The sequence below is a fragment of the Trichomycterus rosablanca genome, chromosome 5 (assembly GCF_030014385.1).
Source record: "Trichomycterus rosablanca isolate fTriRos1 chromosome 5, fTriRos1.hap1, whole genome shotgun sequence".
In the NCBI taxonomy this organism is placed as follows: Eukaryota; Metazoa; Chordata; class Actinopteri; order Siluriformes; family Trichomycteridae; genus Trichomycterus; species Trichomycterus rosablanca.
In genome coordinates this window covers 46,352,163-46,424,251 of record NC_085992.1, presented here as the reverse complement: position 1 = coordinate 46,424,251, position 72,089 = coordinate 46,352,163, and the positions used below count along the sequence as shown (strand labels likewise).

At 40.4% G+C, this 72,089-nt stretch overlaps 2 protein-coding genes across 2 annotated transcripts in view; one reads left to right on the top strand and one right to left on the bottom strand.

Moving 5' to 3' along the window:
• Window positions 1-30,995: 30,995 nt before the first annotated feature.
• On the bottom strand, window positions 30,996-57,051 carry smarca5 (SWI/SNF related, matrix associated, actin dependent regulator of chromatin, subfamily a, member 5). Its single transcript, XM_062995290.1, has 24 exons — window positions 56,837-57,051; window positions 48,984-49,106; window positions 48,705-48,871; window positions 47,642-47,742; window positions 45,999-46,099; window positions 45,710-45,889; window positions 45,459-45,614; window positions 45,209-45,340; window positions 44,143-44,211; window positions 43,928-44,037; window positions 43,013-43,239; window positions 42,248-42,369; window positions 41,870-42,022; window positions 39,679-39,811; window positions 39,413-39,561; window positions 39,182-39,301; window positions 38,977-39,084; window positions 38,736-38,849; window positions 37,525-37,647; window positions 35,789-35,921; window positions 35,308-35,426; window positions 34,189-34,401; window positions 33,937-34,047; window positions 30,996-31,428 (listed from the first exon to the last, which is right to left on the bottom strand). Exons 1-24 carry the CDS (start codon window positions 56,906-56,908, stop codon window positions 31,363-31,365), a joined length of 3,102 nt encoding a protein of 1,033 aa, XP_062851360.1. The 5' UTR covers window positions 56,909-57,051; the 3' UTR covers window positions 30,996-31,362.
• Window positions 57,052-64,792: 7,741 nt separating this feature from the next.
• usp38 (ubiquitin specific peptidase 38) overlaps window positions 64,793-72,089 on the top strand; it is an 18,479-nt gene continuing 11,182 nt past the window's right edge. Inside the window, exons 1-4 of the mRNA XM_062995289.1 lie at window positions 64,793-64,844; window positions 67,119-67,847; window positions 71,069-71,204; window positions 71,398-71,527. Of these exons, the coding sequence (XP_062851359.1) occupies window positions 67,166-67,847; window positions 71,069-71,204; window positions 71,398-71,527 (948 nt within the window). The 5' untranslated portion in view covers window positions 64,793-64,844; window positions 67,119-67,165. The remainder of the gene's footprint in view (window positions 64,845-67,118; window positions 67,848-71,068; window positions 71,205-71,397; window positions 71,528-72,089) is intronic.

Genomic DNA, 72,089 nt, shown 5'->3' with positions numbered 1-72,089 from the left:
CCTCAGCGTGCCATCCAGTAAGCGTTCTACTCAGCTGCTTAACAAAATGCTACACCACTAATTGGGCACTTTGCCTCGAGTAAGTTAAGCAAGAACACAATTGTACTGCCTCTTGTCAGAGCGTTGGCTATTTATATCCACTGAAGCTTGTTAAGGAGCTTGCTCATTATTCAGTGTATTACTAGCATGACGACCATCTCACTCTCTGTCTGGAGCATTGCTATGCAGGGCAGTTAATTACGGACCGCTGTCAGTCAGCTGTAAATGATCCATTAGCGAGCATGAGGTCCAGTGAGTGAAAGTAATTTATGTGCTTCTTTAAGTGACTCAGGTAGGGCAGGTAACCAGAAGACAGAGAAAACGTTTAAGGAATATTGATTGTCATATTTGCATAGTATTCTAAGACAGAGGCAGAGAAAAACAAAATATCCACAGGTCAGTGTGTTTGTTTTGTAATGGCTAGTCAGTAAATTGCTAAGTAGCAACAGTGAAACCACACCAGTCAATCATGGGGAGATAGATGGATGAATGGATGGATGGATGGATGGATGGATGGATGGATGGATGGATGGATGGATAATTGGATGGATGGATGAACAGATGGATAGATAAATGAATGGATGAATAGATGAATGGATGGATGAATGGCTGGATAGATAGATGGATGGATGTGTGGATGAATAAATGGATGGTAAATTGGATGGATGTTCGTCCTCCGAAGTCCATATGAATCTAGTTATTACATGACTTCATGGACAGCACTCCCGAGAAGGCTGTTCGAATTCTTTGATGTCTTAAAATGCTCCTACTGAAGTTCCTTGATTTGAAGCAATAATCTGATTGAATAACGAGGGAGCATCCGATGCTTCCTTAGTGGTGAAGCCAATCCCAGAATTCAGTGCAGCACAAATTTTCTCACAAAAAATTACAAATATGGGGAATGAATCAGGAGCAACGAATTTTTCTACGAGTTCTTTTCAAATGTAAATACATTCTTAGTGATTTTTAATTTGTATAAAGGTGCACAAGTGTCATTTATTTGCAAATTCAGGCTCGTCAGGGACAATTTAACCGTTTTTTGGTAAACTGAGGGAGACGTTAGCTGGCATACTGGCAGATTGTGCTGCCTAAGGTCTTTGGTTTGAATGGCCTGAGGCTATCTGTGTTAGCTTATGCCAAGTTCACACTACACGACTTTCCAAGTCGTCAGGTCACTGTACAGTTCACACTACACAACTGGATCTCTTGTAATCGGGAGTCTTTCAAGTCAGTGTATATTTTACATTACACGACTGATCGGTGATAGGGGGTTTCACACTACACCATCTATCACCAACTGGAATCGTAGGCGAGCTTCTCTGGTCTCCCAAACTACGTTATGTCACGAAAACAATCACGAGAAGTGACGAGAGGTTTAATGATGCCACGTCCAAAAATGCGAGCGATCAAAGTTTGTGCGCTGATGTGCGGTGTAAGAGCAAAGAGAAAAAATAAATGAATCTGAGTGGATTTGGTTACGCGACCAGCATGGATTGTTCTATAGTGAGTTGGAGGTTAATAAATATTTTTGCAATGCAGCGTTGGTGTTTTGTAGAGAATGATAAGGTCAGAAATACTGTAAAATGTGTGTGTATGCTGATGTATTCTGATATAAACTATATTATGCCCCTGTCCCACCTTTTTACAACTTCTCCCCTGCGTTTCCCTCACATTCTCATTGGCTGTTCGACATAGCACTCATTGCCAGTTGTGCGATTTAGATCCAGATATTTGACAAGCTAGATATCTCACTTCAGTTGCCGAGCACTCGGCGAGCCGCTCGGATCGAGTTATTGAACAGTTCACACAAAGCAATTGAGAGCCGAGTTTCGATCGCCGAGCGAATGCCGAGTGGCTCCCGAGCCAGGAAATCTAGCGCCGACCAGTCAGCGAGCGAAAATCAGGGCAAAAATCGTGTAGTGTGAACTACGCATGAGTAAGCGAAAACTGTGGTGACGTAATCTCCTCAACTGCTGTCTAAGTAGTGCGTCTAAATAAGTTTGATGTCTTGTTAGGATCCTTTCTACTGAGACAGCTGCCAGGTAAGTAGTAGGCAGCAAGGCAGCTCACTAGATTGTCGAAGAGAGCCAGTGTATCTGTAGTTACTACAGGTGTCAGCGTAATACATTTCAGAGCAACCCAATACAAGTTGGTTAGATGGTACTTTATAGAAAAATGCATTTTAACTGACATTTAGCAACCAGCACAAAATGCAGAAACTTTTCCATTTCAACTGAAGTGCAGGTCATTAGTAAATACTGATCAATGTCAAGGTTTGTCAAAACAAGCAACAAAGTGACAGCAAGACAAACCTTGTAAAAATATATTATTCCACTAACTACATCAACAAGATATAAAATAACTAATGAAAGTCTGTTGTAAACAGCCCCATCATGCACAGTCACGATGATCAGACTAAAAATAGGACAAGTCCGTACTTCTATTTAAACACAGCCACTTCTTTTTTATCTTTCTGCGAAAGCTCATAAACCAACAGACTCACGTGCATCTTCATCTAAGCCAGCCAGCAGTAAGTAATTTAAATATTCTTACCAGTTTTTGATGTTTTCTTCAAGTGCTTTTCTCTCTTCTTGCTCTCATCAGCATCCTGCCTTCAGTCTGCAAGCATGAGAAAGAGCAAGCGAGTAAACAAGAGAGAGAGAAGGAACATGGTTGAGTAGGCTCTCACAAATAGGTACACACTGATTAGGCATAACATTATGACCACCTCCTTGTTACTACACTCACTGTTCATTTCTATCAGCTCCACTTACCATATAGAAGCACTTTGTAGTTCTACAATTACTGACTGTAGTCCATCTATTTCTCTACATGCTTTGTTAGCCCCCTTTCATGCTGTTCTTCAATGGTCAGGACCCCCCACAGGACCACCACAGAGCAGGTATTATTTGTATGGTGGATCATTCTCAGCACTGCACTGACACTGACATGGTGGTGGTGTGTTAGTGTGTGTTGTGCTGGTATAAGTGGATATGACACAGCAGTGCTGCTGGAGTTTTTAAACACCTCACTGTCACTGCTGGACTGAGAACAGTCCACCAAGCAAAAATATCCAGCCAACAGCGCCCCGTGGGCAGCGTCCTGTGACCTCTGATGAAGGTCTAAAAGATGACCAACTCAAACAGCAGCAATAGATGAGCGATCATCTCTGACTTTACATCTACAAGGGGGACCAACTAGGAAGGAGTGTGTAATAGAGTGGACAGTGAGTGGACACGGTATTTAAAAACTCCATCAGCGCTGCTGTGTCTGATCCACTCATACCAGCACAACACACACTAACACACCACCACCATGTCAGTGTCAGTGCAGTGCTGAGAATGATCCACCACCCAAATAATACCTGACCTGGGGCTCCTGACCATTGAACAACATGGTGAAAGCAGGCTAAAAAAGTATGTAGAGAAACAGATGGACTACAGTCAGTAATTGTAGAACTACAAAGTGCTTCTATGTGGTAAGTGTAGCTGATAAAATGAACAGTGAGAGTAGAAACAAGGAGGTGGTTTTAATGTTATGGCTGATCAGTGTATGTGCTACTGCTTTAGTTTTACTAAGCACTAAGTTACACTAAGAAAAGACTCACAAGATCAGAGAAGCAGCAGGGAAGAAAAAAAGAAAAGTGATAATGTTGTCCTATTCCAGCATTGGCTTTTTTTGAATGAATGAATGAATTGTCGTTGTATATAAAATATGACAAAATTTTTCTGTGCAAATCCTTGTAAGTAAATTACAATATGAGGGTGTACAATTATAGGTGATTTGCCAAGGCTTGGTGCCAAGTTGATTATTTTAGCGAACGCTGATCAACAAACGGCCAGTCAGGCTTGAACAAGTTAACACGGGCATTTAATCTGATCTGAGCCTGCCTGACACGGGGGCTATAAAGATTTCGTTATTTTAGCTTCTGTAATAAACTTAACAGAAGCTCAGAAGCCCACTGAAACCGAGCCACCCATCTGTGTAATAGGCCTTGTCAAAGTTAAAAGCAAATCAGTGCTTCTCTTCAAGGCGATGCGTACACACATGAATGTCATGAATGTGGCAGGCAGGGCCCAGAAGAAACCTTGTAGTGCTTAGCTTCTCGTCCACCAGTCCTCCCAGTTCTTGCCATCTGTCACCAACAAAGAGCGCTCAAAGACGTGTTAAATCGATATGTGCAGTTTCCTTCTTTAATCTGTTGTGTTTTGTATACAGTCACCTGTGCTTTGAGTAAGTAATCTGTGTTTAGAGTAAAAGAGGGACTTTACATTTAGCAGACACTTTTATCCAAAGTGACAGTATACAATTTAAGCAATTGAAGGTTAAGGGCCTTGCTCATGGGCCCAACAGTGGCAACCTGGCAGTTGTGAGGCTTGAACCGGCAACCTTCTGATTACTGGACCAGTACCTTAACCACTAGGCTACACCTGCCCTATAAGGACTTTAAAGTCATTTGCTTGGCACAGGTAAAAATCTCTTCAAGGCGATGCATACACACTTGAAGGGTTTGTGGAAAGTCATGAATGTGGCAGGCAGGGCCCAGAAGAAGCCTTGTAGTGCTTAGCTTCTCACCCACCAGTCCTCCCAGTTCTTGCCATCTGTCACCAACAAAGAGCGCTCAAAGACGTGTTAATTCAATATGTGCTGTTTCCTTCTTTAATCTGTCGTATTTTGTTTATAGCCACCTGTGTGTTACGGTAAAAGAGGGACTTTACAGTCTTTTGCTTGTCAGTGGTAAAAATATTTGGAAAATAAGGATGTACACTGTCGCATTCACGTACACACTACAACGGTGAAAAACACACAACAATTAAGTCCTTAAATATTCAGATTTAGTATGTAGAAAAGTATATAAGAAAAGGAAAAGTATATAAAAAAAAGTATGTAATGAGTATATATAAAGTGTCTCTGTGCTATAGGTGTCACATTTTATACAGTAGAGGTTTTGCATTAGAATTACTGTACAGAAATTATTGCACATCTGTTAGAACTTATTGCACTTTAGTACTACAGTAGTATTATAATGATGTTGAATTAGGGGGTAAGAGGGCAGAGTTTATTCAATACAACAATTGCACATTTATTTACAGGAACAGTGGGATATTCAATTATTTACATTTTGTTTTATATAAGGAGCATGGATGGTGATGAGGTGTGTTATACTAATTCTCCACTGCTGGGATCTAGGTTCCAATCTGAGCTGTGCTTTTGGCCGGCTGGGCATCTACACAGGCATGGCTGACTAGGTCTTCAGTTTTTAATGCAGTGGTATCTGAGGGATCAAAGGTCACAAGTAATTAAAAGTAGTTTTAGATGTGTTCTTTATGCAGTGATGAACTAGATGGTGAAATGTCTACATTTTCTGCAAATATGTGTTGGAAAATATAGGTTTTTTTTGGACCTGAAATATTTAAGCTAATTTTGGCCCATCCTTGCTCTTAAACAACCATGTTAGTCATGTTAACACGACCTTGTATCTTTTTTTACCTGTTTGCTTATAAAAATTGCAAAACTAAATTCCACAAACTTACACCTTGACCCAACTTTTTTTGGCCTGTGCAGACATGAAATTAGGAGTTTATTTAAACTTACTGGGTTGTTTGATTTATTTAAATGGCCTCAAATAGTTTTTGACTTTAAATGCAGATTTATGTATAGTTCCATTTACATTTTCACAAAGGTGTAAAGTGTCTACAACTGGAAGATGTGGATGTCAATCGAACGCAATGGACCAATTGGAATTGACACAGAGTCTGGTTGAGAGTTTCCGTTAAAGTTCTGTCACATTTTTAGATGATTAAAAACCTGCTGGATTTTTAAGAGGACGTCTGTGGCTGAACGGGAAACGGTGGAGTTTGTTTTATTTCATAACACTAATGGATTAATCGTTGAGGATGTGAGAGATCTCCAAGCCGGGACAAGATAGATGCATTTGTTTATTTTTTATTATTTAATTGTTTCATATTTTTTTTGTTTATAAATAAAATGTTTTATTATTTATTTTATAATTTCTTTGCTGCCTCTTCAAGGTGTAGACTTGAGAGTAGAGATGCATGAGTACCGATACTGGTATCGGGTATTTGCCCGATACCGCGCTTATTAACTTGTACTCAAACGAGGCTTGCAAACGAGGCTCCGATACTAAACATCCGATACCGTGTGCCTAGTGCACGTTGCTGCGTTATGCGTAGTTCACACTACACGATTTTTGCCCTGATTTTCGCTCGGCAACTGGTCGGCGCTAGATTTGCCGGCTCGGGAGCAACTCTGCGTTCGCTCGGCGATTAAAACTTGGCTCTCGATCACTAAGTGTGAACTACTCAACAACTCGATCCAACCGGCTCGCCGAGTTTTCTAGCACGTCAGATCAGAGCGGTAGAGAGAACCTACGGCTCTGCGTCGGATATCTGATCTGAGATGTGCGACTGGGAATGAGTGCTATGTCGAACAGCCAATGAGAACGCAGGATACGGTGTGAGGGGAAACACAGGAGAGGAGTGTAAACCGGTGGGACAGAGGGATAATATAGTTTATATCAGAATACACCGGCACACACACGTTTTACAGTATTTCTGACCTGATCGTTCTCTACAAAACATAACAACAAAACACCAACATTGCAAAAATATTTATTAACCTCCAACTCACTATAGAACAATCCATGGTATTCGTGTTGCCAAATCCATTCAGATTCATTTATTTTCCTCCTTGATTTCATCACATCAGCGCACAAACACTTTGATCACTCGCTACTTGTTGACGTGCATTTTTGGACGTGGTATCATTAAACTTCTCATCACTTCTCACGTGTGTTTTTGTTTTTAAAAAAATGGTATTCTAAATAGGTGTTGGTATCGGTATCGGCAAGTACTAAAATACACGTACTTGTACTCGTACTCGGTTGGGAAAAAATGGTATCGATGCATCCCTACTTGAGAGTTCACAGATCTAGAATTCTATATTGAAATTATAATTTATTTGTTAAATACAGATAAAGTTGCACTTTAAGTTTTATTTTAAATGTTTGTATGGTGCTGATAAACAATCCAGAAATAATCTGTGTAAAAGTTAAAATAAAAACAGCAGTTTTGTGTAAGTGTGATGTTGTAGGTTCTGTATTTATTCCTTTAGAATATTTGTGTCACAGTCTGAGTGTTGTTATTTAGATAGCTAGTTTAACCATGGTGCATTGAGACATGGATTATTACTGCTTAGTTGTTTGAGAGGAGAAATGACGGTATCGGATTGGTATCGGTATCAGCAGATACTCAATTTTCAGTATCGGTATCGGTATCAGACATAAAAAAGTGGTATCAGGCCAGCCCTAGATTAAAGCAAATATATTACACAAAGCTCTACATACTGACAGCTACAGAATATGTGCGGCCATTAAAAAACGCATTACAATTATTTATAGGATTAACCCCAATATATCAAGATGAACTCTGCTCTGGGAAAGAATTAGAAAGAAAAAATAGGGGGGGAGACAAGATCTATAGTCTCATGGCTTAGGGAACAAGTTTTATCCTCTGTGAATTCGCAAAGATTTTTATTTTTACCTGTGACAAGCAAAGGACTTTAAAGTCCTTATAGGGCAGCTGTAGTCTAGTGGTTAAGGTACTGGTCCAGTAATCAAAAGGTTGCCGGTTCAAGCCTCACCACTGCCAGGTTGCCACTGTTGGGCCCATGAGCAAGGCCATTAACCTTCAATTGCTTAAATTGTAACTGTTGCTTTGGATTAAAGCGTATGCTGAAAATGTAAAGCCCCTCTTTTATTCAGATTACTTACTCAAAGCACAGGTGACTGTAAACAAGATACAACAGATTAAAGAAGTAAACAGCACATATTGATTTAACACGTCTTTGAGCGCTCTTTGTTGGTGACAGATGGCAAGAACTGGGAGAACTGGTGGGCGAGAAGCTAAGCACTACAAGGTTTCTTCTGGGCCCTGCCTGCCACATTCATGACTTTCCCCAAACCCTTCAAGTGTGTACGCATCGCCTTGAAGAGAAGCACTGATTTGCTTTTAACTTTGACAAGGCCTATTACACAGATGGGTGGCTCGGTTTCAGTGGGCTTCTGAGCTTCTGTTAAGTTTATTACAGAAGCTAAAATAACGAAATCTTTATAGCCCCCATGTCAGGCAGGCTCAGATCAGATTAAATGCCCGTGTTAACTTGTTCAAGCCTGACTGTTTGTTGGTCAGCGTTCGCTAAAATAATCAACTTGGTACCACGCCTTGTTAAATTACCTATAATTAAAATAAGTATAATAATTAAGTAGTGCCTGGGTGGCATAGCAGTACAATACTCTAGACCAGGGTTTTTTCATGTTTTTCATTTTTCCTCCCACTCTAGTCATACCCAATTACCTGATTGCATTACGCTTCCTCTCTACTGATGCTGATCTCCACTCCTGACCGAGGAGAGCCGAGACTGACACACGTCCCCTCCGACACGAGTACAGTACTGACTGCATCTTTTCACCTGCACGAGGCGAGTTCATATGCAGTTTAGCTTTGTGTACAGAGAGCCACATCCTGATCAACGCATTATCACTCGACTCTGTGCAGGCGCCATCAATCAGCCAGCAGAGGTCGTAATTGCATCAGTTATGAGGGCCCGTCCGGCACCCACCCTGTATGAACAACAAGCCAAACTTTCATGTAGGCGCCCAGCTTGCCGGATGGCAAAGCTGAGTTTCGAAGCAACGAGTTCGAGACCAGGGCTTTTCAAACTTTCTCCATATTTTGTCCATGATTTTTGACACAACAAATGCATCAAAACAAAACACAAAACAAAATATACTTAATTAATAAAAATGGTGGCAATCTGGTCCCACTGTGGTTTACAAGATGTAACGTAAAGCCTCCACAAGATGCCGTTCGTGTCCAAATGTATTTCATGTTTGTGCCTGTTAAATTTGTTGATTTAATTATTATTATTTTTCTCTGTGACCCATTTTCTTTGACCCACAACCCCCTCAAGGATCATGACCCCGGGTTTGAAATACCCTGCACTAGCCCACCACCACAGAGAGTTCAAGCTCCTGTGTTTTGTTACTAAGCAAAGCTAAGAAAGGGAGTCAATGGTTTCTCCTTATTACTGCTGTAACACAGACTACTTCTGTCCAGTTGGGGTGCCCAAATAGTAGAGGTACACATACAGCAGAGCTATGATAACTCAGACTAGCGCTCTTCAAAAGCATGGTAAATGTAAAATCAATTCAGAACATATGACATGCCAAACCCTGAGGCAAATAGGCTACGACAGTAAAAATCCACATCAAGTTCCACTACTATCAACTAAAAACAGGAATCTTGGAATCTAGGGCTTGTAGGCACAGGCTCACTGAAACTGGACACATTGGAAGAACGTCTGGTTCGAGTACTGGTACACGTAATGTCAGTTTTGTAGAGAAATGTAGACGAGGGGTCAGAGAACTGTTGCATAAATGTGCAACAGTTCAGGCTGATGGTAGTGGTCTAGGAAATTATTTCTTGGCACACATCAAGCATCATTTGAATAGTACGTCCTTTCGAAATGTTAGCCCCCTTTCATACTGTTCTTCAATGGTAAGGACCCCCACAGGACCACAACAGAGTAGGTATTATTTGGGTGGTGGATCATTCTCAGCACTGCAGTGACACTGACATGGTGGTGGTGTGTTAGTGTGTGTTGTGCTGGTATGAGTGGATCAGACACATCAATGCTGATGGAGTTTTTAAACACCTCACTGTCACTGCTGGACTGAGAATAGTCCACCAACCAAAAATATATCCAGTCAACAGTGCCCCGTGGGCAGTGTCCTGTGACCACTGATGAAGGTCTAGAAGATGACCAACTCAAACAGCAGCAATAGATGAGCGATCGTCTCTGACTTTACATCTACAAGGTGGACCAACTAGATAGGAGTGTCTAATAGAGTGGACAGTGAGTGGGCACGGTATTTAAAAACTCCAGCAGCGCTGCTGTGTCTGATCCACTCATACCAGCACAACACACACTAACACACCACCACCATGTCAGTGTCACTGCAGTGCTGAGAATGATCCACCACCCAAATAATACCTGCTCTGTAGGGGTCCTGACCATTGAAGAACAGGGTGAAAGCAGGCTAAAAAAAAGCTGGAGCCCATCCCAGCTTTTCAATGGGCGCAAGGCACACAGAAACACCCTGGACGGGGCCCAGTCCATCGCAGGGCAGACACACAACCATTCACCTATAGGGCAATTCAGTGTCTCCAATTAACCTGACTGCATGTTTTTGGACTGTGGGAGGAAACCGGAGCTCCCAGAGGAAACCCACACAGACACGGTGAGAACATGCAAACTCCACACAGAAAGGACCCGGATCGCCATGCCTGGGGATCGAACCCAGGACCTTCTTGCTGTGAGGCGACGGTGCTACCCACCGAGCCACAACTTATATATAAATACCTAAACTTTTCTGGTAGTCACTTTGGTTGTGGAACCTGAACGCATCTTTCATAGCCCGACTGTGTTTTATAAACATGACTGTCCATACAGGCAGAGCTTTGACTGCTTCAGAAGGGTAAAATGACCATGAAACAACTTTTTAATGATTTTGGGGGTGGTACGGTGACTCTGTGGGTAGCACTGTTGCCTCACAACAAGAAGGTCCTGGGTTTGATTCCCAGGTAGAGCATCCTGGGTCCTTTCTGTGTGGAGCTTGCATGTTCTCCCTTTGTCTGCGTGGGTTTCCTCGGGGAGCTCCGGTTTCCTCCCACAGTCCAAGACGTCCAAGTGAGGTGAATTGGAGATACAAAATTGTCTGTGACTGTGTTTGATTTTAAACTTATATTAAAAACTGATGAATCTTGTGTAACCAGTAACTACCTGACCTGTCATGAATGTAACCAAAGAGTGTAAAACATGAGGCCGCTCAGGTGGCGCAGCAGTAAAAACACACGCTGGAACCAGAGCTGGGATCTCGTATACATCATATCGAGTCTCAGCTCTACCTGCCGGTTGGGCTGAGCGGCCACATGAACAACGATTGGCCTGTTGTTCAGATAGGGGTGGGATATCAAGCCGGATAGGGACTCTCTCATAACTAATGCAATTACGACCTCTGCTGGCTGATTGATGGCACCTGCACAGAAATGCTGTCAGGGTGCCTCTCTCCGTACACAGAGCTGATCCACATTGCACTCGTCAAAGTGTAGGTGACAAAATGCATACGGCTGCTGCCCACGTGTCGGAGGGGGCGTGGGTTAGCTTCGTTCTCCTCAATCAGAGCGGAGATCGGCATTGGTGGAGAGGAAGCATGATGCAATCGGGCAATTGGATGCGCTAAAAAGGGAGAGAAAGGGAAGAAAATGCATAAATATATATATTTTTAATCCTAATAAATAAATACATTTGGAGATCACATTTTCTCTTAATATTTAAGACAATAAAATCACAATGGATTTATTTTTAGTATTAAAACTTCAGTGTGCTGCACTGGGCATGTGTCCTCCCTTAAACACGTATGCAAATTACCGCAAGTCAGTAATGGGCAACGTTACCAGGATGTCATCTTGTGCAACCAAGCATCTCAGAACAGCTGAAGACAGTCTCACAGACTTGGAGCATTAGCTAAAAACACAGTCTTTAATTGAATCCCTCTAACGTGAAGATCTGCTCCACTTGCCCCTTCCTGCTGATTGCCATAAGGTGACAAAAAAGAAATAAAGAAATAAATTAAGGAAGTCATATAGTGGAAAATTACACTGAGAACAAGGCTGTCTGTACTAGAATTCTATTAAAAACCATGCCCAGTGTTTTAGCTTGCACTGTTTTCATTTCATAAATGCTCCTGTAAGCCTTTTAGGACCAAGAAGTAAAAGAGTGTCTGAGTAACTCGGCAAAGCCTCCGGGCACTATCCAAAGATTTCCTGCCCTGATTGGCCAGAGCATAATCAATTTTATGTCTTATGCTTTGAGGCTTTAGCCTCAGCTGGGTTCTTTTCTTTCCATTATTTGTTGTTCTTCTATTTGAGGCTCCACATCGGTACAAATCAGGCTTGGAACCTGCCGAAATTCTACATGAAGCAGGGCTGAATTGATTGTGATTCTGGGAGGTTATTCAGCCGGTCTCAGCAGTCGCACACAGTGATGGTGAAAGGGAAAGATGAGCAGATAGATTTTACCCTGGTAGAAAGAGGAGGTAGAGGGTTGATCAATACTGACTTCTTTCTGATTTTATTTATGGTTCAGTTAAAGTTCATATACACTTGTGCGGTACATGTACAGTATGTCATAAAAGTTCTGTAATTTAAATTATTTCAGCAGCTGTTCCTTTTTCTTAGTAAATAAATGAAACACACTCTTCTTATTAGGGTTCCTGCGGCGGCTGGTGAACTTACCTCCAGTTCCCGGCGTCGCAGGGATTACAGAACATCGCAAACAAAGGCCTCATATAGGAGGCCTGCTAATTAGGGCTGACAACCTGCAGCTGCGCCTTGCCTATTTAAGCAGGTTGTCACACCTTTTGTTTGTTTTGCTTGTCGCTACGCCAGCTAGCCCCTTTGTTAGGGAAAGCCGGTGAACCCGGGCGCCATAAGGGCGGTCGGGCTAGTAGGTCAAAAGGCCGAGGTAGCTAGGGACCTTTTGGCTTTCTTTTTCAGGGAAAGTTGGTGTGACTTCGCGCAGCCCTCGCGCTGCGGTTGTTTTGGCGTGTCCGTTAGCCCCTTCCTGCATGGTTAGCAGGTGGCTAACTGCAGTAACATCCCCCAGCAACGCGACCCTCTAGCGGGTAAAGCCAGTGCCCGGGAACCCCGCATCGCCGGTTCGAATCACGCCATGCCTAACGTACTCTCCTTGTTTTTTTTTCCCTACAGATCAGCTTCTCCCAGAGACCGCGAATTGGGTCTGGGTTCCCGAACCGCACTCCAGCGGACTGCGGTTTTGTTTTGTTTTCGGACGATTCCGTCCGGATTATTAACACTACCGTGCTCCATTAGCGCGAGATCCGTGCTGTAACGTGCCTTGTCTTTTTTTCTTTGTTTTACAGATCGGTCGGTGTTTTGGACCGATCTGGTTATTCTGAATCGTTCGGCGGCAAACTTTTGGTTTCGTTTTTCCCGGATTTGATTAATCCGGCGCGTAACCCATTCCTCAGCGACCGGGGTTCGCGGCTCCACTCGACTGCTTTTTTCGTGTTTTCTTTTTTCTCTTTTTTTAGCCTGTGTCAACAGCAGCGTCAATCGGGGTTCGCCCGATTAGTTTTTTGTTCTTGTTTGTCCTCAGTTTGTGTTTATTATACTTTATTTAATAAAATTTATAATTTGGTTCTCTGCATTCTGGGTCTGCCTCCTCTCTTCATAACACTTTTTTTCTCAAAAAGTTAACGCGCAACTATTTTTGGTAGGTTGGTACATCTCATGTTTGGTAGGTGTATAGTTTGTACCTGATTTTACAACATTCATTAATTCTTTCATTCATTGTCTGTTATCCTATTCGAAGTCACAGTGGGTCCGATTCACTGGGCGAAAGGTAGGAAACACCCTGGACAGGTCACCTGTCCATCACAGGGCAAACACACATACACACACGGGCCGCTCAGGTGGCACAGCGGTAAAAACACACGCTGGAACCAGAGCTGGATCTCGAATACATCGTATCGAATCTCAACTCTGCCTACCGGCTAAGGCTGAGCAGCCACATGAACAACGATTGGCCTGTTGTTCAGATATGGGCGGGACTAAGCCAGATAGGGTCTCTCTCTCATGACTGGTGCAATTATGACCTCTGCTGGCTGATTGATGGCGCCTGCACAGAGATGAGAAAAGAGTGCTCTCTGGGTGTGTCTCTCCGTACACAACGCTGAGCTGCACTGCACTCGTCAAAGTATAGGTGATAAGATGCATACGGCATGCTGCCCATGTGTCGGAAGGGGGCGTGGGTTAGCTTCGTTCTCCTCAATCAGAGCAGGAATCGGCATTGGTGGAGAGGAAGCATGATGCAATCCTAACCACTAAGCCGTAGCCTAGTGGTTAGGGTACTGGACTAGTAATCAAAAGGTCGCTGGTTCAAGCCTCACCGCTGCCAGGTTGCTGCTGTTGGGCCCTTGAGCAAGGCCCTTAACCCTCAATTGCTCAGATTGTATACTGTACTGTAAGTCACTTTGGATAAAAGTGTCTGCTAAATGCAGAAAATGTAAATGCAATCGGGCAATTGGACGCGCTAAAGGGGAGAAAATGCATAAATAAAATATATATATATATAAAACACACTTTCACACATACACTCACTATACTGTTTCAACACAACAGTGTGTGTGCATTTGCCTTTTCCTATCAGCCCCCTGTTCGATATCTAAAAACTCCTGATACTTTTACTGCTAAATGTTCCAGGCTTTTCAAAATTACTTTCAGGTGTCTCTGCAAAGCACCTTCAAGTTACAGGCCTGGCTCATTCCACCCCCCTCCAGGACTTAAGGAAGACAAACATCAAGGTTCTTCTCTGTTCTAGCACTTAAGTGGTGGACTGAATGCCCCCTGTCTGTTTAAACATCTGACACTTTATCTACAAAGTGTTCACCTACCCATACAGTCTTAACAAGATTTCCACATATTTGCATTGTACTACAGTAATGACATATTTACCAAGGTAAGCACATCATTCTGTAGGTCGCTTTAGATAAGAGCATTTCCTAATTGCTATAAATGTAAAAGTAAAAAACAGGCTTTAATCTGTGGAGAGTATGGCGAGACAAAAATAATATAAATGTCCAGTGATTAGTCAGCTGTCCAGGAATTACACTGGAATATAATGAGACATAAGAAGAATAAACAGTCCCCTTCATAATGATTGGAAAACCCTTAATTTGTTAATAGTTTGTTTAATTATTATTATTTGTCTCTGTGAACCATTGTTTTGGCTCGCAACCTACCTAGGGGTGCATTCATTTAAAGTAGGGCTGTCACGTGATTAAAAATTAGGAGATTAATCGCGATTAAAGAACCAAATCAATCGCAATTAATCGCGTGCAAAAGTAACAAAGCACAATTTGAACAGTTATACACATTTTTATTGCAAGAACATGTTTCACAATAAAAAATTAATAAAATTGTGATAAAATGATTAAATCTAAAATATTTTTATAAAGCTAGCCAATGCCTATATAGAGTTGTTAACAGCTACCCATCTTATTATTATTTGTTATTTGTTATTTAAAATGACAAGTCTGTTCACATTAGTGAGTCAAGTGAGGATCTTTTCCTGTTCATAATCCTGCCACTGAAAACAGGTGCTTTTAATATGAACCATTTCTAGATGCAACACCAGTGGCGTAACTAGGAGCTCATGGGCCCCAGTGCAAAAAAAAATTTTTGGGCCCCCTCAACAAATTGCATCTGCTGATAGCTGATCAGAATGAATTAAAAGTACTCACTCAGAAGTTACACTTCAAGTCCAAATTCCTGCCTCTGGTATTTTTAATGCACAGTTTAAGTTATTTTTATTTTACTTAATGAAAATATTGTAATATAATAATAACGACCTGGCGAGTGCAGCCAATGGGAGGACAGTGAGGTGAGTGCTTGAGTTCATGTTGTTATTTTTTAACGACAGCCCTAATTTAAAGGGAAACAAGTCACCAGAGACAAGTTCAGAGACAGTTGAAGCTCAAGGTTTCTGACCAAATGTCTGTGCTGGTGGTAATTCATAACACCGATAAAAATAAAAAAATCATCAGTTATAAACTATATTGTGATAGTTTAGCCACAGATTTTTTTATAACTAAACTCATTAAAAATATTAATTTATTTTACCAGCAACGAGCCCCAAGCAGATCAATCCCTGTAAGTACACCAAGAATGCTTTGAAACTGCTTGGAGTTGCTTAGAAGTCTTGTAGTAATAAAACACTTTATATATTTAAAAAACATGCTAGCACACCAGAGTTGGGATTTCGAATACATCATATCAAATCTCAGCTCTGCCATCTTGTTCTGCCATCTCTGGCTTGTTGTTCATAGGGTAGGATGAGCCTGATGGGGACCTCATAACTGATGCAATTACGACCTCTGCTGGCTGACTGATGGCGCCTGCACAGAGTTGAGGGATAATGCTGATCAGGGTGTGTCTCTACGTGCACAAGGCTGATCCGCATATGAACTCACCTCGTGCAGGTGAAAAGATGCAGTCGGCTACTGCGCATGTGTCGCAGGGGGCATGTGTCAGTTTACTCTCCTCAATCAGGGCAGGGGTCAGCACCAGTAGAGAGGAAGAATAATGCAATTCGGTAAAAAAATTAACATGCTAAAAATTGGGAGAAAAAGCATTAAAAAAAAACATTGGCATTATTAAAAGAAAAAGGCAGATTTAAATTAATGGAGCTAAAAAATGAGGAAGCCCTGATCTCCTCACAACCAATTAGTAAAGACCCCCCCCCCCCCTCCCCAACCTAAAGCTCTGTTTGTACACCCAAGCAGTTGAATCACATAAGCTTCTCTGCTAATAACTATTCTGACTGCTTCTTCTGGAGCTAAGAGAGTTGCACTTTCATTACTCAAACATAGCAACAACACTGCAATAGGCTTAGACGCCTTCCCCAGCGCCTGATCAATTCTCCGTGTTTGAATATCACGCATCTTTCTGTTTAGAATGCATTATAATTAGTGTTGGTTAGAGAGAATAAAATATCTGTCTGTTTTTGATCAACTTTGTATTGCGTAGTTTTAAGTCATACAGGGTAAACATGTTTGTGGGACAGATGCACTGAAAGAAGATAGTCATTAAAGAAGAGATAAATATCATAAACATTTATAAAGCTTTCACAACAAAGCCCTATGTGAAAAGCATCAATCATTTATATATATAGTTGTCACCTACACTAGACGAGATCAGCTGCGGATCAGCTCTGTGTATGGAGAGACACACCCTGACAGCACTCTTTCCCCATCCCTGTGTAGGCGCCATCAACCAGCCAGCAGAGTTCGTAGTTGCATCAGTTATGAGAGAGTCCCTATCCGGCTTAACCAACCCCTATATGAACAACAGGCCAATCGTTGTTCATGTGGCTGCTCAGCCCAACCGGCAGGCAGAGCTGAGATTCGATACGATGTATTTAAGATCCCACCTCTGGTTCCAGCGTGTGTTTTTACCGCTGCGCCACCTGAGCGGCCAAAGGCACCAATCATTAACCACAAAAATATTATTTGTTTTGTTTTTTATAATGCTGTTTTGGACCAATATGGACATATTATATACCAATCAAGTGGAAAGAGTCTAACAAGCACACAGGCAGTTGTGCTTAATGAACATCAGGCACCACTTATATTTAACAGTTTCTACAGGGCTTAGTTAACCTTGATTAATAATGAAGAAAAGTAAATCTCCTCTCAATTACCAAACTGTAAACCTGTCACCACGTCTCCCACCAGTGCTTTTGAGCTCACTAGTCTGTCAATCTCTAGCTTGTCTTCATCCATTAAAATGTGTGCAACTGTTCCTCCTCATTTAAGACATCTGGAGCCACAAGGAAACACGGCCATGTGGGGCAAATATGGATTTATAGCTTCAAACATGGGTGTCAGGCTGGCTGTCTGACTAGCGCCATATGCTGTAGCGGAAAAGCAAATTGGAAGTTGGCATTGCCTACATCAATCTCTTAGTGGTTAAAAGAACAGGCAATGATTTATACGGTTATGAAGACAAAGTAGCTGCTCTGTCATCTAAGTGTGCCATTCGTTTCTACAGAAAATAGAAATAAACGCAAACTCTAAACAGAGAATATACACTGATCAGCCATAACATTAAAACCACCTCCTTGTTTCTACACTCACTGTCTATTTTATCAGCTCCACTTACCATATAGAAGCACTTTGTAGTTCTACAATTACTGACTGTAGTCCATCTGTTTCGGTGCATACCTTTTTAGCCTGCTTTCACCCTGTTCTTCAATGGTCAGGACCCCCACAGGACCACTACAGAGCAGGTAGTATTTGGGTGGTGGATCATTCTCAGCACTGCAGTGACACTGACATGGTGGTGGTGTGTTAGTGTGTGTTGTGCTGGTATGAGTGGATCAGACACAGCAGCGCTGCTGGAGTTTTTAAATACTGTGTCCACTCACTGTCCATTCTATTAGACACTCCTACCTAGTTGGTCCACCTTGAAGATGTAAAGTCAGAGACTATCGCTCATCTATTGCTGCTGTTTGAGTTGGTCATCTTCTAGACCTTCATCAGTGGTCACAGGACACTGCCCATGCGGCGCTGTTGGCTGGATATATTTTTGGTTGGTGGACTATTCTCAGTCCAGCAGTGAGAGTGAGGTGTTTAAAAACTCCATCAGCGCTGCTGTGTCTGATCCACTCATACCAGCACAACACACACTAACACACCACCACCATGTCAGTGTCACTGCAGTGCTGAGAATGATCCACCACCTAAATAATATCTGCTCTGTAGTCGTCCTGTGGGGGTCCTGACCATTGAAGAACAGCATGAAAGGGAGCAAAAAAAAAGAGCATGCAGAGAAACAGATGGACTACAGTCAGTAATTGTAGAACTACAAAGTGCTTCTATAAAATAGAAGATATAAAAAAGAGCTTATAAAATAGACAGTGAGTGTAGAAACAAGGAGGTGGTTTTAATGTTATGGTTGATCGGTGTATGATATATAGAAAATTCTACTGCGCTACTCAAACTGTTGATTAAATCTGACTTTATTATTATATTGTGTTATAATTTAGCTTCTTCTTTTTCTACTTTCTACTTTCTGCATTTTCTTCCTTTTTCCTGTTTTTGGCGTAGTCAATTTGTCTTCCGCTGCTGTGTATCTGTGATTTCATTCGAGGAGGGTATATTGCTGCTCACGCCCCCTCCGACGCATGCGCAGTCCTAGCGGACCCCTTATTTTATGCCCGTGTTTCGGCGGATTCGCATATGAGGCTCCTCCACTTCTGCACAGGCGCCTCGGTCTGCTAACCAGGGTCCTTGCACAGCATTTGAAGACCCCACGAACTTAGTCCGGTTATTTCCCCAGTTCCCCACCCAGCAGACATGGTGGCCAATTTTGTCTGCTGCAGGCACTGCCAATTGTGCCCACTAGATGGCACCCAGCCGAAGGGTAGCAGAGCCAAGACTCGAACCGGGGTGTTCAGAATCTGGGTGCTGGTGTGCTAGCGGAATGTCCCGCTGCTCCACCTAATTTAGCTTCTTTTGTCATTTACATTTGTGGTCAACATTACTGGTATCCCTAAATATTAAGTACACAATTTAAAGGTGTTCAGTGAAACAACTTGGATTAATAAACTCATTTTTTGATACAGAAATGCACAAGACTCAAAATTAACAAAACTAAAAACTTGGCATTTACATTTTCGGTGTTTAGCAGACACTTTTTCATCCAAAGCGACTTACAGTTGTAACAGTATACACTCTAAGTAATTGAGGGTTAAGGGTTTGGCTCAAGGGTTCAACAGTGGCAACCTGGCAGTGGTGGGGCTTGAACCGGCAACCTTCTGATTACTAGTCCAGTACATTAACCACTAGGCTACAGCTTAACAGGAAAAAGGGGACAAAAATGAAACAAATGCCAGACAATTAATGGCACCCTTTGTTCAGTTTGACACAAAGGACAAAATCAGACTTGTCAGCTTGTGATTAATTAGAAATTAGACTAGGCGCCCAGGTGGCGCAGCGGGATATTCCGCTAGCACACCAGTGCCGAGATTCTAAACTCCTCAGTTTGAAACTCAGCGTTGCCACCGTTGACTGGGCGCCATCTAGTGGGCATAATTGGCAGTTCCAGCGGCAGACACGGTTCTGCAAGAGGGGGAAGACTGGACTATGTGGGTGGGGTCTTCTAAACGCTGTGTAAAGACCCTGATTGGCAGATAGAGAGGCGCCTGTGCAGAATGCATGGGTGAAAAAGGGTTCCGTTAAGGCGTGACCAGCAATATACCCACTTCGACTGCAATCAGGGATCCCCCAGCAGCGGAAGACAAACTGACTACACTAAATTGGAAGAAAATGCATAAATAAATAGCAAAAAAAAAAAAGAAAGAAATAAGACTCACCTGTCCACACCTCGGCACTTTTTATTCCTTGTTCACAATAGCAAAGACAAGAGAGCTGAGCAGACCAGAAATACAACTGTCACCAAGCTCAAGCAGTCTAAAGAAAAAGACTGTCTTCAAAGACTCTGGTGCCACTGGCTTCAACAGCTTGAAATGTTATTAAGAAGTTCGCCACTCATGGTTCAGTCAATACCCTTCAGCATGTGGTGAGAAGAGGGAAATCGAAGAGAACTTAAAATGAGGCAAAGAAGTGACGTACAATGTCCAAAGAACTTCAGGCTGAGCTGGAGTGAAAGCTTAGAAGGACCTCACTTGACCTCAGATTTTTCTACCCTTCTCCAGGCTGATACCTTTCAACAGTGAGATCCCTCTAAAACTTTGTAGGCACTTTGCTGGACAAGGCTTTCGCTGTAAGATGTAACTAATGTCTGGAAAATCCTACCTAATCAGATGGAACATGTGTTACTACTATGTAACATGAGTTATGAGTGATTGGTTCATTCTGAACGACTTCTGGAGACCCCTTGGTGTCCAAGGAGGGTGTATATTTGCCTGACACACACTCCCTCTGATGTCTGCACAGTCCACCAATCCCCTGTTATTCACCCATATTTCAGTGGATTTGTGCATGGGGTCAGCTTTGCGTACAGAGCGCCACACAGAAATTATATGTTATATGAAACCGGTCCGTGGTGCAAAAAAGGTTGGGGACTGCTGTTATACAGTGTTGAAAATATAGTCCGGTCTTTTCCCACACAGCAGACTAGAGGCCAATTTTGTCTGCTACAGGCACACGCCAATTGTGTCTGCTGGGGGGCGCCAAGCCGACCGGTAGCGAAGCTGAGATTCGAACTCATGGAGCTCAGAATCCCACCGCTGGTGTGCTAGAGGATTATCCCGCTGCACCACCTTTTTAAAGTTATTTAAAAAGGAGGCGCCTTGGTGAGCCTTGGCCGCCCATGACCCAGTCGCCGGTTTACCACTGTTCCTTCCTTGGAACACTTTTGATAGATACTGACCACTACAGACTTTATTTATTATTATACGTATATTAATTAATTATATTATTATTTATCCCCTCTAACTGATTATAATTGAATTACACAGATACGTAGGTCACATTAAAAATGAAAATTAGTTTGAAACGATTTATCTTGGTCTGATTGGTTACATAAAACCTGCCGTTTTAACAGGGGTGTGTAGACTTTTTAATATCCACTACAAGGATAAAGTGGCTGATTAAACTGTGTGTACACATACTGTATATTACTACAATTACTTTTAAATTAAAATGATTATAATTATTACTGCTACACACTGAACTTGGCTTGCTGTTGACTTTCAGGAGAAAGGTTTACTAGTTCTAATGGTAAGGGTACATCTATTGTTTCTTTAATTGAGGTGAAATTATTGTGGAGGAACATAATTAGGGCGGATAATTGTACCTTAAGGACTCTGATTGTACTTTTGACATTACATTTACACTGTTTATACCCTGCAGCACTGCCACTTTTAAAAACACTTTAGTGTGTCTTTAACATGACAGTAAACGACTGACCTGCATTACTACACGCTGCACTATACTTTTTCACTTCTGCATTTACTATACACTATAAACCGATCAGGAATAAGATTATGACCACCTTCCTAATATTGTGTTAATCCCCCTTTTGCTGCCCCATACGCAACAAACTGTGATGCTCTGTGTATTCTGACACCTTTCTATCAAAACCAGCATTAACTTCTTCAGCTATTTGAGTTACAGTAGCTCATCTGTTGTCTGAGCCAAAAATACATGAATATCTGCTTATTGTTGGGTTCATATGTTATATTATAGGTGTATATACAAAAAAATCCAATATTTTGGGACAGGACTTTTCTGGTTCCAGCATGACTATACCCCTGTGCATAACATGAGTTAGATAAAGACTTGGTCTGATGAGTGTGGTGTTTGTCTGTTTATTTATTAGGATTTTAATGTCATGTTTTACACTTTGGTTTCATTCATTACAGAAACGGTAGGTACTTGTTACACAAGGTTCTTCAGTTCACAAGTTTTGGACACAAATTATGGACAATTTTGTATCTCCAATTCACCTCACTTGCATGTTTTTGGACTGTGGGAGGAAACCGGAGCTCCTCGAGGAAACCCGTGCAGACACAGGGAGAACATGCAAACTCTACACAGAAAGAACCGCCCCACCTGGGGATCGAATCCAGGACCTTCTTGCTGTGAGGCAACAGTGCAACCCACTGAGCCACCGTGCATGGGACCAGCACTGAGAGCGCACAGACAAGTGCACCTTCCAATGGTTTGGCTGTTTTGGTAACCCTCAGCCCATCATGTCTGTGCAGACACCAGACTGGCTAATAGCACCACTGACATTTGAACCCTGTATCTCAGTGGTAGTGAGCAAGCTACTTCATCACTGCACCCACTTTTTAAATGCATTTTCTCCCCATTTTCCTCCCGATTTAGCACAGTCAATTTGTTTTCCGCTGCTGAGGGATACCCGATTGCATCCGAGGAGAGCACGTCGCTGTACACGCCTCTTCCGACACGTGCACAGCCCTCCTCTTCTCGCCCCTGCATTCTGCACAGGTGTCTCTTCTGCCAATCAGGGTCCTTACACAGCGTATGAAGATCCCACCCACACATAGTCCGGCCCCCACCCAGCAGATACGGTGGCCAATTAGTATCTGCTGCAGGCACAGCCAATTATGCCCGCTAGATGGCACCCAGTCGACCAGTGGCAACACCGAGTTTCAAATCGAGGAGTTCAGAATCTCGGCGTTGGTGTGCTAGCAGAATGTCCCGCTGCGCCACCTGGGCGCCTCGCTGCACCCACTTTTGATGTGTACGTATATATGACAAATAAAGGTATTCTATTCATTCTTACATGATAATAAAGAGGCTTATTTATGACCAAACTTTTATAGTGCTCTATAGATTAAAATGTATTATAATTACAACTAAAATACATACTTAATTATCTGATAAATACGACTACATACACTACTTGTACTGGAAGCTCCAAAATTACGTCACATTTTGGCTTTACAAATATGACTTGGCTAAAACTGTGTTTTACAGACGGTCAACTGCATCATTAGCTGTTGTACGCAACAATCCAAATATGAATAAAATACTAATGAAGTAAGAACTGAATTTCAGCCTTACTGAACCCTCAGAAGTTCACCTGGGCGATAGACACTCTTTTAGAGGGGACATAATCCTTATAGTTGTCAGTTAAGTGATGGAGATTATTTTAATGTATTCACAGCGGTTAAATACAGACCTTAATGGGCTATTTAAAAGATTCCATTTCTTCTGTGCTCACACATGCATTTTTCCAAAAGTTGGCTGACCTTTGCATAAAACTACCCTTATTATCACACCAGCTATTTCTGTTCAGTCATGTGAATGTGTGAAAAAAGCTCTTATCTGGATCCTTTAGTAATAAGTAATACTGTAATTTATAAATACTGTACTTTTAAAAGCTGATTAATTACTCTGCCATAGTCTGCACTGTACAATTAAAAGTAGGTTTATTTGTAACCAGTTACAGGGAAAACATTCAGTATTCCTAGCATCATTCATTCTCTGACATATTGTAAATGAAACTGTTATAAACACAGCACTAGGGCTGAAACGATTCCTCGAGAAACTTGAGTAATTTGATTACTAAAAATCATCGATGCAAATTTTTCGCTTCGACGCATCGTTTAATCTATACAACTATACACTATATACAGCTTGCGGTGTTTCGCACTTTTGCACAACGCGTTCACGCTGTAGGTAGGTGATGTGAAGAAGCCGAGGGCTGCATCCCAAATCTCATACTTAAACAGTACTTAACAGGACTTACACCGGGTACTTTTTGCGTACAGTTCAGTGAATACTACGTATTTGGACACGCTCGCCGCTCCTGCGTACTGTTCAGTATGAAAGTGCGATTTGAAACACAGCCGAGATTTGACTGCGCGGACTGCAAAATGGAGAGAGAGAGAAAATATCGAGGGGCGAATAGACGAGACTGGACAGAGAAAACCACAGAAAGTTTGAGATCATTTTAAGCTGGAAAAAACGAAAACTCAGAACAACATCCACAACATCAGAGCGTCTTGTTGATACTCTGACTTTTCTTCATTGTAACCAACACAGGCTTTTTTAAAGCCTTAAACAAACACACATGTACATGCACACAAACACCAAATCTACCTCATCTAGGAGATACTATCCTCACAGAATTTTTTTTTTACCTCCTACAAACGCCACAAAGCCTCCCAACAAAATATTAAAGCTTTATGTTCTGCGTGAGCTGTAGCTGAAACTTTTAGTTCTGAAAGTTGCACAAATTAGAGGCTCATGTTAAAGCAATAAGCCACGAGAGGCCGTACGTTACTGTGATTTTAGCACGGGGATGACGCCTAAAACTTCTTTCCCCGTGCTAAAATCATAACAGTAACGTACGGTCTCGAGTGGCTTATTGCTTTTATAAAACGGCGGTCAACATAAAATATAATAAATACAACAATGTTTAATCATAAATGTATTTATTGTGTATAAACTTACAATAAAGCATTCTTCCGCGACGCAAGGTAATCCGATTAACAGTGTTGCTAGGCAACGTGAGGGCGAAAATAACATTAACTTTCTCTATTCAGTGGCGTATTAATATGGAATGATGTGAGGTGGTCCTAGGTGTGCGTTTATCGGGGATTTTACAACGGCTTCGAACGCGGCTCAGCCAATCAGATTTTAGGACCGGAACTATCCGTTTTATAATTATGTATTATTGTTTATTATTATTTATACCTTAGTTTTAGGTTGCCTGTATACATTTTAAAAATAATTTGATTTATTTTTGCATTTCAAAAATTTTCTCTTTAAACTGTCCTGTATGCAAGGAATAAAAATGTGCAGTTTGTTTTAAGAGACACATCTTATTTATTTTATATGTATTTATTTTTGCTCTTTAGTAAAGCAAAAGTATTTCTCATCCGATTACTCGATTAATCACTGGAATAATTGATAGAATTCTCGATTACAAAAATAATCGATAGTTGCAGCCCTACACAGCATTCACAATTAACAACAACAACAACAACTATTTTTGTGGTGGTGCTTCAAGCAAGGGAGACTGTTAAGAACTAGGGACATAAGACTGCAGACAAATACAAAAACATATTTGATTACAACCTGCTTCACAGTGCATGCAAATTCAGACTGAGATGGCAGTTCATCTTACAAAACGACAACAACCCGAAGCAAATAGCCAAAACAACACTGAAGAAGCCTTGGGGTAAATCTGTGAATGCTTAAGAGCTGCCCAGCCAAATCTCAGACTTGTGTGTAAACTTTTAACTGTAGATTATTACTAGATTTGAAATGCCTGTGATAATTATGTTTAGAAACCAGTTGTGGTTTAGTTCAGAGCTAAATAATTAAAGAAAGAAGAGAGAATAAAGATAGAAGCAAAATTCCACGAAATATGTAGAAAAATCGACTCCAAACTTGGTGGAGCAAAATAACTGTACAGGAATGTAAGGTAAACAGCGCCACACAGTGGTTTAAATTTCAAAAAAATTTACTTTTACACTGTTTACTAACCCTCGAGCAACTAATTATATTAAATGTTAGATGTTAACAAATACCGTGATGTAAGTTCTTAATATTTAATACTGAATAAATATTTCAAAATATTCCTGAAACCCACATGAAGTGAAATTGATGTGCTGCTCTTGTAACGGTTGTTGTTTTCCCACCTATTTTTAAAAACACCTGTATCAGAAGAGATAGGCTATTATTATTATTATTATTATTATTATTATTATTATTATTGTTGTTGTTGTTGTTGTTGTTATTGTTATTGTTATTATTATTATTATTATTATTGTTGTTGTTGTTGTTGTTTTATTATTATTATTATTATTATTGTTATTATAACTATAATTATAATTATAATTATTATTATTATTATCATTATTATTATCATTATTATTATCATTATTATTATTATTATTATTATTACATTACTAAAAGTAGTATGAAGCCACAGTTGCACTTCTAACTAGCTCTTACTAGTGATGTTCGATTTGTCAAAGAATCATTTTGAACCGATTCTTTTAAATAAATCAGAGTCGATTCGAATCAAATGTATTTCAGCTTTTACATTGTACCACACACTGTGACATTATAAAAGCTCAAGGTAAGAATTTTCCCCTCTTTGTGTGGTGGATTTTTTGTCAGGTGCATCCGGTTTGCAGTCATTTTCCTTGTGATGTGTCTAGAACTCACCTGGAGTTTAAATTCAACTGCAGTTTGAATTGGTTAGATATAGTTTGGTATGGTACCAACCTGGGTGTGTACACTGCATTGTCATGAATAAAATACATCCCATCAAATCTACACTGATCAGCCATAACATTAAAACCACCTCCTTGTTTCTGAACTCACTGTTCATTTTATCAGCTCCACTTACCATATAGAAGCACTTTGTAGTTCTACAATTACTGACTCTAGTCCATCTGTTTCTGACATGGTGGTGGTGTGTTAGTGTGTGTTGTGCTGGTATGAGTGGATCAGACACAGCAGCGCTGCTGGAGTTTTTAAATACCATGTCCACTCACTGTCCACTCTATTAGACACTCCTACCTAGTTGGTCCACCTTGTAGATGTGAAGTCAGAGACGATCGCTCATCTATTGCTGCTGTTTGAGTCGGTCATCTTCTAGACCTTCATCAGTGGTCACAGGATGCTGCCCACAGGGCGCTGTTGGCTGGATATTTTTGGTTGGTGGACTATTCTCAGTCCAGCAGTGACAGTGAGGTGTTTAAAAACTCCATCCAGCGCTACTGTGTCTTATCCACTCATACCACACACTAACACACCACCACCATGTCAGTGTCACTGCAGTGCTGAGAATGATTCACCACCCAAATATTACCTGCTCTGTGGTGGTCCTGGGAGAGTCCTGACCTTTAAAGAACAGGGTGAAAGCAGGTTAAAAAGGTATGTAGAGAAACAGATGGACTACAGTCAGTAATTGTAGAACTACAAAGTGCTTCTATATGGTAAGTGGAGCTGATAAAATGGACAGTGAGTGTAGAAACAAGGAGGTGTTCATAATTTTATGCCTGATTGGTGTATATAGGTAACTGTTTGTGTATTTTTATGATCAGATCGCCAGCCATATAGAAGGGCAATTATATAAAGCTATATTGAAATCTTTGGGTGTGCCAACTTTGGGAGTTGGCATCTGGACAAATTCGGCATCCAAGCAAGAATTCTGTAATTCTAAAGGAGTTTTAAAAGTCCTGGTCTGGTATGGGAGAATGTTTTGAATGGAACAGAACACAAAATCCATAGTCACATTAAGTATGCAAGTTAATTATATTGAAACAATGTTTTGATCTCTGATCTGGTACGTTATTGTCCTCTGTTGGGAGGCATATTTGGGGTTGGATATTTAGCTTCTCAGTTCAAAAATTCCTAATGACAAGTGATCCATGTTTGCAAAAAGCAGCCCCACACCATCACATTATAACTGCCATGTACAGTGGTGTTCAAAAAAATAGTAGTCCAACACCATTAACCTGATAAATCACTGTTTTTAGTAGAAAATATATTTCTACATTGCAAATAATTCACTTGAAAGTGTAGTAGAGTAATGAAAACAAAACAAACCCAACAATTAACACATGCATGCTGCTCATTCTAAGTAATCGAAGCATTGATTGAAAGGGGGTTGTTCAAAATAATAGCAGTGAGGAGTTCAATTGGTGAAGTCATTCATTCTGTAGAAGAACGGGTGTCAATTTTGTCCCTTATTTAAGGTAGGAGGGTGGCAAATGTTGCACAGGTTGGTCATAGCGCATTTCCTTCTGAAATACTGGGTAAAATGGGTTGTTCCAGACATTGTTCTGATGAACAGCGTACTTTAATTAAAAAGTTGATTGTAGAGGAAAAAACATACAGAGAAGTGCAGCAGATTATAGGCTGCTCATCTAAAATGATCTCAAATGTCTTGAAGTGACAACCAAAACCTGAAAGACGCAGAAGGAAGCGTGGAACTACTGTTCGAATGGATCGAAGAATAGCCAAAATAGCAAAGGCTCAGCCAGTGATCACCTCCAGAAAGATCAAGGAACATCTGGAGTTACCAGTGAGTACAGAAGATGATTAAGTGAAGCCAGTTAACCAGCAAGAACTCCTTGCAAAGTCCCGTTGTTAAGATAAAGACGTGTCCTGAATGGGTTCAAATTTGCCAAGGAACACATTGACTGGTCCAAAGAGAAATGGCTCAACATTTTGTGGACTGATGAAAGCAAAATTTTTCTTTTTGGGTCTAGTGGCCGTAGACAGCATGTCAGACGACCCCCGATCACTGAATTCAAGCCACAGTACACTGTGAAGACAGTAAAGCATGGTGGTACAAAATGATGATATGAGGATGTTTATCATACCATGGTGTTACACCTATTTATTACATACGAGGGATCATGGATCAGTTTAAATATATCAGAATACTTGAGGAGATCATGTTGCCCTATGTCGAAGAAGAAATGTCCTTAAAATGGGTGTTTCAACATGACAATGACCCAAAACATCTTGATTACAGACAAACAAGATTGAGGTAATAGAGTGACCAGCTCAATACCCTGACCTCAATCCCAGAGAGAACTTGTGTTCTGATATCTGAAACGCTTTTTTTTTAGGCAAAACCCAAAATTGCAGAAGAACTGTGGAATGTCGTCTAATCATTCTGGACTGGATACCTGTTCAGAGGTGCCAGAAGTTGGTCGACTCCATGCAACACAGATCTCAGAAACAATTGTTATGCCACTAAATATTAGTTCAGTAATTTAAAGTAAAGTGAAACCTCAAACATTTTCAGTTTATAGATACATTTTTTGAGTTTTTAAAGAAAAATGCTGGCACTGCTATTTTTTTGAACAGCCGGATATTCATTTTTCTTAATTTTCTGTAAAGGATGAACACAAACTGGCTACATTTTGTTAATGTTTTGATTTAGAATTGAAAGTGTAGTATTTTCAGTGCATTTGGATTTATGGAAATAAAAGTTATTATAATGATTTTGCGCTTTATTCACTTTTTTTTAATCACTGCTATTTTTTTGAACACCACTGTATGACTTACTAATGAAATCAAGCCTGGCTGTATTTAGATGGCTTTAATTACTATCCAATTAAATCATGTTAGCTGCATGAATGAGTAAACAAGCAATTATTAATTTAATACTTTGTAACTTACTTTTTTTTGCCAAATTCCAGTATTAACAGGAAATTCTTTGCAGATTATTTCGGTGATTTGGACAAATCTGGCTTTTCTTTCTAACCTTGGCAGGACTACTATACTATGCACTTTAGGTGTGCAGTCCAACAAGCCCAGTTTATATTGGCACTGAAGTTTCCAGCTACAGAAAATTATCAACACTCACAAGGAATCAGGAGTTAATTAATGATTTTGAATCTAGGTTTTTGCATGTTTATGTTTATACCCAGCATATTTTCAGAAAGTCCACAATACATTAAAAAAAACTTAAATTCTCTAAAGTTTCTTCTTCTCTAAATTCCACTTGTTTTTTTTCTCATCTGTGAGGAAATCTAGTGCATACTAAGCATGATTAAAATAATCTAGGTCAATCATATTTTCCAAGTAGCGATTATAACTGGCTGCTTCACTGTTTCTCAAAACATTCAGGTGAAGTATTGAGACATCATTTATCCTAATGGGGGGCATGACTTAAATGAAATATGACTACCTCAGAGTAGAGCTCGATGGATAATACAACTTAATCATAATTTGGCAGGCCACTGACCCCATTTTAGGTGCTCAGAATTTTATCCCACTGAATGTGACATTAAATTATGATATTTGATGTCTCACTACCATTGTGATATTTTAAGTTTAATATTATCATTTTATACATTTTATATTATAAATGTATAACTATTTTTTAACACCGTGAAAAACAGTTCCAATCTATTGTAGTTGGCTTACATTATATAGTCCCTGGTTATTTATTTATTTATTTGGATTTTAACGTCATGTTTTACCCACTTTGGTTACATTCATGACAGGAATGGTAGTTACAGGTTACACAAGATTCATCAGTTCAAGTTTAATATCAAACAGTCATGGACAATTTTGTATCTTCAATTCACCTCACTGTGGGAGGAAACCAGAGCTCCAGCAGAAAACCACACAGACACGGGGAGAACATACAAAACTCCACACAGAAAGGACCCAGACCACTCCACCTAGGGATCGAACCCAGCACTTTCTTAACGTGATGAGACAGAGCTACCCACCGAGCCACAGTGCCACCTGTTATGAAAATAATAACCACTAAATGTGAGATCACATATTTTAAAAAATGTACCATACCACAGGGCTAGTTTAGCATCATGAAAGCCAAAAACTACACACTGAACAAGGAACTTTTACAGCCCAGCAAAGGAACTACTATTGGACAGCTTGACAAATGTGCTACAAAGTAACATCAGTCTTGAGGTTTAATCCTCTCCATGGTCACAGTCTATCAAAAATGTTTTTGTGGGTTTCCTTCTGCCTTCCAAAATGCTGAAGATTTGATAGCTAGTCTAACCTCCCACTAGATGTGAGCGAATGTGTAAAAGTGTATGTTGACCAGCGTGTATTTCTTTGTATCTAGCCCTTCTTGGTGACACCTGACCCACTCTGACTAGAACAAAGCATCTAGTACAAACAAATGAAAGTTTAAATGCATTGTTCACCTTGATCTTTACTGATAGATGGCATTTCCTGCATCACAGTAACTGGCATTAAAAAAATACATATACGCTATACGTACTCCCACAGACAGCCCAATAAGCAACCTTTAACAAAACACCAGCAAAATGTGCAGATATACAAAACAAAAAGGAATTTATTAGACATGATCCAAATGACTTTCATGGCAAGTACTTGTACAATACAGAGGACACTTTTAAAAAGCCACTTATTCTGATATAAGCAAATGGAATGTGGTAGATAACCAACAAGCATAAATACATCTATCTGCTCAGCTCACACATTACAAATACAAAAGAGAATTAAAAAAATGAAAGAAAACAGCACAGCAGAAGTACTTTGGAACTAAAAGACAAATCTAATTTACAATACTGTGCCTTTCTAAAAGGACAAGCTAATATGAGGCAAGATGATACAGTACACATGGACCCGTAACACTAACGCTGTATTCTACACTCGATTTTCAGTGTGGGTTCGTGTCTGAATTACAACTTCAGCTTCTTCTTACGACCACGTCCATCTGAGGTGCCATCCGGTTTACGTTTCTGTGCCTGCAAGATACACACACAGGCAACATTAGATTTTAGTAAAATCTGCAATCAAAATTAAACAAGTTCTATCATTTTAAAGTACAATTAACAGCAACCCAGCATGCAAACACGGGGTTTGTCCTCCATTTGTCCAGGTAGTTGTAGCCTAGCGGTTAAGGTACTGGACTAGTAATCAAAAGGTCACTGGTTCAAGCCCCACCAATGCCAGATTGTCACTGTTGGGCCCTTGAGCAAGGCCCTTAACCCTTAAATGCTTAGATAGTATACTGTACTGTAAGGTTTTTTTGGATGAAAAGCATCTCCTAAATGCTGAAAATGTTTTTAAATGTTCAGTCGGAGTTTATAACGGTCACTTTTGGCTTAAGCAACAGAAAAGGTATGAATTTAAGGTATGAATGAGCACAATTATGGTTGTTTTAACAGAGGGCACTAATTACTTTTTAGTGCACTTACTATATGGCTCCAAGTATACTCCATTAGGATATTCCACCTCATTCTTTTTCCTAATTCAGGTGTTTCAGCTACAACTACGGCAACTACACGTGTTTACAATCACCACTGCTTTTAACTTTGTGCCAGAGTTTGACAATGGCTCTTTTCTAATCCAGCATTACTGTGCCTATATAATGAGGTTCATTTCTATTTTCTCTGCTTATTTGTGTAAAGTTATACATGAGTGTTAGCCATGTTGGCTAAAGATGTGTGTTTATTAAAATATTAGACAATATTCAAACAGTCATGTCTGTTTTAAAAATTGATTGATAATTGTAGCTTTTCAAGCAAATCCTAATATTGTTTCAGCTTTCTTAAAATTTCACTGGTTTTTTTTTTTATATAGATTCCAAAATATGGAATTTTTGTAGTAATCCTACCAGGAATCTGCAGCCTATTGGATTTGTTAAAAATATAAGAGAGCCAAAGATTTGCAGTTACATAAAAATGGCAAATAAACAAACCAATAAATGTCTGCCAGCCAGGATTGGCACAGGATAAAATGCTTGCCTATGGCATTTATGTGTCAGTCAGGCAACACTGGCTGATTTCTAATGTCCTTTAGCTCAGTGGTTCTCAAACAAGAAGCCACTAGGGGGCCTCAGTAAACCCAGAAGGAGGGGTCCAGTTGCATGTTAATGAGAAAAGTACAAATAATCAATAACAAGGGGATGGGAAAAACAATAGACTGGTAGCATACTGCAGATACATAGTAGTGTAATATAAGTTTAATATAAATCACCTACACCCTGTTAAGAAAGGACAAATATTTGATTCGTTCTCAAAGAATTTTCCAAACAAAGTGGTCGAGAACCAAGGCTCCACTGTAACTGAAACACAAGCTGCGTCCGGAATCGCATACTTCCATACTCAATAGTACGCGAAATGAGTACGCGAGAGTATGTCCGAATACATAGTATACATAAAGAGGTACGCGAGAAGTACCCGGATGACCTACTTATTGTGCAGCCATGTTCGAGTATGCAAGCGATGCACACTTGCGGTCCGCTAATGTATCCCATAATGCAACTGGAGCTGCGTAGGCGTTCAAAGCGGAATAAGAAACAAGAAAAATAGTGGTCCTCTGTTCACAAGTGTAAGTAAGATAAATAAAATAAAACATTTTAAAGACGAATAAATAACAAAAAGACGATAAATATCCAAAATTTTGCCGAGTGGTGTTTGTAATGAGTCTGTAACCATGGTGATATTACGTCATCACGTCCCCACGTCATCATTTGACGTTGGCAAGATGGCGCATGTAGTACGTAGCGGTGTTGTGTGCATACTGCATACTTCTGTACTGAAAGTATGTACTTTTTTACCGGCCGAGTAGTGCATACTTCCTCCAATCTAGTACGTACTCTGTAAGTATGCGATTCCGGACGCAGCTACAGTCTACGTTTTCAGGATGCTTCCTTTTTGTACAAATCAAAATAAACGCTTTGTTAAGTTTTTTCTTTTCCAATTCTAGGCTACTGTAGGTTAACGCAAAACATTTAGTAGAAGGCTGATAAATGGATGTTTGTAAACAATGCCTTTCGTTATCCTCGCCAACAGTGTAAAAATAATATTATAACCGGTGCCAGCTGGGTAAGAGAATATAAAAGAACCGCTGCTTTAGCTCATGTGTATGGATGAGGGCAGTTAGCACCTTTTTAAGCACATTAATCAAATGATATAACACAGGAAAAATGCGAGATCCAATTAAAGGTATTTTGGGCTTCTTAATTTATTCTTCTTGGTAGAAAAATGGGAGTCTGTTTTGTTTTTGGCACACAGAACAGAATTTCAATGCAGGACTTTAAAAGACTGTGCTGATTTGCCATGTTTCTTCCCTTCTCTATGGTTTAGCTGCACACTTAAAATGATTACAGGGGAACTTCTGGCTGACATGCATGTTTAGTGCAAGCCAACAAATTTAAGTCCTGAAACAATTGGGGGACTATTGGATAAAGTACATTTATTTAAAACCACAATCATCCTGAAAGGAAAATTATTTTAAATTCATCTTACTGATGAAGTGCGAGGACCACGTTTCTTCTTCTCTGCCTTCTCCTTCTCTTCCAGCTCCATGTTCTCCCTCTCAATAAGGGTGATTAATGTATTACACCTCCTCTGTAACTCCTGTAAACACAAGCAGAGCTCAGTTATTTTAGCGGGACATTCAGAGACACGAGCATTATTTGTAAGGCTACTGCGACTGGTATATTTGTTCTATTGTTGTAGATCTATTCAGTCAGCCTGATCATTCTGACCGTCACTCACCATCGCCGTACGGGACTTGAGAAACCAGTCGAAGCGAAACTGGGGCGAGTTGCGGATACACTGGCGCAGCTCATCATAAACGCTCTCTTTGTCAAAGCCGAGCTTGTGCAGCATGCAGATGAGGAAGCGGTCCTCCTCCTCTGTGTAGTTTTTGCCTTTGTTGGTCCCATAAGAAATCCTTAGCTGATGGAATGGTGCCTTGTAACGACCAATCTGACAAAAAAAAAAAGTTTAAATGAGTAAAATTATTTCAGACTTAAAACTACAACTGTTACACTTTCAGCATTTAATTATTCATAGCCATATACAAACAGTGGCCACTTTATTAGGATTATTTCTTTATTGGGATTTTAACGTCATGTTTCTCCTTTTTTTTTTTTTTTTTTTTTTCACTTTTCCTCCAAATCTAGTCATATCCAATTACCCAATTGCATTATGCTTCCTCTCTACCGATGCTGATCCCTGCTCCTGATTGAGGAGAGTGAGACTGACACACGCCCCCTTCGACACATGAGCAGTACCGACTGCAACTTTTCACCTGCACAAGGCGAGTTCATACATGGATCAGCTTTGTGTACGGAGGGCGACATCCTGATTAACGCATTATGCCTCAACTCTGTGCAGACGCCATCAACCAGTCAGCAGTTATGAGGTCCAAGCTCCTGCTTTCCCACCCTGTATGAACAACAGCCAATCGTTGTTCGTGTATTCGCCCAGCCTGCCGGATGGCAGAGCTGAGTTTCGAACCGATGAGTTTTGTATCTCTAATCTTTGGATAGTGGGAGGAAACCGGAGCTCCCGGAGGAAACCCACACAGACACGGGGAGATCATGCAAACTCCACACAGAAAGGACCCGGACCGCCCCACCAGGGGATCTAACCCAGGACCTTCTTGATGTAAGGCGACAGTGCTACCCACTAAGCCACCGTGCCGCCCCACTTTATGAAGAACATCACAACACTGGACAGGATTTGAAAAGCTACATGCAGTTTGTCAACTTTTGACTTTAACAGTTTACTCTAGTAAATAAAGTTTTTTTTTTCCATAAAAACCAAAATGCCTTAAATCTGTCTGTTATGAAAAGAAACAGAAATCACACACACAGCACCGTGTCTTACCTTTGAGTCCAGTGCTTTCTTAATGCTGATCCTCCTCTGAATCCTGGCCTCACCCCTCTCAATCTGGGCCATGATCTTTTCAATATCCTGCAGCTCATTGCAGCGCTCCCAAAACACCGCTACACACATTCAATGGAAATTAGCATATAGATGGAGAGCACAATCAGGTCATACACTATATACCAAAGTATGTAGACACCTGACCAAGAGCTTTATGGACATCCTGTTACAAAACCATGGCCATTTTTTAAAAGTTGGGTGTTCTTTCTCCACAGCTATCAGATTTGAGTGTGTCTGTATGAATGTGTCATTGTCAAAACATTTGAGGTCAAGCAGATGATGATGATGGACAAGATGGCTTGTTTCACAAACTAGCCCAAGCATGGGTTGACAGGATGTCAGCGAGTTTTTTTCCCCCCTCAAACCAATCTAACCCAAAATAGGGTATTTAAGGCATGACGGACAAAAAGAAGTATCATACCGGAATATTCCATGACTTCCTCTGGTGTTTTGCCTTCTACTTCACGAGCAATGTTCTCAATATCGTCTCTTCCCCATTTCTCATTAGCTTTAATGAACTGGTTGAAATCCCGCTTGTTCCAAATGGTGAAGCCCTAAGATTAGAAAGATCACACCATTATACATCAAAAAGGTTAAAGTCTAATAATGTAGCACATTAAAGAGGAATATGAACTGCAACATCAGAGACTAACAGGTTTCACATTCATCACAGTCAAATTTATTTAAACAAAAAGTAATTTACTTATTTACCTTATGGGATTGTGGGTATTCGGGTAGATCTATCATTTGGACAGTGGGTATTTGGGTAGATTATCATTTGGACCATCATAATACTGTATATTGGTCATAATTTAGTTGAATGAAGTAAATTTGAAATCATATCATTTTCAGTGATTAGCCGACGCCTTAATCCAAAGCATCTTACAGTTGTGACTATATACAATCTAAGCAACTGTGGGTCAAGGGCTTTGCTCAAGGGCCCAACAGTGGCAACCTGGCAGTGGTGGGGCTTGAACCAGCAAATTACCCATTACTGATTCAGTACCTTAACCCTTGGGCCTTAACCACTGGGCTACAGCTGGCCTGCCATAACGCTGTACTCACATTCTGAGCCAAAAGCAAAATGTAAAAGACCACACTGAACACATTAGCATTTACCTATTAAACCATATACAAACTAGCATGTAAAATGCTTCAAGTCTAGAGTTGTATTAGTGCAACTGTTTGGGTTTAATAAGCGGAAATTCAAAAACAAAAGAGCTTTAACAAATATAATATAAACTGAAAGTAAAGGTGGATTCTCACTAAAGGAGGATGCCTGGCTGCAAAGGAATTTGACTTACCCTGATGCAAGCTTCACCTCAGGAATGTAATAGCAGATGAGAAAGGCTGCTTTATGCTTCAATTTCTACAGTTTTCAGTTGCATCAAATATTTATAAAGGTGCTGAACCCAAAGTGTTTAAAATCTTAAGCCATGTCTGCAGCTGCAGGTTACTACAGATGTCAGGTGTGGGTGAAGCTTTAACTACACTGCTTGGTTAACCTGTCAGTGCATGAAGCAGATACAGCATGCTAATGTATTTTAAAATATAGTGCAGTAACACAGGTATGGTGTTTGGGGAGTTACATTTTAATCCTGGCATGGCTATCTAATTCATTTAAAGTTTAACCTTATTATATTTCATTTATATTATTCAAGCACACTGTGCAGACTGTATAAACATCAGAATGGGGCTTAAAGTGGTAAAACATTTAGAAACAAGATTTTGTGAGTACTGTTCACTGTTAATCTAACACAGCCAAAATAGAAATGCCTAATGGGTGTGTTGTCATTATAAACACATTATTAACAAAGCAAATTAATGCAGTGTTATTTAACCGGCACTGCAGTTGAACAACAGTTCTGCTTGATTTTTTCAAATTTAGTAGGTTTTTGATAGTTCTATAATGCTAATAATATATTACACCAATAATAAGCAACATTTTTCAACACTGATTATTTTGTGTGTTTTTACTTTTTTAATTTACTTTGTTCACCCCCTTAAAGGACAGCTTAGTCCTTACACACACAAAAAAAAAAAAAAAGCTCTGGACTTGCATTCTGGGTTGCTCTTAGCTAAATTTCTGAGAATGCAGGTCAGAGCAGCATTTTGTTTGTCTTATGTGCAGCTTGATAGTCAGATGTGGTTCTTTACCTGTGAAAGGAGGTTTTCCTTTTCTTCCAGCTCTTCCTCATTCAGAGGCTCAGCTTCATCAATCTTGGCCTGCTCCTCCTTTTGCACCTGGGCTGCATTGGGCAGATCAGGGTTTCTAGGTACCTGTTGGTGCATTTACAAATGTAGTATGATGTATTTATGCATACACCTACATATTTTCTGCTCTTACTTACAACTATACAATTATAATACTTTAATTGGCTAGAATAATAAAGTTGCACCCAATCATCAATGTACATGTAGAAAACTTTGTTCATACACTACACTAAGTGTCCACATTATTATGCAATTATACCATGCTAAATGTGTTACACATTTAACACAGAAAACGCATTTGGCTTCATGGCTTGAGTTGTTCTGAAATAGGAAAGCCTTCGTCAAGGCTCGGGCGGTGCAGCAGTAAATTATGTTAGCCCACTACCGCTGGGATTCTGAGTTTAAATCATCAGCTGTGCTATCAACTGGTCAGGTTATTTGTACACCCTTGAAGTATATTCTCGAAATAATACACAAAAATATCTTCTGATGGAATAAGAAGAAAATATCAAGCTAAAGACAATAAACAGCAGTAATTATTTGCATTGGTTGGCTGAACAGATGGGTCAACTTTCTCCAATGCCCTCTGTCCGATGCCGCTTGAAGCAGACGAGCCCCCGATAATGCAATCCTAGTCATGATGTCAATCCAGCTTACTCTTGGTCCTCCCCATCTTCTAAATTCTTCCACAAGAATTTATCATCACACTGCCTTTAATACTGGCATGTGGGTGCCACATCACATGCCCAAAGTAATGTGGTTCAGTGACTCCTCTTCTGTTCTGACATGCTTGTATACTTGCTCAGTGATCATCTCCTCTATGAGATTTTCAGCAGTTTTCTAATGCTCTTAATTCACAAAAGCCTGAATATGTCTTTCTTCTTCTTACATCCGTATGTGGCTACTGGCCAGACCAAGACTAATCAATAGTAGCCTGGTGATGGTACTAACTGACTTGTTTTTCCATAGTCTGGTCAATTTAACCATCACTGCTATTCCCATTGCCATTGTTGACTACACTTCACCAGCACATTTGCACATTCACACCAGCGGTATTTGATCCGTCCACCTGTTCCAATCATCTACCTTCTAGCACGGTCTCCAGTACATCAATTGAAAATCTACACAAACAAAGAAAAGTGCTGGAAACACACCTTGTACCCAATCGTTTTTCTGTAATACAAAATCTCCTTCTCCAGCAGCTCAAAGAGCCGAGGGGGGAAGAACTGGAAATCCTGAACATTGGGCTGCTTAGGAGGCCGAGGAGCCTGAGGAAGAAAGTGGAGAGAGAAAAGAAAGAAATTTAGCACTTTTTTTTGCTAGGATCAGTTGAAATACTGTCAGAGCACTTTGTGTTGCTCATGTCAAACAAAGCAGGTCTGCGAGAGAGAATACCTTTGGTGCTTTGGGCTCACTGACTCGCAGAGCCTCTCTAAAGTAAGCATCAACAGCGTAGTTTGCCTTGCGTTCTCTCTTAGGTGGTTCAATCCAGTTGGTGATCACCTGCAGGTTTTGGAGAGAGACGTAAAACACAAGCATGATAAATGACCTAGCAATTATGGATTACTCGATTCTTTAAAGATAAATTAGTCAATATTACCTTTTTCTTCTCTCGGTAATCTTCACCTTCAAAGTTGTACACACTGTTCTCTGTGTCCATGGTGAAATTTCTCAGAGAGCCTTCACCAAGTGTGGACATCTTCTCCTTAAGCTCTTCAGTCTTTAAACATGAGCATAACAAACCAGTTCATTAGCATTTAACAGCACAAAACCATAGATTGTTTTTGTTTTTGGTCAGACACATATGGTTTGTATTCAATCTACCACGTACCTTCTTCTCTCCTCTCTCAAGCATGGCATTAATATCTTCATCAGAGATTTCACTCTCTTTTGAGGCAAAGACGTGAGTGGCACCATGCCGAATAATGGACAGCATCTCATCCTTCCCCAGCTTGTTCATGTTGGGGTCAACCAATCTACCTGTAATGCAGAGAAAAGCAGAAATGTACCAACTGGGAACCAAAAAAAGAGCATATTGGAGAGTCAAAAGACTCATTTTAATAAAACAAGAACTAAAGGTTCTTCTTTAGATCAGACCTTGCTGGATGACGATGGAGTCTAGACGGAGTTTCATTTCAGCACGTTCCACAATCCTTTCCTCTACAGTATTCTCAGTGATGAAGCGGAACACACACACCTGCTTTTTCTGACCAATCCTGTGAGCACGGTCCTGAAAAACAATGAGACTTATTAAAAACACATGAAGTTACATTAACTGTGATCAAATGTTTGCATGTTCAAAGAAGCTTGTATGGCTTATGGTAGGTTACACACACATTAAGGACAACACTTAACAACTAGAGGCAATGTAATGTATCCAGGCGAGCTGTCGGGTCTATTGAAGGTGAGGTACGTTTAAGCGCATGCACACATTGGTAGATTTCATGTTTCGCTGTGTGTGCAACTGTGTCGGACAGCCATTCTGTAACTGTGGCAGGAGTAAGGGCACAGATTACATGTTTAAATACTTTCCACTCCTACAGCTATCTAAAATCTTTTTCATACTCTTGTATTTGAGTGTTACAACAATAACCATGAAAACATTCATTTTTGTTATGAATCAATTACAAAACAACTATGACTTCACAGTACCATGATTACTGGGCCAGCCTTTATTATATTTCCATTTATTTCTGGATTCTTACCCTATGTATTAAGGGTGGGTTTATAAAATAAATTTTTCAATCCAAATCGATCTCTATTTGAATGATCCGATACCGATTCATATAAACGCGAGACCGATCTTTAAAATGAGCCCCTTTTCACAGCGTACACGGAAATCTGTTACCCCTTTAATCTCGCGTGACCAGCCACAGTTTTTTCGCAAGATCTGACCTGTACATCAGTTCAGCATGGCTGAAGCTCAAGTAAAGGTGCCCCAGAACCTGAAGGCAGACGTCTGGTTACATTTTGGATTCAAAAACCATGAGGGTAGGGAAGAGCTGGACAAAAGTAAAGCCGTGTGTAAGCTGCGCAACATGGAGGTGAAATATTGTGGGAATACCACAAATCTGAGAAAGCATTTAACGAGACACCACCCTGATATTCGAAAAACGCCAGACCCAAAACAACCTCCACTAGAGAAAGCATTTGCGATGAAATTACCTTCAAGTTCTCCCCGTGCCAAATAAATAACGGAGGCTCTGGTAACTTTTATATGTAAAGATATACGTCCATACAGCGTTGTTGAAAACGATGGCTTTCGAAGCCTCATTAATACTCTGGAACCACGTTATGTTTTACCCACACGCAAACATTTGAGTGAAGTGGCCATTCCAAACCTGTACGCAGATGTGAAACACTGCGTCGCAACGTCACTTAAGTCGACAGAGAGGGTTTACATTACATGTACACTGTTGTAGCGTGTCGGACATGTAAAATAATAATAAAAAATTAATGTTACTGTTTTCGATTAATTATTTATGTAAACACAAATATTTTAAATAATGAGTGTTCTTTGTACAATTATCACATTCGTTCTCTGAACATCTTTACATATTTAATCAAAACATGTTAATGTAACTCAAATATGCCTAATCGAATCGAATCGAAATTGAATTGAGTCGGAAATCGAATCGAATCAGGACCTTGTGAATCGGAATCGAATCGAACCAGGAAATTAGTGGTGATACCCAGCCCTACGATGTACCTCCCAAATTAGTCATTTAAATTCCCGATATTAAATTCACTGCATGGATTTGGTTGCACAACAGCCAATCTGATTTAAAAAAGCCAGATCACCACACAGCCCCTCGGCTTATCATCACCTGTCGATACTGGAACCTAATGTTGTTCTCCATATGCAATGCAGCTCTGTGTGGGAACCCATGTACCCCCCCTAACCCCAATCACAGACATGGCCCGAGTACCTGTCCAGGGGGCGTGACATTACAAGATTTTTTTCCTTCTAAAACTAAACCAATTCATTTTTCACCCACGAAAAAAGCATATTTGAATAGCCTTGCTGACCACACACACTTCTAATGTTATCCAGCTCAGTCTGAAAATGCACAATTTACAACTAACTGTAACTTGGGTGTGTGTGTGGGGGGGTTGTAAACCCCCCCACACACAAAAAGTTGTAAACCCCTGCATTAGACCATGGCACCTCATAATATTTCTACATAAAACAGTTATGTACACTGCTTATATTGCACTTCCTATAAAACAGTATTTCAGAACAGTGAAAAAGCCCATTCTTCACTTTGGAGAAAATCTAAACACTAACCATCGCCTGCAGGTCCACTTGAGGATTCCAGTCAGAGTCGTAAATAATGACCACGTCGGCGGTCGCCAGGTTAATTCCCAGCCCTCCAGCTCTGGTGCTCAGCATGAAGAGAAACTTGGAGCTGTTGGGTTCGTTGAAGGTATTAATGGAGATCTGAGAACATGCAGAGTAAAACTCATTAATATGAACGTAACACCGTCTCTTAACTTCAGTAACTCAATTTCAGAGCTTATTTAAATGTACAAGCGTGTTTACAGTCACTGATTGTAATTAACAGCGACGCTGTTATCGTCACCTGAGCATTAACTCGAGGTAACATGATTACGCTGAACAGATTAAACCGCCAACAGCTTTAATAAACATGCTGGGCACGCATACCTGTCTCTCTTCATGAGGGGTCTGTCCATCCAGGCGACAGTATCCAAAGTTACGCCACATACAGTAGTCTTCCAGGATGTCCAGCACCCTGGTCATCTGGCTGAAGATCAGCACACGTGAACCTGGAAAGACGACAGAAATAAACTTTGTAGCAAACAGAGCAGAATCTGTTACATCAGCACACAAGACAAACTAACTTATGTCTGTGTAATGTTGTTTAACAATGGTTATTATGATGATGTACACCATCCGGCATAACATTATGACCACCTTCCTAATATTGTGTTAGTCCCTCTTTTACTGCCAAAACAGCCCTGCAACTGTGCTGCACTGTGTATTCTGACACCTTTCTATCAGAACCAGCATTAACCTCTTCAGCAGTTTGAGCTACAGTAGCTCGTCTGTTGGCCAGCCTTCGCTCCATACGTGCATCAATGAGCCTTGGCCGCCCATGACCCTGTCGCCGGTTTACCACTGTTCCTTCCTTTGACCACTTTTGATAGATACTGACCACTGCAGACTGGGAACACCCCACAAGAGCTGCAGTTTTGGAGATGCTCTGACCCAGTCGTCTAGCCATCACAATTTCACCCTTGTTAAACTCGCTCAAATCCTCACGCTCGCCCATTTTTCCTTCTTCTAACATCAACTTTAAGGATAAAATGTTCACTTGCTGCCTAATATGTCCCACCCACTAACAGGTGACGTGATGAAGAGATAATCAGTGTTATTCACTTCACCCGTCAGTGGTGTGCGTATACCAACCTTGCTCTTTTAGTTTGGGCAGCAGTTTGTCCAGGACGACCATCTTGCCGCTATTGACGACCAGATGGAGGTCAGTGGTGTAAGGTGGACCAGGCTCAGCCCCATCAAACAGGTACGGATGATTACAGCACTTCCTGAGCTGCATCAGCACGTTTAGAAGACGCATCTTATCCATCTTCCCTGCCGAGTTCAGAATGTCTATGTCCTTCATCAGGATCTTTGTGTACCTGGTAAGATAACGTTTTCTCAACAACTGGTTTTGACTGTTGAACCAAATCAAACTTAAAAAAAAAAAAAAAAAAAAAACACCTGAACAACATGTCAGATGATTGCCATTCCCACATCAACAAAACAGCTTCAGCATAAACCCTTACAGAAACCTGTGTTGACACTGATACAATATTTCTCAAACATTTAGCCTGGTCGGGGTTGCTACAGGTCTAGTTCCAATTACCAATTGGGCACAAGGCAGAAATACTCTGGACAGGGCATCAGGGCTTTGAGCATCCCCTTCCCACCCCTCAAACATAGCCAATCATGCCTGTGTAAACAGCCGGCAGGCCGATACCACCAATAAAATACAAATTTTAATCTATGTTGCAGAGAAAAATATTAATAATTATTAAATAAACAAATCATAACAGGCACATAAACATAAAATGAACTTATACACAAACGCCCCCTTGTGAAGGCTTTACGTTACACCTTGTAAACCACAGTGGGTGTACATTTCGTTTGGTGTTACATTTTGATGCATTGTTTGTATTGCTTGGGTCGCAGTAAAAATCATGAACACAATGTGGGTCGCTTGAAAAATAGACAGACATCTGTGCCACCCGACTGACTTACTGTAACCAAAAGAAGTAAATTAGAGCCAAATTATAATGTCAGAGTTAATGAAAAAGAACCATGTACCATTCTCTCTGCATCTTGCTGAGCCCTATATACATCTTGACTTCTTTCTTTGGAAGCAGCGATTTTTCCACGTCAGCTTTGATACGCCTTAGCAGGAAAGGACGCAATACCTTCATGGTAATAGAAAATATGTTTTAGCAAGCAATGTTGTGCAGTGTCATTTTATTAAAATTATTTTTTGGAACATTTTTCTTAATTACAGTTAATATACTCACTGTGTGCAGACGCTCTACCAGTTTCTGGTCTCCAAGACAGTTGTTTGTGTCAAACCAGGAATCAAAATCCTACAGGATGAAAATGAAACCAAAAATCAACAACCTCAAAACATACCGCATATACAATGGTGCCCCCACCTGCCCACGCCTTCACACGACTAAATTTAAATAGTACCATCAACTACTATTAGGGTCTATCAACCGCTAGCTGGTTACACCAGGTTTGTGTATGTGAAATTACATGTATGTAAATAGGAGTCATGGAGATGAGCAATTTCACGTTACACGTTTCTGGTATGAATAACATTGCTGCCCAGTGAATTTCACTGGTTTTCTTGGGAGAGAGGACATGCATAGACTTTAGAGCTAACCTTAAGCTGAGTCTCCCTACCACTTAGTCTACATGCATGAATTATTTCATACATTTGCTCCCATTAGGGGTCACCACAGCAGATCATTCAACTCTATTTCTAACAACTGATGCTCTTCCTGATGCAACCCTCCTATTTATCTAGGCTTGGGACCTGCATTAAGGGGGCACCGATATGTGTCCCCCAGATGGCTAGGTTCACGCACCACTGTGCACCTTCTGTGCCTTCTGTTTTTGTGTTACCAGCACCTTACAATTACTCCACACAATCTTTCAAATGCTTATTTATTTAGATGGTTTACACAATGGTTATTTTCAGAGCACGAAGGGTAGGTAATTTATCGGTCTATAGCCCTCAATCTCACAAATGCCCTTTACAGCTGTGTTTATTATTTACAGGGGCAAAATTGTGTTGCTAACAGGTATTTTTTTCATGAATGCAGCTTTTGAAACCAGTTTATCCTTGTTTTTAGTGAAACTGTGTGACACCAGGATGGTTAAGAGTGTGTTTTTGGTAGAGAAGATGTTTTCTCCCTGATACTTTAAACCCAACATATCCATAACTAATTTCTATTAATGATGTCACACACATTTTTGAATGGTCAGCAGTTGAATCAATGTTATCCTGCTAGGTATATTAAACACATGAAAATATTCATTACACCATTAACAATTCTACTATGCTGATAAGGTTACCTGAGAGGAGTTGAACACATCAGGCAAGAGGAAGTTGAGCAGAGCCCACAGCTCGTGCAGATTGTTCTGCAGAGGTGTTCCAGTGAGCAGCAGGCGGTTAGTGGTCTTGAACTCGCGCACAATCTCTGAGAGCTTTAAGGGAAAAAAAAAAAAAAGAGATTAAATGAACGCATGTAAATCACGACTCGGACATAAAGACTGGTCCCAAAATGTCATACGAACAACTGATAAAACAATAGCTGATGGAAACCTTAGATTTTTCGTTCTTGATACGATGGGCCTCGTCTATGACCAAGTACCTCCAGTTGAACTTCTTGAAGACGGCCCTCTCGATGATAAGCATCTCGTAAGATGTGACGCACACGTCCCACTCACCCGGCAGGAGTGTGTCCCGAATAAAGGCCGTCTACAAGCAGAAACAGGTGACAAACAGACAGTCAGCGGAAAGTGTAAATATATGTACAAGCCAGCTGAATAACTGCCACATGACATGCAACTTACTCTCTCATCTCTGTCTCCAATGAGGCAGACGGCTCGGAGCGAGGGCACCCAACGCTTAAACTCAATCATCCAGTTATACAGTGTGGACTTGGGCACCAGCACCATGTGAGGCCCAGGGATGTTTCTGTAATGCTTCATGTAACCCAACAGAGAAATGGTCTGCAAAGTCTTTCCCAGACCCTGAGTAAAGGACAGGAGGTAATGTTTATAAGTCTTCTGAACAAGTATACAGAAGTAAATCATATTGTTAAATAAAGATAGGTTTAAGGAATGGAATTAGAAGCCGTACCATTTCATCTGCGAGGATGCCGTTGATTCCATTCTCATAAAGGGAAATCAGCCAGTTCAGTCCACGGACCTGATAATCTCGGAGTTTGCCAGATTTAACATCTATACAATTGATATTAAATGACACCATTAAAAACAGCTTCAAAAAACACTTTAACATATTACCAAGCATAATAAAGCCTGGTGGTTTCAGTAGGAATTTCCCCTACTGTTAATATAAGATAGATGGATAGATGGATAGACAGACAGAGACAGACAGACCAGACAGATAGATAGCTAGATAAAGAAATTACTGGCCTCCAGTAGCTTAACAAGCAAAAGAAGAATAACTAATACAGATACAAATAAAGTAAGATGCAGCAAATGTACAGCATGCATATATACAATATGGTATGCAAAAAAGTATGTGCAAATTGTGCAGCTGGTACATTAATAATTAGGGCTGGGTATCGCCACTAATTTCCTGGATCGATTCGATTCCGATTCACAAGGTCCCGATTCGATTCGATCTTCGATTTTCGATTCGATTTTCGATTCAACACATTTAGGCATATTTGAGTTACATTAACAGGTTTTGCTTAAATATGTACAGATGTTCAGAGAACGAATGTGATAATTGTACAAAGAACACTCATTATTAAAAATATTTGTGTATTTTGTTTACATAAATAATTAATCCAAAACAGAAAAGAGTAACATTCATTTTTTATTATTATTTTATATGTCTGACACACTACAACATTGTAAATGTAATGTAAACATACACCTGGCTGCTGAACAGCTTATGCCAAGTTTACACTACACGACTTTCTGATTTGCCGGGTCGCTGTACAGTTCACACTGCACGACTCACAGGTGATGGGGGGTTTTACACTACACCATCTATCTCCAACTGGAATCACAGGCGAGCTTCTCTGGTCTCCAAAACTACGTTTTGTCACGAAAACACACGTGAGAAGTGATGAAAGGTTTAATGATACCACGTCCAAACATGCACATCAACAAGTAGCGAGCGATCAAAGTTTGTGCGCTGATGAAATAAATGAACCTGAGTGGATTTGGCAACACGAGCAGCATGGCTTGTTCTATAGTGAGTTGGAGGTTAATAAATATTTTGTTTTGTAGAGAACGATCAGGTCAGAAATACTGTAAAACTCGCGTGTGCTGATGTATTCTGATAGAAACTATATTGCGCTCCACCTGTTTACAACCTCTCCCCTGTGTTTCCCCTCGCTGTTTCTCACATTGATTGAGAGCCGAGTTTTGATCGCAGAGCGAACACAGAGTTCCTCCCGAATCCAGCACTGAAAAAACACTGGCTGGTCACACGAAATTAAAGGGGGTAACAGATTTCCGTGTGCACCGTAGAAAGGGGTGTATTTAAAAGATCGATCTCGCGTTTATATGAATCGATATTGGATCGTTCAAATAAAGATCGATTCGAATCGAAAATCGAATCGATTTTATAAACCCACCCCTATTAATAATAATAGAAGCAGTAGTGTATAAAAATGGCCTATTTACACATATGCATGACACACTGAAATCATAATTCCTCCAAATAGGTATAAAATCTGTAATAAATGATTTATAATTATAACAGTACTCAGAAAATGTTTCCCACTGTCAGAAAGTTTAACTCACAGGATGGAGAGTCGTCAAAACGTGTGCACACATTAGAAGCTTTACTGCTCTCACTGAGCAGCTCCTCGTCTTCCTCCTGCTCAGTGCGACGGTGACGATTACTGCAAAAAGTGTTAATAAACAAGTCAGAAAAAAAGATACACAAAATAAAGTACACATGCTTAAATATATTTCAAAGACAATTAAGGAATGTGTTAATAGATCTGAAGAGTTCTTGCAATTTTGAGTCCTCCCATTGTTCCCACACTTGGTGTACACTAACCTGGCGCTTTATCAGTGCTAAAAAGTGATGCAGCAAGGCCATGGATAACACAGAATGGATAAAACATTACATTTATCAACAAAAATGTCAGATAAAGGCACAAGAAAGCAATTATACATAGAAAGAAATGTATGAACTGTTCTACTTTGCATTATCTAACCACTTCTATTCAGCTTTTTTAAGTAACACAGTGCTTACTTAGAAAACATGTTTAGCTGGTCATGTATTTGTGATCTATCTAGAATAAAATGTCTATCTGGAAATTAGAATGACTTAATATTTGCTATGTCTGTGTGTGGGTCAGCTGAACAGCCTAGCTACTAAGGAGGTGCAATTGCCAGTGTGCTCAGGTGGGTTGCATCAGGGATGGTGTATGGTGTAAAAACTGTGCCAAGTATGTATATCAGGTATGTGGACCAGAATTCATCAGCAGGCAAAAAAAAAAAAGTTATTGTATCCATGCAAGAACAAGTTACTTGCTGGTAAGTGATGCCCCCTACTGTCAGAATGTGTGTAGTGATTCCAAAACAGAACCACTTTCATTAAGGCTGTTCTTTTATCAAGTATGTAACAGCAGCTATTTCAGCTGTCATCACATCTGCAAGGCGATATTCATGAAAGTGTTTGTCACAGTCTCTTTTCCTTGTATTTGTAATCATTTTAAATAGTATCAAAATGAACAAATAAAAAATGCAAGGAAAATGTGATGCTAAAAGAATAAAGTAAATAAATAAACACCCCTGATTTTGTGAATGCATATTTCTGAGTAAATAATGTAGAACAGAGTGTAAAAGAACTTACTCCCCAGCAGAGAGGAGGTTTTGTTTCTCATCTTTTTTGATGCGAGGACGACCTGGTTTCATCTTCAGAGGAGATGTAGGAGTCTTCTGTGCAGCAGGCTGGATGAAGTGAGCAAACACCTCAGTCTGCTTCAGCAGGTACTCGAATCTGTTGGTTCGGTCTGTTTTCTATTGATAAAAACATTTTATAATACGTAGCAATAATTGGGATTTTTTTTTTACTATAATATAAAAATAAAACACAACTACTGCATTATGCAGATTTTAAGTATATATTTACCACTTTCTCTTCATAGCCAGCCGACTGCTCCACCTTCGGCTCTTCATCCGGGGACGATGACTGTTCCCCTTCATCCTGTGCTGCTTCTGATGCTTCATCATGTCCGGCATCTGAGGCACCATCCTAAAGACAGATAAGAGTAAGTAAGATTAGCACCCAGTCAAAATTAAATATAAAAAAAATGTAAATGGCTATGCCTGATGGATTAACTTTGTGGTAACCTTTTTAATATTTCAACAACTTAACAATGGACCAGCTGCCTGACGGCAAACCAGGAGCATAGATAGTACTATTACCGCAACACTTCGGGACAGCAGGTACAGTTTGGTTACATCTAAATGCCTTTCCAAAGCATTCAAACAAAACATTCACAGTATATCTGAACAGAAAGCTCCTCCAAAAGTGTTTGTGATCAACAACAAAGCCAAGCTCTGAGCACAACAGCGTCTAAACATGCTGTACTACATTCACAGCATTTAGCAGATGCTCTTACAGCAATTTACAGAATTGCTTCCTCAGTGAACATTTCCTAACCCTAGAACAAATAGAAAAGTTGTTATATAAACTTAGCAAAAAACAGCAGCCCTGTCTTTGGTTCTTGTCCATACAGGCAATTTTCCCTTAAGCACATTGCAATTTCATAATGCATGTGACTTTAACTAATTACCCTATTTATATGGCTATAGAAAAGACTCCGGCTGTAATCAACTGTAATTACATATGAATAAGGAAGTAAAATCACAAAGTCAGACAGAACTTTCCACATCACCAAATAAATCATTCCAACAATAAAGCTGCCATGTGTAATCACAGTATAAAAGGGTGTCTATCAAAAACTGACAATAAATGTTTTTAATGACATATTTAGGACAGACAAAAGATGCACCCCAATCAATCACATGTACAGGAATCATAGAAACTCCAAGACTGCCATGACACTCAGTTCCCTGTGGAGAATTGTAAAGGCTCTGGGTTATCAGTGTGAAGTTGATGGATAAAATACCATAACGGTTGGACCCCACCCTCCAAAACATTCTTCTTTGAGCTGAAAGTCAAATGTATAATCCAAACTTATAAACAAAAAGGGCAAAGCTTTAATACCAACTGTTTTGTAAAAAATAATTGTAGTCTGATAAAAAAAAAAGTACATGGGCAGTGGTAGCTGAGTGGTTAAGGCACTGGACTAGTAATCAGAAGGTTGTCGGTTTAAGCCCTGCTGCCACTAAGTTGCCACTGTTGGGCTACTGAACAAGGCCTTAATAAAAAAATAAATACTTTATTTTCTTATATATGTAGTTAAACCCCCACACTGTCATGACACTCAAGTGTCTGTAGAGCAGTGTAAAAAATCTGAGTTATCAGTGTAAAGCTGATGGTTCAAATCCCATAATGGTTGGACCCCACCCACCAAAACTGCATGTTTTGTAAAGAAAAAAAGTTTGGTGGGTGCCCTTTAGTTACAAGGGCAGTGGACTAGTAATCAGAAGATTGTCGATTTAAGCCCTGCTGCCACCAAGTTGCCACTGTTAGGCCCCTGAACATGGCCATTAATCCTCAATTGCTCAAATTGTATTAGTCATAATTGTAAGTCACTTTAGATAAGTGTTTGCTAAATGTCACACATGTACAGTGGATATAAAAAGTGTACACACCCCTGTTAAAATGCCAGGTTTAGTGATGTAAAAAAATGAGACCAAGATAAATCATTTCAGAACTTTTACCACCTTTAATGTGACCTATGACCTGTACATCTCAATTGAAAAACAAACTGAAATCTTTAGGGGGAAGAAGTAAAAAATAAAAAAATTAAATAATGTGGTTGCATAAGTGTGCACACCCTTAAACTAATACTTTGTTGAAGCACCTTTTGATGTTATTACAGCACTCAGTCTTTTTGGGTAGGGGCCTATCAGCATGGCACATCTTGACTTAGCAATATTTGCTCACTCTTCTTTGCAAAAACGCTCCAAATCTGTCAGGTTGCAGGGGCATCTCCTGTGTACAGCCCTCTTCAGATCACCCCACAGATTTTCAATCGGATTCAGAGATGGGCTCTGGCTGGGTCATTCCAAAACTTTAATCTTCTTCTGGTGAATCCATTTTTTTGGTTGATTTGGATGTATGCTTTGGGTCGTTGTCATGCTGAAAGATGTCATGCTGAAAGTTCCTCTTCATCTTCAGCTTTCTAGCAGAAACCTGAAGGTTTTGTGCCAACATCGACTGGTATTTGGAACTGTTCATAATTCCCTCCACCTTGACTAAGGCCCCAGTACCAGCTGAAGATAAACAGCCCCACAGCATGATGCTGCCACCACCATGCTTCACTGTGGGTATGGTGTTCTTTTGGTGACATGCAGTGTTGTTTTTGCACCAAACATACTTTTTGGAATTATGGCCGAAAAGTTCAACCTTGGTTTCATCAGACCATAACACATTTTCCCACATGCTTTTAGGAGAGTTCAAATGCGTTTTTGCAAAGTTTTGCCGGGCTTGGATGTTTTTCTTCATAAGAAGAGGCTTCCGTCTTCCCACCCTATCCCATAGCCCAGACATATGAAGAATACGGGATATTGTTGTCATATGTAGTACACAGCCAGTACGTGCCAGAAATTCCTGCAACTCCTTTAATGTTGCTGTAGGCCTCTTGGTAGCCTCCCTGACCAGTTTTCTTCTTGTCTTTTCATCAATTTTACAGGGACGTCCTGTTTTTGGCAATGACACCATTGTCCTATATTTTCTCCACTTGATAATGACTGTCTTCATGGTATGTCTAATGCCTTGGAAATTTTTTTGTACCCTTCTCCAGACTGATACCTTTTGACAATGAGATCCCTCTGATGCTTTGGGAGCTCTCTGCGGACCATGGCTTTTGCTGTAAGACCCGACTAAGAAAATGTCAGAAAAAAAGCCTACTAAAACAACTGAACTTATTTGGGGTTAATCAGAGGCACTTTAAATGATGGCAGGTGTCTACTGATTCCTATTTAACATGAGTTTGAATGTAATAGGTTCATTCTGAACACAGCCACACCCCCAGTTATAAGAGGGTGTGCACACTTATGCAACCACATTATTTTATTTTTTTTATTTTTTACTTCTTCCCCCTAAAGACTTCAGTTTGTTTTTCAATTGAGATTTACAGGGTATAGGTCACATTAAAGGTGGAAAAAGTTCCCAAATGATTTATCTTGGTCTCATTTTTTACATCACTAAACCTGGCATTTTAACAGGGGTGTGTACACTTTTTATATCCACTGTAAATGCTAATAATAAAGAGATAAATATTTTCTTTTCTGACAGATGCAGTTAAACCCCTAGACTGTCATGACACTCAGGTCTCTGTGGAACAGTGTAAAAACTCTGAGTTATCAGTGTAAAGCTGATCCCATAATGGTTGGACCCCACCCTCCAAAACATTCTTCTATGAGATAAAGGCGTGGCTTTAACTGTGTGTTTTGTAAAAAAAATTTAGTTTGACAAAAAGGTACATGGGTAGTGGACTAGTAATCAGAAGGTTGTCAGTTTATACCCTGCTGTCACCAAATTGCCACTGTTGGGCCCCTGAACAAGACCCTTAATCCTCAATTGCTCAAATTGTATCAATCATAATTGTAAATCGCTTTGGATAACCGCCACCTCCACAGCTTCTTTCCCCAGGCCATTACCATACTAAACAAGGACTATTTCCACATATTCCTAAACAAGGACTATTTCCACATATTCCTAAACAAGGACTATTTCCATACTCTATTGGAGAGATGCCACTCGAAATTTCATTGTACTTGTGTATAGTGACAATTAAGATTCTATTCTATTCACATCCCTCCACTTTAACAGAATAAACCTGGATCTCATTATACATGCTGCACACCACACGTGCCTCTGACATTTTTCCCTTATAGTCAATGCACATATGCATCTTATTTATTATGTATCTATTTTTTTTTACTAAGTCTGTCAGTGCACTGTACAACTTCATTGCACACTTCATCTAAAACTGTAGTCTTTTGTCGCTGCTGTACTGTCTATAGTATTGTTTATATACAGCATTTTTTTCTATTATTTATGTATATACACCGATCAGCAATATCATTAAAAACACCTCCTTGTTTCTACACTCACTGTCCATTTTATCAGCTCCACTTACCATATAGAAGCACTTTGTCGTTCTACAATTACTGACTGTAGTCCATCTGTTTCTCTGCATGCTTTGTTAGCCCCCTTTCATGCTGTCCTTTAATGATCAGGACCCCCACAGGACCACCACAGAGCAGGTATTATTTAGGTGGTGGATCATTCTCAGCACTGCAGTGACACTGACATGGTGGTGGTGTGTTAGTGTGTGTTGTGCTGGTATAAGTGGATCACTCACAACAGCGCTGCGGGAGTTTTTAAACACCTCACTGTCACTGCTGGACTGAGAATAGTCCACCAACCAAAAATATTCAGCCGTGGGCAGCGTCCTGTGAGCACTGATGAAGGTCTAGAACAGGGGTGTCAAACTCACGGCCTGCGGGCCAGATCCGGCCCGCCACATCATTGTATGTGGCCCGCGAGAGCTTAAACGACTGTATGATTGTTGTGATGGTTCGAGTCGTTACAGAGACGCGCTTATAATTTAATGGGACTCCTGCGCCTTTAAATAAATGTTACTTACTTACTGCGCCTTTAAACGGCAACCGGTGGTCATCAGTCATGGCAACTAACTTTGACCTTCACTGAGAAGCCATGTGACTTTTACGGCAAGAGAACACGGGGTAGCGTAGTCAGTAATGTAAACAATAATAAATAAATACAAATAATTATCTTGCAGTATAATACCAAAGCATCGTCTGTAAGTAGTGGCGTTTATATTCTCAGTTGTTTGTAAATGTTTAGTGAGTATATCACTGCGTTTTAGTTACAAATTTACTGTAATTAAATACTATTGTTACTGTTAATATAGCAATTAGTATCTTTACACAAAATGCTAACTCGTTAGCGCTATTTTACGCTTGGTTAAAGCTCATATTGTACCAGATGTAACACTTGACTACAGCTGTGTGTTTGTACTGTATTAAGTTCTTTATTGTTTTTATTGTTTGTATTTTTACTTCATTCTGGTGCACACAGTGTATCACACAGCTGGGAAGTAAATAAAACCGACTGTATTCTGAAGAGAGCTGTCTGTCTGTCTGTCTAGCTGAGAAAGGGGGATAAACTATTAGTGAGGGCAGAATGATTGTCTTAAAATACACTGTAAAATCCTACATAAATGCTGATTTTGTGACCTGCAAAGTGACCGCATCCCACCAGTAGATGATGTTAAGAAATATTTACACATAATCCCAAAATGTACAAGAAGATAAGTAAGAAAATTAAGCAGAAGGAGGAAATGTAATGAAAGTGAAAACAAGTTTGTACTTCAGGAAGAAAAACGGTGCGTAATGACTCTTGTGTTATGAGGCCGCGTCTGTGGTAAAGGAGGACAGTATAAATGCAGAATTCAGCCTCCAAGAAAAACAACAGACTGCAATCACAGCAGGATACGTTACAATCGGCCCTTTGAGGGCCACAATAATGCTGATGTGGCCCTCGGTGAAAATGAGTTTGACACCCCTGGTCTAGAAGATGACCGACTCAAACAGCAGCAATAGATGAGCGACCGTCTCTGACTTTACATCTACAAGGTGGACCAACTAGGTAGGAGTGTCTAATAGAGTGGACAGTGAGTGGACACGGTATTTAAAACTCAAACCAGCACGACACACACCAACACACCTCCACCATGTCAGTCACTGCAGTGCTGAGAATGATCCTGTGGGGGTCCTGACCATTGAAGAACGGCATGAAAGGAGGCTAACAGAGCATGCAGAGAAACAGATGGACTACAGTCAGTAATTGTAGAACTACAAGGTGCATCTATATGATAAGTGGAGCTGATAAAATGGACAGCGAGTGTGGTTTTAATGTTATGGCTGATCAGTGTAAAAGAGTAGGGTGCAAAAGAATGCAATATTGTGCAAAGATGCAAGTAAGTACAGTCACTAAGTACAGGGGTTGGACAAAATAACTGAAACGCCTGGTTTTAGACCACAATAATTTATTAGTATGGTGTAGGGCCTCCTTTTGCGGCCAATACAGCGTCAATTCGTCTTGGAAATGACATATACAAGTCCTGCACAGTGGTCAGAGGGATTTTAAGCCATTCTTCTTGCAGGATAGTGGCCAGGTCACTACGTGATGCTGGTGGAGGAAAACGTTTCCTGACTCGCTTCTCCAAAACACCCCAAAGTGGCTCAATAATATTTAGATCTGGTGACTGTGCAGGCCATGGGAGATGTTCAACTTCACTTTCATGTTCATCAAACCAATCTTTCACCAGTCTTGCTGTGTGTATTGGTGCATTGTCATCCTGATACACGGCACCGCCATTGGATGCACATGGTCCTCCAGAATGGTTCGGTAGTCCTTGGCAGTGACGCGCCCATCTAGCACAAGTATTGGGCCAAGGGAATGCCATGATATGGCAGCCCAAACCATCACTGATCCACCCCCATGCTTCACTCTGGGCATGCAACAGTCTGGGTGGTACGCTTCTTTGGGGCTTCTCCACACCGTAACTCTCCCGGATGTGGGGAAAACAGTAAAGGTGGACTCATCAGAGAACAATACATGTTTCACATTGTCCACAGCCCAAGATTTGCACTCCTTGCACCATTGAAACCGACGTTTGGCATTGGCACGAGTGACCAAAGGTTTGGCTATAGCAGCCCGGCCGTGTATATCGACCCTGTGGAGCTCCCGACGGACAGTTCTGGTGGAAACAGGAGAGTTGAGGTGCACATTTAATTCTGCCGTGATTTGGGCAGCCGTGGTTTTATGTTTTTTGGATACAATCCGGGTTAGCACCCGAACATCCCTTTCAGACAGCTTCCTCTTGCATCCACAGTTAATCCTGTTGGATGTGGTTTGTCCTTCTTGGTGGTATGCTGACATTACCCTGGATACCGTGGCTCTTGATACATCACAAAGACTCGCTGTCTTGGTCACAGATGCGCCAGCAAGACGTGCACCAACAATTTGTCCTCTTTTGAACTCTGGTATGTCACCCATAATGTTGTGTGCATTGCAATATTTTGAGCAAAACTGTGCTCTTACCCTGCTAATTGAACCTTCACACTCTGCTCTTACTGGTGCAATGTGCAATTAATGAAGATTGGCCACCAGACTGGTCCAATTTAGCCATGAAACCTCCCACACTAAAATGACAGGTGTTTCAGTTATTTTGTCCAACCCCTGTAGTTGTATGTGTTGAAGTTGTCAGATTCCAGGAAACAAGACTGTGTTGGTTTTAAGTCTTCTATATTCTAATAATCTAATATCATTAAGCACACATGTTGTTGTCTAGAAAGATGATCAGATCAGTTGTAACCATGGTTACTACTCTTATATAAATTAGCAATGCTAATAGCAAAGCTTTGTTATTGTTTTAAGCTCACTACTGAAGAGCCGGGAACAGTGTTCTACTGTATAGGAGTGTTCCAATGTTTACACAGACTAAGAAATGAAATAAGCACGGTCTGTGTAGTTGAATTTGTCTGTGTTAAGGCTAACCGAAGTGAGGATAAACAAGCACAGCGCGGGCTAAAAGCTCGCAGCTCCAGAACAATACACGCATGTGCTAACGAGCTAACAGGCTAGCTAATTCATTCAGCAAAAACTTTCAGCCAGACGGTAAACACTATCTAAACCAGAATACACACTTTAATACAGTTCATCTCCACGTTACAGAGAGCCAGGTGTAATAAACAGAGTAGAAGTGTAGTATTAGAGCACACTGGTGTATAAAGGATGTGTGTATTGTGTATTACCTGTGCTGAACCGGGCTGATCACTCTCCTCTTCCCGCTGTCTCTCCACCACGCTGCCCTCGGTCTCAGACATCCTCTACTTCTCTATTCACCACCGCGCTAACACAGTCCGGCTATTAATACTCCGAACAGCTCAGTTATGACTTTAGTTCTGTCTAACTTCTCACACAGGATGGGGAACAGCACACACACACGGTCAGAACACTTCCACCGGCTTTTTGTTGCCGCTGTTTTCCGCAATAGTGGGGCCCGCGTCAAATCTCGCGAGAGTTCTGATCAAAAGTAAGTGTTGCCTTCAAACATCGCGAGATCTCCGTTCGACCGTTGGGCCCAGAGCCGTAGATAGAAGGCTTGTTCGAGATGAACTGCGCCTCGCCTTGGTGGTCAGCGAGAGCTGCCGGTTGCAGTTGGGGGAGGAGGTTAAAAGAAAGCCGTCAAGTCGGACAGTCGCCACCTGCAACCCACGTGAGCTACAGCGGATGTGGCGGCGTTTGCGTTCTGCGTGGCTGATGAAGTGAATGCAGTAGAAATCGCTCTGCTTTTGCGTGAAATCGAACTAAACATTCTTGATCATTGAGCAGGTTAAGCCCAGCGTTTGTTTTCCAAATCCATAGTGGTGAATATAGATGACCATAAAGTGTCAAAATAAGTTTCTGTAAATAAATATAGTTTTACTCATCACTCATTTATCTTGTAGATTGTAGATTGAAAAAAAAAGAAAGAAAAGTTCTAACAAACATGTTATCAAACACATATTTATGTTAATGAATAGATTTAAATATCTGTCTACAACAATTTAAATAAATAGACCTTAACTAAGTAGCCTATTTTTCAAGACTATTAAAACATTTCACATGAAAACGTAAGAATACATAATTCCAAATATATGGTTTGTTCAAGGTAGAATCTGTGAATGTGATAAACAATGTAAAAGTGTTCCAAAAATAATCAGATGGAAATTATAAAGTGCACTCAATCAGACCTTAATCATTATGGTTGTGTATATGGTAAATAGACTGCAATTATATTGTGTCAAAGTGGCTTAAAGTCCAAACTGTCTATATCAGGGGTCATCAAACTACGGCCCGATGCTTCTGTGAGCAGACTTTTTCGAAGTTGAAACACCTTAAATCTCCAACCAGATCCAGACTCACTGATCAACATTTATTAGCTATTATGACTGGCAGTAACAAATATGGAACCTGATGCTTACTGTCGTCAGGCAAAAGCAGACTCACAGTTCACACTGTATGAGGAAGGATAATGGAAATTATTGAAATAAATACAATTTCTGCATTACCATTATGAAGTACAATTATACAAAGCACAGACAATACATCCAGTATACATACAGTAGTAAATAGCTTTTTTGGGTGTGTTTACTATTTCACCTGCGGTCCGGCCCCCAAAACACTGAAGAACAGTAATCTGGCCCTTTGGTTAAAAAGTTTGAGGACCCCTGGTCTATATAATTATTTTGTCTACGTAAGGAATTAATCACATTTACCCTTCTTTAGGCTTGTTCCAAAAACACAACATTTTGTAGAGGATGTTGTCCCCCTCTATAGTCTCTCAGAATTTAGAGGTCATTTCAGACTCACCAAAGGACAAGTGGAGGTACGTAGAGTATGTGGAAGCCACATAATCATCCAGATGGTTTCAATGTTATCATGATAACCGTCTTTTCTCTCACTTACTATTTAGGATCTTATAAACACGTTTGGCCCTGTCTATATGAATCCACAGCAAATAAAATTGCCACTGACAAAGAGTGTCCTAGCCTGTCTATGGACACTCGAACCAGGAGTCATATAGGGGTATTTCAGACCGATTCAGTATCACAAAATCCACTCTTGCCAAACATCTCCATGAGTTTTGTACTCTGGTAAATACACACATGGCACACCACATTTCCTGTCCTTTAGGACAAACCCTGCACAATTCTTTGTTAGGCTTTCAAGCAGCTGGATTTCCAAACACTATCTGTGCAGTAGATGGATGCCACATTCATATTCAGAAGCCACACTGTAACAACCCCCTGGCATATTTGAACAGGAAACAGTTCTATTCTATCATTCTCACTGGATTTCTGAAAGCAAAGTTTAGGAGACTCTGATGCCTGCACATGAGGAATGTCCAGTCCATCAGCTCAGCAGTGTCAGCTTGTTGCATTCTACACAATGTTTGCTTGGAGCCAGGAGACCAAGGCGATGATATACAGCATTCACTACAACCTCACAACCAAGATGCAGTTTATTATAGAGACATAACAAAAAAAAATTTTTGTGTCATCTTTAACTTCATGCCTGTTGGAGATCATTTTATGTTCAACTTGCTTAACTGTTCACAGTAACAGTAATTGTGACCGGGGTGCCCAAATGTTCGCACACCACTGTATTTTATAGATGCATTGTTAAACAGTAAACTTCAGTACGCTCACCAATGTGCCCAGTATGAGTCACTAATGAATAATGTGGTTAATAAGTACATTGTACAATTGTGTAGAAGTTTGTGCTTCTTCGAGCATGGACACATCAGTTATTTAGGCATTGATGATGAATAGTGGCTGTGGTTTATTGAAGATGAATCTTTTAACACAATCATCATCTGAACAAGATTGTTTTGTTCTTCCAGAACAGCTTACCTTCTGGCCTTGGTTCTTGTAAAGAAACATGACACCATGCTCATCCACACATTTTTATTTATGTAGCATATTTTAAAATGTTTACAAAGTTTACAGAGAAGAATGAAAAATAAATCAAAGTGTGATAGTGATAGTGGTATTAAAACAGTTAAGATATAAAATATTAAAGCAATTTAGATTGCTTTATATTAATAAAATTAGAAGACAAGAACCATCAGAAGTTCTAGAAAAACATCAAGATAAAAAGATCTGTTACATTAAAGAAATATCAGGTAGCCTACTTGAGTCTTTTCATGATATGGAATGATAATTATGACATATGTTGCAATTTGTACGAAAATAAACTGTCATGCTACTAGAAAGCATGATAGTATTTCGCACATATCAGGTCTTTAAGACAAATAAACTGAGATTTACATTTTAGAATGAAACGAAACAACCGCCAGAGGATTCAGCGGCGCTTCTAGCCAATGAGGATTAAGCTCTGTCGTCATCAAGCCGTCTCTCAGGCAGCGCAGCCCGTGGAGAGCAACTGCAGTGACCTGTTCCGCCGCCTGCAGCCGCCCCACTCTCGCGAGATTATAACCAGTCTGTCATCGTGACGCGCCGGTGGCGCAGACGCAAGTCGGACAAAAAAAACTAACCGGCATGCACCGTACCGAGCCAGGCGGCGATCGGTCTGCGCAGCGCCGGGTTAAGTCGAACAAGCCTAGAGAGAGTTGCGACACTCCTTGATCTCGCCGCTACGCGGTCACGTGGTTCATGTCACCCTCCAATAGTTCCAAACAAACCCGGCGCTGTCATGTTCTCATATGGGACAGGCAGCAGTGAGTGAAATATTAAACAGTAAATAATAAACATTTGTACAATTTCTGGGTATTTTCAACTGCGTTTACATTTACTGCATCTGCTTTAATATCAATTTGGTATATGAAGTGGAAGATTGATGTTTATAATGACTTAATAGGTCGTTCTTGTTAACACACAGTACATTATATTAGCATACATTACATAATGCGATATCATTAAGTAGTAGAGACAATATACAGTACAGAGATTAGACAGTTTTTTATGTTTTGTTTTTTACATAAACTAATCTCCCTTCACTTTCCTGAGGATTCATAATAATAATCATTTTGGTTAAACACTAAGCCATGTGGCTGGATTCATAAGGTTTACCTGCACTGAATGAACAGATTCATAAACACACTACCGTACCAATACCTTTAACATTATAGTGCAGGTACATGAAATAGCATTAATTCATGTCTTATTTCATGAGTAAGTAATAATTTATTCCTACATGTAATACATGAATTAATTCATAATTAATATGCACTAGTTCATTTTGTCTAATGTAAGTGGTGGACAAGGTACACAAACCATGTAGTTGAGTTGAAGTAGAGATATCCAAGGTAACATATTACTCCAGTAAAAGTAGTAGTAAAAGTAAAAATACTCTTTACCTCCACTAAAGTACTAAACTAAATTTACCTTCAAATGTACTTAAGAATGAAAGTAAAAGTATAATGATTTATTATGGCTCTGATGTTTTATTATCATTTCTGTAACAAGACTCTTGATTAATCAACTTTTAATTAATCAATTTTAGGTGAAAAGACTCTAGTGTCAATAATTTAGCTTAGCTGACTAAGCTAAATTCAGTTATACCTATTAATTAAGATAAACATGTAACATTTAGTGCTGAGCAAATGCTAAATAATAACAGTATTACGTATATTAATGACATCAAATTCATTATTTTTTTTAAAACAAAGCAACAAACAGCTAAAAATGCTTGATAAGTAGTGGAAATGAATGGGGCTCTATGGGATGTTTGGAACTATACAGAGCTCCACAACCCGGAAGCTGCACAGAAAATATGTCCCGCCCCCTTTCCAACGGTTCCCTATGGGAGTGTCGCCACTCTGTTCTCTCTACCGCTCTGGTTGGGCCGTGTTTCAAATATCGCGATGGTTGCGTTCCTGTGGTTACAAAATACAAATATCGCGAGATTTGTCACCCCTACGCAACACAACGGCTTTTGCACTTACAATTTCATCATTTAGCAGACGCTTTTATCCAAATCGACTTACAGTACTGTGACAGTATATTATCCAAGCAATTGAGGGTTAAGACTAGAGCCTTGCTCAAAGGCCCAACAGTGTCAACCTGGCAGTGGTGGGGCTTGAACCAGCGAGCTTCTGGTTACTAGTCCAGTATCTTATCCACTAAACTACAACTCCCCTACACTTGAGGGTTAATTGCCTTGTTCAAAAGCCCAATCGTGTCAACCTGGCAGTGGTGGGGCTTGAACCAGCGACCTTTTGGTTACTAGTCCAGTACCTTATCCACTAAACTACAACTGCCCTACACTTGAGTGTTAAGGGCCTTGCTCAAGGGCAGTGGTGGGGCTTGAACCAGTGACCTTCTGGTTACTAGTCCAGTACCTTATCCACTAAACTACAACTGCCCTACACTTGAGGGTTAAGGGCCTTGCTCAAGGGCCCAATCATGTCAACCTGGCAGTGGTGAGGCTTGAACCAGTGACCTTCTGGTTACTAGTCCAGTACCTTATAAACTAAACTACAACTGCCCTACACTTGAGGGTTAATTGCCTTGCTCAAGGGCAGTGGTGGGGCTTGAACCAGCGACCTTCTGGTTACTAGTCCAGTACCTTATCCACTAGTCCAGTACTTTATCCACTAAACTACATCTGCCCTACACTTGTATACAATTTACATTTACGGCATTTAGCAGACACTTTTATCCAAAGTGACTTACAGTACTGTGACAGTATATTATCAAAGCAATTGAGGGTAAGGGCCTTGCTCAAGAGCCCAACAGTGTCAAGCTGGCAGTGGTGAGGCTTGAAGCAGCGACCTTTTGGTTACTAGTCCAGTACCTTATCCACTAGGCTACAACTGCCCTACACTGGTATACAATTTACATTTACATTTACGGCATTTAGCAGACGCTTTTATCCAATTGAGGGTTAAGGACCGCGCTCAGGGGCCCAACAGTGGCAACTTGGCAGTGGTGGTGCTTGAACCAACAACCTTCTGATTGCTAGTCCAGTACCTTAACCACTGAGCTATTACAAGCATTTTGAAATTTCAACCAAACACAAGCACACAGTGAAAACGGTAAAATTAGGTTCCTAACAAGTGTAATTAGCATTTGCAGTACCAGAACTGATCTAACGAGTTAACCAGTTCATTATCAGTATACACCACAGAAATGGGTGCAATATTTATTTTATTTATTAGGATTTTAACACCATGTTTTAAACACTTTGGTTACATGCATGACAAAAACGGTAGTTAATCGTTACACAAGATTCATCAGTTCACAAGTCAAACACAGTCATCTTAGACAGTCACAGTCTTTGGACTGTGGGAGGAAACCGGAGCAAAACCCACACAGACATGGACAGAACATGCAAACTCCACACAGAAAGAACTCGGGCCTCTCCACCTGGGAATCGAACTCAGGACCTTCTTGCTGTTAGGCTTCAGTGCTACCCACCAAGCCACTCTGCTGCCCAATGCTAAGATTTATAAGCACTGTGATGGGTTGGCGTCATGTCTAGGTTGTGTTACTGCTCTACAACTATTGATTCTGTGGGAGCCGGACCTGCCGTGAACCTGACCAGGCAAAACGGTGGTAAAGCATGAAAATTAAAGTAAAAAATTGAATAAGGTTCCATCGCTATTGAAGAGACTTTTCAGTTGAAGATTAAATCAATATGAGTGCATCATTTTGGAGTAATAACCTATATGGTAAATCACCAATATATTTGTCAGATGCGTTTATCTTTGGTCATAGTCTGTACTGCTTTTGTATAGTCTATGAGTGAGAAGAGAAATTTACTATCAGCTGGACTCAGTTATTGTGGGAGTAGAAGATTGTTTTTCAACCTGGGGTTATAAGAATCAAGAGGTAGGGGACTGTAAAGTGTAAGAAAGAGGGGCCCATGTCATAATCAAGTGACAAGATGGAATGGCTCACATGAAATTTGGGGTCTGTATGTTTGTTCATGAATTAGGAGTAGGTGAAAAGAGACTCACCTGAGCCCACCTTTGTGAAATTGGTAGGATAAATAGAGGACCAGAATCAATGCAAGTCAGTCGTTACCCGGGATGGCTCGGTTTATGGTGTGTTCACTGTAATATGCAATAAATCTATACTTTTTGTGCTACTTCTGCACCGATCAAGCATAACATTATGACCATCTTCTTGTTTCTACACTCACTGTCCATTTTATCAGCTCCACTTACCATATAGAAGCACTCTGTAGCTCTACAATTACTGACTGTAGTCCATCTGTTTCTCTACATACTTTTTTAACCTGCTTTCACCCTGTTCTTCAATGGTCAGGACCCCCACAGAGCAGGTATTATTTAGGTAGTGGGTCATTCATAACACTGCAGTGACACTGACATGGTGGTGGTGTGTTAGTGTGTGTTGTGCTGGTACGAGTGGATCAGACACAGCAGCGCTGCTGTCCTCTCACTGTCCACTCTATTAGACACTCCTACCTAATTGGTCCACCTTGAAGATGTAAAGTCAGAGACGATTGCTCATCTATTGCTGCTGTTTGAGTTGGTCATCTTCTAGCCTCCATCAGTGGTCACAGGATGCTGCCCACAGGGCGCTGTTCGCTGGATATTTTTGGTTGGTGGACTATTCTCAGTCCAGCAGTGACATTGAGGTGTTTAAAAACTCCAGCAGCACTGCTGTCTGATCCACTTATACCAGCACAACACACACTAACACACCACCACCATGTCAGTGTCACTGCAGTGCTGAGAATGATTCACCACCTAAATAATACCTGCTCAGTAGTGGTCCTGGGAGAGTCCTGACCATTGAAGAACAGGGTGAAAAAAAAGTATGTAGAGAAACAGATGGACTACAGTCAGTAATTGTAGAGCTGCAAAGTGCTTCTATATGGTAAGTGGAGCTGATAAAATAGACAGTAAGTGTAGAAACAAGGAGGTGGTTTTAATGTTATGGCTGATCGGTGTATGTTGCAAGTTGAGTTTTTGACACCACACTATTGTAAAGAAAACTGTCAAACAATTTAGTAAAAACAACACGTCTAAATTGTATAAGTCATTGTATTTTTTTAAATTAATATATTTAATTGCATTCATTTTTTGTTGAATTATAACCTGAAGGTGAAACTTTTAGACAGAAATGTGGATCGTGACGCAGGATGATGACGTCAGTGTTGCTCAGCTGATTGTAGCATTGAGTAGAATCAAAACACTTCGCTTAGAGATTAAATCTGTTACAATTGATTTTTCAATGAATTTATCAGCGGGTGCTTTACAGGAATTGTGTGGAATGGCTTATTTCGGTGAGTCTCTTCACTTATTTTCTTCATTCCTCTTCTAAACAAACCGAAATCTATTTATTTTATGGTCATTTGCTATCTTGGCCTGATGTGTGCTGTCTTATTTACTTCTCACCCGTTTCCCGACAAATCCCGCCTCCTCCTGAGCTAGGATTGGCTACGAGTTCTTTCTCACAGCCAATCACGTTTGTAGAATGAACCAGTAGTCAATCGGTTGCATGGGTCGGAATATAGGTGGGTAAATGAGATCACACTATGACAAGGCACGGATGCTTTGTTTGGACTTGATTAATTCAAATTTAAAAATATAAAATATGAAAGCTACGTTTTACTTTATTTTCACTAAATGTTCCCCGAGTTAAATTGTCCCGTATATTAAAGTTCGTTAAATAATTTTGGTATATACGTTTCTGTACGTAGCTAGCTTTGCTAATCTACCCTGAATATAAAATGTAAACACGTTTCTGTTACAGTAGCAGGTTTTTGTGGTATAAAAAACAGACCAAGTTGAATCATTTTAGATTTATTTCCACCTTTAAAGTGACCTATAGTATGTAAAGTTGAGTTGAAAACAAATGAAAATCGTTCAGACGGTAAATAAAAAGAAAACTAACTATAATAAACTATAATAGTGTGGTTCCATAAGTGTACACACCCTGTTATAGTTGTGGATGTGTCTGTGTTTAGAATGAACTACTCACATTCAAGTTTATGTGAAAATAATAGTCAGTGACACCTGCTAACAACTAAATTGACACTAAATCACTTATATAGGTAAGTAGGTCCTGGGTTCGATCCCCAGGTGGGGCGACCCGGGTCCTTTCTGTGTGGAGTTTGCATGTTTTCCCCGTGTCTGCATGGGTTTCCTCCGGGTACTCCGGTTTCCTCCCACAGTCCAAAGATGTGCAAGTGCGGTGAATTGGAGACACTAATTTGTCCATGACTGTGTTCGATATAACCTTGTGAACTGATGAATCTTGTGTAATGAGTAACTACCGTTCCTGTCATGAATGTAACCAAAGTGTAAAACATGACGTTAAAATCCTAATAAACAAACAACTAAATAACTTCATATAAAGTTAAGCTCTTCTTGTAGGATTTTCCTGACATTTACTTACATAAGAGCTTACAAAATCAGGAGAACAATAGAAAAAAATCCAAGGCACTACATTCACCATGGAACACAGTGAGCGGTGATCAACAAGTGAATTACATATGACCCAACAGTGACATTACCAAGAGCTGGACATCCCTCCAAAACTGATGAAAAACACAAAAAGAAAACTTTTTCTTGGTCGGTAGCCGGATTTTAGAGCACTGGGTCAGCCATTGTATGGTGCCAAGAGGGCTAAGGGCCTTGCACAAGGGCCCAACAGTGGCTACATGGCAGAGCGGTTTGGTGTCTACATACAGACATGATTATCTATGTCTGAGGGGGGTGGAATGGCCGACCCCAAACAAGGCGTAGTGTTCGGGGTGTGCTAGTGTATTAGACCTTGTGATTCCAGGGAATCCAGACCCACCCCCTGAAATTAAATTAAAGGTTAAGGCTTTGTTAGAGACTTTTGTCATGTAATAGATAAGAGATTAGGAATGTAACGATACACTCTACCCGCGATGCGATTCACGATACTGGGTTCACGATACGATTTTTCCCCGATTTTTTTAAAAACTGAAATTGAAGACAAATTATGACAAAGTTTCCTTTGATTATTTCTCTTACAAAAAGGAAATAAAAGACTGCATTTGTGCTTATCTTTTAATTATCTAAATAATGAATGCCCTTTTATTTATGTAGGTACAAACTATGCAAAACCATTTTGAATTAAGCCCAATTTGGTTGAAAAACCCTGAATCTGGCAACCAGGCGTATAGCGCCAGTGACGTCAACCAGGCGACGTGTATAGCACCAGTGCCCTCTGCTGTTTAAAGTGAATATCGATTCATTGTACAGTACATGTCAAATTGATTTGAATTGTGGAATTTTTGAATTGTTATTAACTGTCTTGTGGTGCATCGTTACATCCCTATAAGAGATCCTTGAAAGCCCTTCAGTGATGCTGAATTTAGGCTAATTTGCAAAGAAGAGTGGGTCAAATCGCCCCTTACTGGAATGCAAATGTAGCTGTTGCTGCTAAAGGTGGCACAAGAAGTTATTAAGGTGCGGATGATTACTTTTTCCTACAGGGCTAACTGGTGTTGTATAACCTTTGTCATATATAATAATTATCATTAAACAATTGTGTGTGTGTGTGTTTTCTTTTTCCCCTCACACAGATAATTGTTCATCATTTAGCCATTCACCGGCGCAATAAGGCATCACAATGGATACAATTCTGAAAGCTCTGGTGAGCTCATCTCACCCGTTACCTGTCAAGCGGGCCATTGTGAAAAAGGTAGTGGAGGCAGCTGAAAAAGAGGTAACAGAGGAACAGTGCCAGGCCCTGTACCAGCTCACGACACGTCTTATTCTTCTCGGCGAGGATGCTTTCCAGCAGCAAGTGGGCCTCCAGGTGCAGGAAGCATATGCACGGTACCACCGGGACGAGTTCGCCCGCTTCCTGAGCAAGGAGTTTGTCCAGGAGCTTCTGCACCAGGGATATGGCCCTGTAGACCGACGTGACCCGGCCATCCTGGACTTCCTCCACGGTTGCCTGCGCCTTCTCATTAGCTGCCCGTCCATGCTGGAGCTGGCACCGATTTTGCAGACTGAGGTGCTGCGCATAGTGTGCGAGCGACCCGACGCTGCGCTCTGCGGCAAGCTGGCGGGGCTGCTCAGCGACTTCCCCCAGTGCATGCCACGCGACAAAGCCGCCGTGATGCTCTGCCAGCAGCTGGTGCGAACCTTCGCCCACTTCCAGTGCTCGGCGGGCGAGGAAGCCGAGCTGAGGCGGTATGTTGCACAGGTGGGTTACGTGGCTGCGCTCCTGCAAGGCATCTGGAAGGCAGAGCCGGCTACACTTCTGCCGTCGCTGCAGGAGGTGTTTGCTATCATTTCCTCTATAGGTGAGAATCTAAATTCTTTTTACTACATTTTACACAACGTCCCAACTTTTTTAGAAATGGGGTTTAAAAACAAAGCTATTTGGTCATGTTGGTTTTCAGTTATTTATGACATAAGTCTTATGTTTAATCTAGGCATGATTCCTGATTCATAATTTTCTCAATCAAGTAATCAAGCCCTCCCACCCCCAATATTAATAAATGCCCTAATTTCATCTACCAAATACAGTAGACCCTTGACTTACGGATTTAATTTGTTCCAAAGTTCTGTTCTTAAGTCAAAATGTTTGTTATTTTTCCCATAAGAAATAATGTAAATAGAATTAATCCATGCCAGACCTCCCCAACCCCCCCTTACCTAACCTTTCTAATGTCTTAAATGGTCTTTTTTGTTATAAATACAAGTATATTTTCCCTTAAATCTTAAATTATAGAATAGATAATACTGTAATAAACAATAATAAACAACAATACACAGTAGTACTGTACATAAAGACACACACCACATTTCAGTACAGTACATGTGCTGTACCATACACCATAATACATTTCCTTCTTTTTATATAAAATGTATCTACCAGAAACAACAATAACTCTCATATTTCTCTATTATTTTCTTTTTTATTTCAGTAGTGTTGTATTTTGTAGGTATAATTGCACGAAAGAAAGACTATTTTACTCAGCCGAATTTCTCCTTCTCTCTCTCTCTCACTCTCTCTCTCACTCACTGTCCCCTCTGTCTGATACACAGTGACAGCTACTGGCAGGAGTAATTATACAACAACGAATAGTGATAGATTTGTTAATTGTTTCAGCACTACACTTTCTCTGCACATTCTTTGAGGCCATTTTAATATTGAATTTTACAAAATATAAAGAAAACACCGAAAAAACACCGTCCGCTGTTTGCTCACTGTATATATATATATAGATATACTGTAGATAGATAGATAGAGAGAGAGAGAGAGAGAGAGAGAGAGAGAGAGAGAGAGATGGTTGGAGTTAACGTGTTCGTGACGTCACATGTTTCGCGAATTTTGGTTCGTAATCCGAAATTTGTTCGTACGTTAAGTTGAAAAAGATCGTTTGTAACCCAAAATGTTCGTATGGTAAACCGTTCGTAACCCAAGGGTCCACTGTATACTGTTGCTCAACAGAGGTGTTTGGTCTGTTGGTCCTGGATTCTGTAATGTATGTCTATTATAAAAAAGTGCTATACAAATAAATTTAAGTTGACTTGACTGTTAAAATTATACATAAAGATATTTCACTCAGAAGCTTTGCATAATGTTAGGGTCCATCAGTGCTCCCATCAGTTGTTAATATGGCAGGAATGGTTTAGGATGGCAGGAATACCACAGACATGGGCAAAGACATGGTGCCAATCCATCGCAGGGATTCACCCAGCCCCCTCAGTCATAGGCAATTATGTCTGGTTTAGACAACCTGGTGTAGAGTTCCGGGTTTGAATCTCACTGGGCTAGCATGATATATTGATGTGGCACCCTAAAAAAATCCAGTCTGGATTTACAGTAAACACAAAGCACAAGGCTTGCAATGCAAATGTCAATGCCCGGCCGGCTGATAGCACTGCTAAGATTCTATCCCGGATCTCAGCACTGACCGAGCGCCCCGTAGTTAAAGTGATCCAAATGAACAATCTGACTGCTCGACTAATGATTTTTTAAAAATTATAGTTTGATTTCAGCTCTCTGAGTTAGGGCTGGGTGATTTTACAAAAAAAACAAATCTCGATTATTTTAAAATTATACCCGATTGTCGATTACGATTTTGAATTTTTTTGTTCTTGTATATTGCAATTAAAATAAGACTCAAATTTATTTTTTTGCATTGTAATTAAAGGCTGCAGAAGTGCAAAAATAGTAACAGCACCACCTATAATTATCCTTTTACAGGACTCAAACTTTATAACAATAACGATATCACAATAATTAAGACAAAATAGATCTAAATTATCTATATCCTTATCTATCTATATCTAAGAATAGCTCACAAACAACTTTTATTTTAAATAATGTTCAGCAGAACCTTCTTACCTGTACTGTGCTGTTTCCACCACTGAGTGAGTCTGTATCAGTATCTACACTGGGGGGCATCAAGTGATCACTCAGCTCAGCTTTGATTTTATCCTCTTGTGATTTGGGGGGTGGATACAACATTTTAAACATTTAAGGATGTGTAATGTGTCATTTTAGTCCCATAAAACTTTCAAACTGTATTAACCACTATTATGTGTCGTAGAATGATTCGATTCTATTGAACGGCCCTTTAAGCCAAAATAAAAGAAACCGATTTGCGCATTTGGGAGTCGTTACATACATACGGCTCTTTAAAAGGAACCGAGACAAAAGATCCGACTCCCTATCGCAGAATTCACTGCAGCAGTTTCCCAGACGCGATTTTTTTTACTCAGTAACGGATGCTATTTAAAATGTAGCGAATTACAATTCTTAGTACAAAACGTACTTAAGTAAAAGTAAAATTACAGGCTGTAAAATCTACTTCAAAAAGTACAAGTACACAAAAAAACGACTCAATTACAGTAACGCGAGTAAATGTCATTCGTTACTTTCCAGCCAATCCTGATCCAGCTCATCGGCTCCGTATTTTGATTCAGTTCGGCGGTGTTTGATTCAGTGAATCTGAATTAAACTCTCCTGTTTGCGCTCCTTATAACTGAATCGAACCGTTACCGTGTATAATCCTTGTTGTCTTCCGTTTACTGTTTTGGTTTTCGCTGGTTTTGGACTCTACCTGATTTTGTACACTTTTAATATTAAACTTTCCCTGATTTATATTCCGCGGGCGTCTGGTCAGTTTCTGCTTCGTGACATGTTGGTATTTTAATTAAAATATAAAGTATGTAAACAATCGCGATCGTCACATTCTAACATCGGGTGAAAACTTTCATGCGAATTAACCGAATTAATCGTGAAAATCGCCCAGCCCTACTCTGAGTATACTGTTAAACTAGCAGCACCTGATCAGATGACAGCAGAAAAACTTTTATGATCATATTATTAGTGAACATTGAAACCAAACTTTCTTGTTAATTTCTGTCGTGGATAGCCATAGCACTTCCTCCGTTATCATGTTCCATCACACCTGACGTAAAGTACCACGGCCGTGGCAGAGAGAAACAGGTTGCAGCCTTCCTGGATTTGAGTTGGTGAACCTTAATGTGTTGTGTGTTTTGCCTGCAGATCCAACCTTTCAGCCGTCCATCGCTCTGGCCAGCCTGGTGCAGCACATCCCTCTGCAGATGATAACCGTCCTCATCAAGAGCCTCACCACCGACCAGAACGTCAAAGATGCCAGCATGACACAAGCACTCAGCAGGTCATCAGTCCTACATAATCAAACACTGCACCAGTGTTCAGCGACACTGAATTTGATTCTAATGTTTGCATGTGGAACTAGCTTGAATCCCAGTGGTGCAGTCTGCCCCGCCAGGCGTTTACACAGACATGAATGTCTATGTTTAATCTGCTAATTTATTACTGTAAACTGTTTGTCTTTCTGTGTCACACAGGATGATCGACTGGCTGTCCTGGCCCCTGGCCAATCATGTGGACACTTGGATCATTGCTCTGCTGAAGGGACTGGCTGCTGTGCAGAAGTTCACCATCCTCATCGATGTTACCCTGCTTAAAATTGAACTGGTAATGACAGGGCTTGGATATAAAACACCTTCTCCACGTACACTTTTACAAAGCAGCTGCATTCATTCATGCATTCATTCATGCATTCATTTTTTTTTTTTACTGTTTCACACTGGTCAGGAGTCACAGTAGGTCCAGAACACTGGACGTAAGCCAGAAATGCACTCATACAGGACAAAAAATAATCGCTTACCGCTTGTTTCAATGCCTTGACCAGACGTGGCGGTCACATCATACAGTGGCTTAAGGAGGAAAATCCATCCAACTTTCCCTCTTTTGAGCTCTCAGCGGTAATGTGCTAGCATATTAAACTGCTGCTCCTTTTAAGCTCTGTAGAAATCAGCCATTTTTGCTGTTCGTTTGGCACAGTGATCTAATGCAGGGTTTTTCAAACCTTTTTTTTTTTTTGTCCATGATTTTTTTACGCAACCCAGGCAACACAAGCAATGCATCTTACTCTCTCTGTGGTTTCCAAGATGTAACAAAAAGCCTCCACAAGGGAGCATTCATGTACAAGATTACTTAATTATTATTATTTTTCTCTTCGACCCTTTATTTTTAG

Bases quoted from the DNA above. Each gene is read 5' to 3' on its own strand.
- smarca5 (XM_062995290.1), bottom strand. From the start codon at position 56,908: ATGTCTGAGACCGAGGGCAGCGTGGTGGAGAGACAGCGGGAAGAGGAG. The intron at 44,038-44,142 runs GTGAGTATATTA...ATTACCATGAAG, and splicing joins TGGTAGAGCGTCTGCACACA to GTATTGCGTCCTTTCCTGCT. The intron at 34,048-34,188 runs GTGAGTGACGGT...TTGTGTTTACAG, and splicing joins TCAAGTCCCGTACGGCGATG to GAGTTACAGAGGAGGTGTAA.